The 71,062-nt window shown below is 37.0% G+C and overlaps 9 protein-coding genes across 10 annotated transcripts; 5 read left to right on the forward strand and 4 right to left on the reverse strand.

Moving 5' to 3' along the window:
• Positions 1-12,207: 12,207 nt before the first annotated feature.
• On the forward strand, positions 12,208-15,076 carry LOC131022126 (uncharacterized). The gene is made up of 2 exons (XM_057951537.1): positions 12,208-14,132; positions 14,214-15,076. The coding sequence occupies exons 1-2, from the start codon at positions 12,219-12,221 to the stop codon at positions 14,766-14,768; spliced, it is 2,469 nt and encodes an 822-aa protein (XP_057807520.1). The 5' UTR covers positions 12,208-12,218; the 3' UTR covers positions 14,769-15,076.
• Positions 15,077-15,454: 378 nt separating this feature from the next.
• Positions 15,455-18,601, reverse strand: LOC131021113 (uncharacterized). Its single transcript, XM_057950202.1, has one exon. The coding sequence runs from the start codon at positions 18,599-18,601 to the stop codon at positions 15,455-15,457; it is 3,147 nt and encodes a 1,048-aa protein (XP_057806185.1).
• A 7,041-nt stretch (positions 18,602-25,642) lies between these two features.
• LOC131022127 (E3 ubiquitin-protein ligase ATL4-like) lies at positions 25,643-27,082 on the forward strand. Its single transcript, XM_057951538.1, has one exon. It carries the CDS (start codon positions 25,788-25,790, stop codon positions 26,862-26,864), a length of 1,077 nt encoding a protein of 358 aa, XP_057807521.1. The 5' UTR covers positions 25,643-25,787; the 3' UTR covers positions 26,865-27,082.
• A 5,031-nt stretch (positions 27,083-32,113) lies between these two features.
• On the reverse strand, positions 32,114-33,927 carry LOC131022128 (uncharacterized). The gene is made up of 2 exons (XM_057951539.1): positions 33,549-33,927; positions 32,114-32,758 (listed from the first exon to the last, which is right to left on the reverse strand). Exons 1-2 carry the CDS (start codon positions 33,643-33,645, stop codon positions 32,169-32,171), a joined length of 687 nt encoding a protein of 228 aa, XP_057807522.1. The 5' UTR covers positions 33,646-33,927; the 3' UTR covers positions 32,114-32,168.
• A 503-nt stretch (positions 33,928-34,430) lies between these two features.
• LOC131022129 (10 kDa chaperonin 1, chloroplastic) lies at positions 34,431-36,890 on the forward strand. The gene is made up of 7 exons (XM_057951540.1): positions 34,431-34,612; positions 34,699-34,775; positions 34,868-34,918; positions 35,969-36,034; positions 36,148-36,195; positions 36,319-36,348; positions 36,596-36,890. Exons 1-7 carry the CDS (start codon positions 34,531-34,533, stop codon positions 36,662-36,664), a joined length of 423 nt encoding a protein of 140 aa, XP_057807523.1. The 5' UTR covers positions 34,431-34,530; the 3' UTR covers positions 36,665-36,890.
• A 12,868-nt stretch (positions 36,891-49,758) lies between these two features.
• Positions 49,759-53,729, forward strand: LOC131022130 (uncharacterized). The gene is made up of 7 exons (XM_057951541.1): positions 49,759-50,188; positions 50,663-50,795; positions 51,530-51,590; positions 51,739-51,874; positions 52,029-52,356; positions 52,646-52,774; positions 52,867-53,729. The coding sequence occupies exons 2-7, from the start codon at positions 50,714-50,716 to the stop codon at positions 53,334-53,336; spliced, it is 1,206 nt and encodes a 401-aa protein (XP_057807524.1). The 5' UTR covers positions 49,759-50,188; positions 50,663-50,713; the 3' UTR covers positions 53,337-53,729.
• A 2,849-nt stretch (positions 53,730-56,578) lies between these two features.
• LOC131022131 (putative invertase inhibitor) lies at positions 56,579-57,326 on the forward strand. Its single transcript, XM_057951542.1, has one exon. The coding sequence runs from the start codon at positions 56,615-56,617 to the stop codon at positions 57,167-57,169; it is 555 nt and encodes a 184-aa protein (XP_057807525.1). The 5' UTR covers positions 56,579-56,614; the 3' UTR covers positions 57,170-57,326.
• Positions 57,327-60,112: 2,786 nt separating this feature from the next.
• Positions 60,113-61,775, reverse strand: LOC131022132 (acyl carrier protein 1, mitochondrial-like). Its single transcript, XM_057951543.1, has 2 exons — positions 61,321-61,775; positions 60,113-60,636 (listed from the first exon to the last, which is right to left on the reverse strand). Exons 1-2 carry the CDS (start codon positions 61,501-61,503, stop codon positions 60,460-60,462), a joined length of 360 nt encoding a protein of 119 aa, XP_057807526.1. The 5' UTR covers positions 61,504-61,775; the 3' UTR covers positions 60,113-60,459.
• A 2,951-nt stretch (positions 61,776-64,726) lies between these two features.
• Positions 64,727-67,410, reverse strand: LOC131022134 (vesicle transport protein GOT1-like). 2 transcript variants are annotated; one of them, XM_057951544.1, is made up of 7 exons: positions 67,253-67,410; positions 66,756-66,831; positions 65,711-65,799; positions 65,554-65,631; positions 65,386-65,483; positions 65,231-65,312; positions 64,727-65,054 (listed from the first exon to the last, which is right to left on the reverse strand). In XM_057951544.1, the coding sequence occupies exons 2-7, from the start codon at positions 66,784-66,786 to the stop codon at positions 65,016-65,018; spliced, it is 417 nt and encodes a 138-aa protein (XP_057807527.1). In that variant the 5' UTR covers positions 66,787-66,831; positions 67,253-67,410; the 3' UTR covers positions 64,727-65,015. The 2 variants fall into 2 exon arrangements, with proteins under 2 accessions (XP_057807527.1, XP_057807528.1); XM_057951545.1 differs by having other exon boundaries at positions 67,229-67,410.
• Between the last annotated feature and the right edge of the window lie 3,652 nt (positions 67,411-71,062).

Consider the following 71,062-nt stretch of genomic DNA (forward strand, 5'->3'; position numbering starts at 1 on the left):
TTAACTTTCTGCGCTGCACCGACCAGGAACGTTTAACCTGTGTATCTTTCCAACTGACGGGATCGGCTGACTTCTGGTGGGAAGCCAGAATGAAGACAATGACAGCTGATCAACTAGAAAACCTCACCTGGGAGCAGTTCAAGATTGGGATATATGATAAATATATACCCAAAAGTTACCGAAAGAAGAAAGAGATGGAATTCTATAACCTGAAACAGGGGAGGATGACGGTTACACAGTATGATAGGATGTTTTGCGACATATCCAGATATGCCCCAGAACTAGTTGATACAGACGAGAAAATGGCTGAAAAATTTTGTGCCGGTCTGAGGCATGAAATCAGGATGGCTTTGGCTAGTCATGGAGGGTTGTCGTATACTGAATCCCTCAGTAGAGCTCTAGACATTGAAGGCAGCAATGCCATGGGAAAGACCAGTGGCAACACCTATGCCACCACCCCCACAAGCCCAATCCCAGAACTACAAAGGGAAACGAAAATGGGAAGGCAATTACAATGGCCAAACTGAGAAGAAACCATGGCAGGGACAACCACCCCAGCAACAGGGCTTTGGAAGGCAAGTTGCTCCTAATCAGGCGGGGAACAACCAACAGAAAACTTCACCCTGCCCAAAGTGCAACAAAAACCATGGTGGAATCTGCAAGGCTGGCAGTGATAGTTGTTACATCTGTAACCAGAAGGGGCATTATGCAAATCGTTGCCCAAATAAGCAACACGGGATGAGCTTAAGGCCAAACCCACCATTCCAAGCCCCACATCTGAGAGCTATCCAAGCACTACCCCAGCCACGTCATCTGCAATTGCCGCAGCCTCAACAATCACATCAACCACAGCTGCCACAACCACAGCCACGTCAGCAGCAACAAAAGATGCAACCGTATCACGCAAGAGCCTATGCTATCAAACAGAACCAGCCCGAGAAAAACCAGGGAAACCTGGCAGGTATGGGCATGCTACTCAACACACCTGTTGTACTTCTGTTTGATACGGGTGCTTCACATTCTTTCATTGCAAGTGCATGTGTGGACACCCTAGGACTCAAAATAGAAAGATCTAATCAGGACATGAGTATCTCTTCACCAATAGGAGGAACAATGACAGTAACGCATGTTTGCTCGAACTTAGAATTGAACATAGGATCACTAGAGGTCATAGCAAACAACGTATATGTTATACCGATGTCGGACGTTGATATAATCCTAGGAATGGATTGGCTAGCTGAAAACTACGCTACAATCTTATGCAAGGAGCGGAAGATCTCTTTCAAATTTCCAGAGAAAAATGCTTGGGAATTTCACGGGATAAGAATGGGTAGGAGAATACCAATTATATCCACCCTACAAGCAAGAAAGATGATGAATAAGAAGGACTCTCAGGCATTCCTCGTGTACCTAAACGGGAAAGCTGAGACAAAAAGAGCAATTGAAGATGTGGATATCGTACGAGAATTCCGTGATGTGTTTCCAGAAGACTTGCCAGGATTGCCACCTAATAGGCAAGTGGAATTTACCATAGACTTAGAACCGGGAGCGGCGCCAGTATCAAAGGCACCGTATAGGATGGCTCCAAAAGAATTGGAGGAACTAAAAATTCAATTGCAGGAACTACTGGACCTAGGTTTCATCAGACCTAGTGTATCCCCATGGGGAGCACCAGTTTTGTTTGTCAAAAAGAAAGATGGCACCTTGAGAATGTGCATTGACTATAGAGAGCTGAACAAGCTAACACTCAAGAACAAATATCCTTTGCCAAGGATAGAGGATTTGTTTGACCAACTTAGGGGTGCGAGTGTATTTTCAAAAATCGACTTGAGATCTGGCTATCATCAACTGAAGGTCAGACAAGAAGATATACCCAAAACAGCTTTTCGAACAAGGTATGGCCACTACGAGTTCGTAGTTATGCCATTCGGGCTAACAAATGCACCAGCTGTATTCATGGATCTCATGAATAGGGTTTTTCACCCCTACTTGGACAAGTTCGTCTTAGTGTTCATAGATGACGTCCTCATCTACTCCAAAAATGAAGAAGAACATAAAGAGCATTTGAGGACCACTCTACAAACGCTAAGGAATGAACGACTCTACGCCAAATTCAGCAAATGCGAGTTTTGGCTGAGAGAAGTCACATTTCTAGGACACATCGTATCATCAGAAGGAATCAAGGTAGATCCTGCTAAAGTGGAAGCAGTACAAGAATGGAAGTCGCCAACAAATCCAAACGAGATCAGGAGTTTCTTAGGATTGGCTGGCTATTATCGAAGGTTTATTGAAGGATTTTCGAAAATAGCAAGGCCAATGACGCAACTGCTCAAGAAGGGGATCAAGTATACTTGGACGGACGAGTGTGAGGAGAGTTTCCAAAAACTCAAGAAGATGCTAACTACTGCGCCGGTTTTAGCAGTCCCCGAACCAGACAAAGAATATGTAATCTACACGGATGCGTCCAAAAATGGACTAGGTTGCGTGTTGATGCAAGATGGCAAGGTAATAGCATATGCATCACGACAACTTAGACCTCATGAGTTGAATTATCCGACTCATGATCTGGAACTAGCTGCAGTAGTACATGCATTAAAAATCTGGAGACATCACCTATATGGAGTTAGGTGTGAGATTTTTACTGATCACAAAAGTCTGAAGTACTTTTTCGAGCAAAAAGATCTAAACATGAGACAAAGGAGATGGCTCGAATTAGTAAAGGACTATGACTGTGGTATTAACTACCACCCAGGCAAGGCTAATGTAGTAGCCGACGCATTAAGCCGAAAAGTCTCGTCAAAATTAGGACATCTTCTCACGAGAGAAGTTGAGCTTATAAAAGAATTTGACAAGATGAAGATAGAAGTGATTAAACCACCTGGAACTATAGCAGGCGTTGTTGAGACAATACCTAGTTTAAGAAAAATGGTGGTAGAAGCACAAAGAAAGGATGAGAAGATGGAAAAATTACGGGAAAAGATAAGATTAGGAGATCTCAAAGATTTCCAAGAAGCACCAGACAATGCCATACTCTTTGAAGGAAGGATATGCATTCCTCAAGATGAAGAACTTAAGAATAAAATCTTGAGCGAAGCCCATGATACCCCTTATACTGCCCACCCGGGAAGTACTAAGATGTATCAAGATCTAAAAGAGAATTTCTGGTGGGAAGGAATGAAACGAGATGTAGCCTCGTTTGTTGAACGATGTCTTGCTTGCCAGCAAGTGAAAGCCTTACACCAAAGGCCTTACGGGGAACTACAACCCTTGGAGATACCAGAATGGAAATGGGATGATATAGCAATGGACTTCGTCACAGGATTGCCAAGATCCAAGCGAGGTAACACGGCTATATGGGTCATTGTGGACAGACTTACGAAGTGTGCGCACTTTATACCAATCTCAATCACCCATGGATCCGACAAGTTAGCTCAACTTTATGTTAGAGAAATTGTGCGTTTGCACGGAGTGCCAAAGTCAATTACATCGGACAGAGATTCCAAGTTCACATCCAGATTCTGGATCAGTTTACAAAAAGAATTGGGCACAAGATTGAATTTTAGTACAGCTTTTCACCCACAGACAGATGGTCAGTCTGAAAGAACGATTCAAACATTGGAGGATATGCTGAGGACAGTAGTGCTAGACCAGGGTGAAAACTGGGAGCACATTTTGCCACTCATCGAGTTTGCATATAATAATAGTCACCAAGCGACTATCGCTATGGCACCCTACGAAGCACTGTATGGGAGAAAGTGTAGATCGCCACTTTATTGGGATGAAGTGGGCGAGAGAAAAATCCTAGGGCCAGACACAATAGGTGAAATGATTGAAATCGTTCGCCAAATCCGACAGAGGATTAAGGAGGCCCAGGATAGACAAAAGTCCTATGCTGATAAACGCCGAACTGACTTACAATTTGAGAATGGAGAAAAAGTCTTTCTGAAAGTTTCTCCATCAAAAGGGATCATTAGGTTCGGAGTTAAAGGAAAACTTAGACCCCGATTTATAGGACCCTATGAGATCCTAGAAAGAATAGGCCCAGTGGCTTACAGGCTGGCATTACCGCCAAGCCTAGGAAATGTCCATAATGTTTTCCACGTATCACAACTTAGGAAGTACGTTTTCGATCCAAAGCACGTGATACACCAAAATGAGATGATCCTTAATCCAGACCTGAGCTATGAAGAAAGACCTGAAGCAATTTTAGATAGAAAGGTGCAACAACTCCGAAATAAATCAATCACCTCAGTGAAGGTTCTTTGGAGGCACCATGGACAAGAAGAAGCTACGTGGGAACTCGAAGACAAGATGAAAGAAAAATATCCAGAGTTGTTTAATGAAGGTATGCAAATTTCGGGACGAAATTTATTTTAAGGGGGGTAGTATGTGATGCCCCGCTCTTTTAAATACATATTAAATTAAATATGTGCATAATTACTATATTTCTTGTGCATATATAATTATTAATGGAGATAATTTTATCTAGATAATATTATTTCAGCAAAAACCTGTATAAGAGATACAGAGTTGCGATTTAATATTCAGTCATGAATGAAACCAATAATTAAATTTATTGGTTTTACTATACGTTTGAGACTTTGTTTTACCAGTTAATTGATTTAATCAATAATGTTAGAATTTTAGATTTATAACCGATTTTATAAATCGTGTTATTTAAATCAAATTGCTAGAATTTTAATTTGAGATCATATGCATAATAATTTTATTATTTCACGCTATATGTGTTTAGTATTAAGTCGCGAATTAATTCCGACTTTCATGTATTAAATCTCAAGTTAAGGGTTTAATTTATACGACGAGTATTTAATTAGCGAGAACTGGACAATTACTACAGACGAACTATGAAAAAATTAGAACAAGATGTATAGTCACATCAAAATCCTACACTATTCCACCTTTCCCTCCAACTCACCATTACTACAGAAGATGTTTTTTTTCTAAAGTGAAGATTTCAGCAAATCTTACATTTTCAATCTAGCCGCAGCAAATCTTACATTTTCAATCTAGCCGCAGCAAATCCTACATTTTCAAAATCAGCCGACGATCACTCACCTACTCCTACAAAATTTTCCATAGTCATAGATTTCATTGTCGCAGAGACCCATCTATAAATTCATCCAAACACTTCAGCTCTAAAACAAGCAAATTCTTAAACGCAGAGTTTTCTTTTGACAAGATTCGGTGAAGGTATTACTCGCAACTTTCTTCCTTTTCATACATAGCATTATCCAGAAATTCAACAAGAATGAGATCACATATGATTTTGTTTACAGTTTACAGAATTTGTATACGCATCAAAGCTTTCACAAGAAATCAGAATTAGAATTTGTATCTCACTAGGAATATAGAAAACCAAGTTTTCATTTCAAAATCAAGTCTTTACAGTTGAGTTTTCTGAAAAATTATTCAAATATACGAACCTATCGTGAGTGATAAAACGAGAGAGAAAGGATGGTGGATTGACGGAGCTCTGCGACTCACGGCGACGGCGGCTCCGGGAGAGGCGGCTGCCGGGCTCTTGCTGCCAACAGCAGCGGCCGGCGGCGGCGCTCCTCCAGCGAGCCACTGACCACCGGACGAGCTGCAGTAGCTCCAGGCTGCGACTCCGGCGAAACAGCAGCTGCAGTTGGCGGCGACTCCGGGCAAGCCAACAGCAGCGGCGCTCCTCCAGCAGGGCGGTTAACCCGCTAATTTGAAGCAGCGGCAGCAGCCCCGCGCGGCGACTCTCCGCGATCCCCAGACGACGGCAGCGGCTCTAAACACCGGCGTCTCACGCCGGATCTTCGCCGATCTCGGGCGGCGGCGGCAGAAACGAGGAGAGGGAGAGAGATGAGTCGCGTCTGTGTGTGTGTGTTTCTTGCAGAGAGAGAGAGAGATTGAAATTGTGAGAGAGACGTGAGGATTAAAAAAAATAAGAGAGAGAGAGGGCTTTACTTTTAACTTGGGCCACACTTTAATATAGACTTTGAGCTTCATCTTGGGCAATTTATTTTAAAAACTGAAATTGGGCTGCGTTTTTAGGCTTCAGAAAATTGGGCTTGTTTTTTTTTAAAAAAAATGGGCTAACAGATTTCATTTATTTAATTTATGGTCTTTTAATTTATTTTAATTAAGCCTTGTTAATTGTTAATTTGACTAAGTTTTATTAATTACTTAGTTCCTTTAATTAGTTAATTATTGAAACCCTATTTTATTTTATTGCTTTTAATTAGAATGGATTATTCCATTAATTAGACTTATTGTCTTTATTATGGACTAATCTAGATGAGAGTTATTTATTGATTTAAGGGAATCATTTCTCATATTAATGGGTCTATTAATTATTTCCTTAAATTAGATTGTTATTAACATGTGTTATTAATCCAACTCGTTAGTCAAGTCTTTAATTTAGTTTTGTTATATAATCATAGTTATGATTGTTAATAAAACTACTCGAGTTATTATCTTAGAATAATAATTTCTCGGTTAATAAGGACTTCATAGTAAACATGCATTCTCATCATTAAGGATTCCCAAACGACTTACCTTATATTCCTAATAAAGGTCAAGTGTGGGAGTCGGTGCTATCAGGAGAATCACTGCCTTAGTAACGAAACTCTACAACAGGTAGGCATTACTTTCATATTAATCAAATGAGTTTCATTTACAGTTGAACAATTATTTCATTGCAAAATCCTTGAACTGAAAGTTATTTTAAGTATTGTCTTGCCATAAAATATTTAAATTTCAGTATGATATCTATCTGATTGGCTTTGCCATGTTATGTAATCGAATTCGGGTCCTGAGCAGTTGATAGCTATCCTGCCTGGGCTAGTGTACACCCAGGGCCGTGAGTCATCGAGCGGGTTGGCCGGTCAAGTGTCCGTGAAAGGTGGCCACCTCTCCGGCACACAGCTTCAGATATGATAGAATACAAAAGAACTTAGACTGATCAGTCGAACTTTAGAATCACAAATGAATTTAGTATGCTTGGGCCTTTATAAGTAAAAATCCCTGGCTATACTGTTGAAATGGCATGACAATTTACAGTTATTAAGTATCTATATGATTTTCGGCATATGTCTACTGAGTACTTTGTACTCAGCCCTGCATGTATTTCTAAATGTGCAGGTTGAGCAGTGATGAGTGATGAAGGGGTGTCGTGCGGAGCTTTGTCATATTTACTAAATAAACTCTTGGCGATACATGTCTTCATACATGTATCACGTTCTATTTCCGCTGCGAACACTCAGTTATGATGCATATTATCCTATTATGTTGGATTGTCAAATCAAGTTATTGTATAAACACTTAAATCGGATACTCTTGACCGATTACTCGCTCTTATCTATTTATGTGTGTCTTTTTCTCATATGATGTCTAAATCTTAGTTCAATTCCTTTATTATTATTTATCACCCCTTTCTGTCCCCTCTCCTAATTTCCCTTCCCTAGTTACGGTTTCCCGGCTTACCTATCCTTAGTTAAGTCTGGTCGTGACATAAATTGATTAGATGGTTTTATTAAGGGTGACCATTGTGTATCAAGGAGGCTTATATTTTGAATTTATTGATAAAATATATTGAGTATTTGAAGGATTAGTTTACAAATTAAATAAGTTTAAACTAATTAATCAAAATATTAAAATAAACGAGTAGATTAATTTACATTACTTTTATCTATTTATCATGCCACTCAAAATAAATTTCGAAATTAGTATAGCTAAAGAAGAAGAAGAAGAAGAAGAAGAAGAAGAAATAGAAAATAAATAATAGTCGAACAAATTTGATGAAAGTCTTTGATTTGTGTTAATTATAAAGCAAACCAAGTATGGCCACCTTTTCCATGGATGAGTATATATACACACAAAAAGAGTAATTAAATAAATTACTCAATCAAGTACATAAAAGAATATTTACAATAAATAAAAGTTTTGCATTTAAACAACTACACCCACATACTTATATATAGCATAATTTAATACAGAATCAAATACAAAAATTAAAATATGGAACAGGCACAGCCGCACAGGTATGACAATTGTGGGGGCATTATAGTCATTTCAACTTATTGACTAAGCTTGTGACCTATATATCTACATTATACACATTGATAATTTAGCTTATCAATCGTTGCATCATTTAATGCAAATTCGGTAGAATTTGTTTTACACAAAAATATAGTACTTATTTGGCTCAATTTTAGATCACACTCAATTTCTATCTTTATTTGAGGCCGGCAAAATTCAATGGGAATGTGCTATGCTTCGTCTATGATTTAACTACTTTTTAATAAATGAAATAGGAGTATATAAGTTGATAGAAAATAAAGACAATAATGTTAATACAAATTAATAAGTGAGTAGTAAAAAATATGTGAAATTTATAAGTGTAAACACAAATTTTTGTATTTCAATTTGATAAAATACAAAATGCGTTACAAAGATAATTTGATAGATTTGAAGATAGATTTATGCGGGTTGCAATATCTAGTTAATCCTCTGATTCTTCTCTTCCATTTGATTCTTGAACAAGCTCGAAGGTTATTGAAATACTTGATTTGATGACGCCAATCCAAGGGACTTAAGTCGTAATTTTGTAAGAACGCCTTGAAGCTTTCGAACTTGATTTGATTTGATTTGAAGAACGTCCTTAGAATTTGTAAGAACGCCTTGAAGCTTTGAGACTTGGTTGATTTGATTTGAGGAAGATCGTTCTTGGAATTTGTAAGAACGCCTTGATCACTTGAAGATTTGAAGGTTTGATCACTTGAAGATACTTGAAGAATACTTGAAGATTTGAATGCTCAAATACTTGAAGATTCGAAGAAGACTTGAACGCTTGAAGATTTCGAAGGATACTTGAAGATTTGAATGCTCAAATACTTGAAGATTTGAAGAAGACTTGAACGCTAGATAGAATTCTTCAAGATACTTGAATACTTGGAAGAATACTTGAACTCTCCAATTCTTCGCCTCTTTCAACTTGCGATACTAGAGAGAATTCTTTATACTCTTCGATTTTCCGTTCCTTCACGTCCTTCTAATGAGCACCCCAACACCTCTATTTATAGATTTTAGAGATGGGCTTCATGGGCTTTATGGGCTTTGGGCCTCCATGTATGGGCCTTAGGGCTTTAGGTGTCCATAAGCCCATTAATTCATTTATGTTAAATATTAATTATATATCTATTTAATTTAGGAATAAAATCTCATTTAATAAAATAGAAAATATAATTGAATATTTAATTCATGAATTTACACGTGGCACGATTTAATTTGACGACAAATTTAATTGCCTACAAATTGCCCCATCGAGACTTGTTTATGGACGAAATGCCTTTGGTAATAGACGAGTCTCGAAATATATTTTGATAGTTTAAACTCTTATCGCGGAGTTCTTGATTTTGAATTTTGTAAATAGTTTATACTCGTATTTAGGAGTTCTTGAATTTCTTTGGATTTATAAATAGTTTATACTCGTATTTAGGAGTTCTTGAATTTCTTGGGATTTATAAATAGTTTATACTCGTATTTAGGAGTTCTTGAATTTCTTGGGATTTATAAATAGTTTATACTCGTATTTAGGAGTTCTTCATTTGATTTTGAAATTTTAAATAGTTTATACTCGTATTTAGGAGTTCTTCAATTTCTTGAACTTTGTAAATAGTTTATACTCGTATTTAGGAGTTCTTCATTTTCTTGAATTTGATTTTTGATTTTTGTCAAATTTTGCAATTTTAGCAATTAAATAATTAATTGCTTAATTACTTTTTGAAGTGAGCAACCAACACTTTTGGTCAATATATATTTGAGACCATGTTTCAGTTTAAACCAAATGTATGGGCTAATACATTTCTAAGCCCAAACCACATAAATTTCCTTAAACCCATTTTCGAAATGGCAACTTCCGATTTAATTTTGTTTTGATCACTTTTTGTCTCTTAATCTCAGCCGTCCACTTTTATGGCCAATGATTTTCACCAGCAGCTTTATTTTGAGAACTTGTTGGCTACTGCAAGGTTGAATTCTTCTTTTGGCTACTTTTCGCGCCATTTTCTTTTCCTCATGAAAGCATTACTTTTTTTTTTTTTTTTTTTTAGCCATCTCCTGCATACCAGCCCGGGTGTAGTATTCGTAACATTTAATATAGTATGCTCAATGTTTAACAGCTTGTTTGATGGCCTTTTCATAGCTGGAACTCCACCATTTTTGTACCACTATTTCTCTTTTCAACACCTTTTAATTCATGCGCATATACCATGCTTAGCTATTGCCAGCTATCATTTGCACCACTGAACTTTCCCTTGCCTATATATAAATAAAGCCTCTAGTCTCTTGTGAACATCAACACCACTCTTCACTTTTTTCTTTTCTTTATTTCGTGTTCCATTTCTTCCTTTTTTTTTCCTCTTCTTTCGCCGGTGGTTTGTTGGAAACAACAGTAGTAGAGAAGTCGTTGGCAACACACGACCGTGCTTCATCAAGGTAAAACTCCTTTGTAGTTTCTCTTATATTGTTGTCGAGCTTTTAAATTGTGTATAGCGTGGAGGGAATCGGCAGTGAGAGGGGAGACCATGGGGTTGCGCATGTAGGAGGCGGCGGCGTCGATCTTCTTGGAGTAGTCGGCGGGGTGGCGGTGCAGTTGGTTGCGGTTCTGGTCGTAGAGCGCGGAGGCGGTGTTGTCGAAGGCCGGCGGCATGCTCATGCCCCTTGGGTTGTCCCAGTTCCAGTAGGGCAGGGCGAAGGTGTTGTCGACGACGATGGTGACGCGCTTATCGTGCGCCATCCCTGGAGCATATCCCATCTCAAAATAGTAAGAACTTCTTTCCTTATTGTTCTCGAACCAGTTAGTTTTTATGCATGGCACAATGTGAGCATGATATTGAACGAGACCCTTCGACTCTACCCTCCAGCAGTCGCGCTAAATAGGCAAGCATCGGAAGATGTTAAACTGGGAAGCCTCGACATTCCTGGTGGCACAGAGATTTACATTGCCATGACTGCTGTCCATCATGATACTGAGATATGGGGAGACGATGCGGCGGATGTTCAGCGGCGAGCTGGGCCCCGAGCGCGACTTCTTTATCTACAGCCGCCACTTCAACCCCACCGTGCTCAACCTGGGGCGCCTCGATTGACATGTTCACGCCGCCGTGCTCGCCGAACTCGTGCCGGGCGGTCGCCAGCGCCGCCGCGGGGTCCTCCGCGTGCGCCGACTGGTGCTTCTTGGCGGCTGAGAAGGGGCGGAGCTCCAAGTATCGGCTACTGGAGCGACATCGTCCGGCTCCAGTTTCGGGTAGGGAGCATACTCGGCTGCATCAGTAGCAGCGGCGGTTTCAGAGTTGCAGGCGTTGGTTTGGGGCGCGATTTCTTCATCTTCTTGGCCTTGAGGTCGGCGCCGTGGGGGTTCTTGGCGGCGTCGTGGTGGCGCTGCTGTTGGGTGTGGATTTTGGTTTGAGTCGGAGTGAGAGAGACAAAGAAGAGGGTGAGGGGAACGGATGAGGCGGTTTGACCGCCGGAATTTTCCTCCGGCGCCATTTTTCTTCTCCCATCTGCTTCTTTTCTTCTTCTTCGCATAGAGAGAGAGAGGGTGATGCTGCATGAGATTGATGATGAGAGGGTGCTGAAAAAGCAAGCAATGGGTAGAGAGAGAGAGAGGCCTTTCTTTAGTGAAAAAAAGTGGGCCGATTTTTTTTAAAAAAAACATAGAGAGATGGGCTTTATTTTTGTGAAAGAGATAGTGGGATATGGGCTTTATTTTTTGTGAAAGAGATAGTGGGATATGGGCTTTATTTTTTGTGAAAGAGATAGTGGGAGATGGGCTTTATTTTTGTGAAAGAGATAGTGGGAGATGGGCTTTATTTTTGTGAAAGAGATAGTGGGAGATGGGCTAAGGGTAATTGGTTTGAGATGGGCCGATTTTTTTTTTTTTTACCTCTCTTTTTTTTTTTTATGATTGAATTTCTATATATATATATATATATATATATATATATATATAATTCAAGGAGTGGTGGCCTTTTTTTTTTTAATGATTAAATTTCTCCTTTTTATTATATATATATATATATATATATATATATTTATATATATATATATAATTCAATCTTGCCTCCTTTTGCTTGCCTCCTTTTATCTTGACTAGAATTTAATTCACATTTTATTTAAATGCAAATAAATTTCTAAGTCTGGATGTGTTGCTTCCTTGCAGTGTCATGATGGTGGTCTTCAAAGATATTGTGGTCAAGGGTCAAGACTATTTGCTGATTTTGAGTGATGATGAGCAAGAGACGGAAATGGGCATGCATCTAAGAGTATTTCCGGCATTGATAGGCCACTATGTGAAACCTTGGCCCAAACTTTTGAATTCTCTATATCAGTCGGAATGGACCAGCGAGATCAGTTTGAACAAAGCGTCGAAGGCTCATACATTGCATCCGGCCCGTCCTTGGCAAAGCAAGGAATCCAATTTTCTATTGACTTTGAGGCGAAGGATCATCGATAAAGATGCCAAATGGGGAAGGGTTACAAGCTTTCGTGGGGAATTTCATTTCTTTGAAGGCTATTGGGAGTGGACTGAAGATATCCTTAGCCGCTGCGGGAATGAACTCCGAGTTGTTGGTATCTATGATGCAGTTTATGCTTCTCTTTTCACTTATGATTGCCAGCCCGAGATGGTTAAAGCGTTCTGTGAAGCTTGGTGTCCTGCGACGAACACCATTCTCACTTCATTTGGCGAGATGTCTATTTCTCTATGGGATTTACAGTATCTATCAGGGCTTCCGTGTACCGGGACACTGTATGATGAGGTTGTACCCTGCGCGAAAGAGATTCTTGGCAAAGATCAGTTTGGCAACCCGTTCATTCCCTTGAGTTGTAGATATTTACTCTCTGCTTACTATTCTCTTAAGCATCGTGATGGCAAGGATCCTAAGAGCTCAGTTTCTATCGATGAATGGATCAAATTTTGGTCGAAGAAAGCTTCAAAGTATTCTCATCCTCCTGCTCGCAGGGCAAAGAAATCTCAACGCCCCAAATCGACTTATAATCCGAGTGGTTCATTTGAAGCGCATCAACCATGGTCTTCTGAAGAAAGGGCTCCATTCATCGAGCTTGATGCTAGTGACAAGTATCACACCACTATGTACTTGGCAGCTCATATAGCTTGCTGGTTGTGTATCTTTGTTTTTCCAGATGGTGATGCCATGTCGATTAGACCAACCTCTTTCAAAATGGCAAGTTTGATGGCGTGCAAACAGAAAGTTGCCCTTACAGCTCCAGTTCTAGCCAGCATCTACAAAGGGTTGAACACTATCTCTAGTTCTATGGAGCCTTCTCTTGTCCTGGTGACGCTACCCTTTCATTTCATATATGGTTGGATAGCGCTCTATTTCAACACTCACATTCCCCTTCCAAGAAGCCTTGGTGTCGCCAAGATGACTCTATACTCAGGCGAAGGAGCTGCGAAGTATTATCTGCCTGTTGTGTGCCGCGAACGAATTCAGTCGTACAATTCGATTCGTTGGAATTGTACCTCATTCACCAAGGAAGATGACATTTTCTATGTCGATGGTGAAAATACAAGAGAGATTGAGCAATGCTTCTTCATGGCTATTCGCTCGAGTTTTTTGGTTCGCCGGCTGGACGACCACTTCATCGTGGAGTTTTATGGTCCTCACCGCTTCAGCCGTCAATTTGGCTATTACCAAATCGTACCCAGCAGCCTTACTCAGAACATTCGAAGGACATCTTTGGAAGAAGGTCTCAACCTTTGGCGCATGTGTTTGCTGCACAGATCGCGATCAAGGGCATGTTTTCCACGATCTTCTTTGGACATGAAGATACATTGTTCAGTCGACTATAAGACTTGGTGGGATAGGACGTACAGATTTTCTTTTGAAGACAAAATCTCTTCTCCGGCTCATATCACTTTTAAAAGAAAAGATCAGGAAGAAGCAATCAACTCCAAAGATGGAAAGAGGAAGGTCGTCTCTACCACCCTTATAGCTGATTCTGGTAGTAGCAATTCTGAGCGTAATTGGAAAAAGAAGAGAATTGCGGGGTCCTCAAAACCGGCCGAGGGTCACGTTGAGGAAGAGCCAACTCTAGTGGATGCCGATGTGAACAAGGTCTTTCCTCATCTCGTATCTTCTTTTCGTATTGATATATAATTTCCATTCTAATTGCATCTTCTTCTTGCCCTTTTGTAGACTTTGAAAGAAGTGTTTGGAAATAATCTTGAGAAGGGCTCACCAATCGACTGCGTATCCATTGAATCCAATAAGTCAAACGAGATTCCTTGTCTTGCTAAACAATCCCGCCCCCGACCAATGCCATCATGTGGGGCGCCTTCCGAGTTCAATGCCACACGCATGATCGATGATGAACTCAAGTCGTGCTGCAGGATCATTTGGGGAAAGCTTCGTGACAAGGTTGAGAGAACCAAAGTCGAGTTTCTATCGGCGCTTGAAGACGAGATACGGAGTGGCCTTTCCCGTATGAAGATTATTTGTGGTCTTGACCTTTCCAACCTTGAAGATAGTATTGATGAACTATTCTCCAAAGCCACCACTTTTGATAAAGTAAGGTCGGCTTCTCATGAGATCAATGAAGGCCACACACTCAAAGTTCGAGAGGTCAAGGTTTGCCTTCAAGAGAAGTTTGCCAAAGGGAAGAAGGATGCTGCGAATTGTGATGCTTTAAAAGCGGATCTTGATGAGTTGGAGAAACGCAAGAAAGAATTGTTGGTGTCTTTGGAGCAGTGAAGCCTGATACTCAAGACTACTCGTGGTGAGATCAAGGTACTCAAGGAAGACATGGCCAAGCTTGAGGAGGCTTCGAGAAATGATGAGGTCTTGAAGAATTTGGAAGCCTTGAAGCTTTCACTAGAGTCTATGCAGCAGATTTTGAGAGATCAAGACCCTTTTGCTTAGTATATTGCATTTTTATCATTCCTCTTTTGATGATTCTCATTTGGTTTGTCATGGATATTTTGACATCTTCTCCCAATGCTTGTGCTTCTTTTGATGACTTGATTTCTTTGCTATTTTGGAATGAAACGTTTTTGGCTTCACATAATCAACTTAAATCATAACTTGATGATATAAATTGAAAAGAGTCAAACACAACTTATGACTGAACTTAGAAATTATCTAAGCTGCCTACGTACCCTTTTGAAAGGGATCAAGTCAAAACGTAGTTCATAGGATCAACAAGTGTTTGAGATTGGGTGCCGTGCACAGTTTATACTCATGCGGGCCAGGAGTAACATGCAGTTTAGGCTCGTGCGTCAAGGAGCTGTCTTCATACACTCCATTTTGTTGCTTTTCTTCATCTGACTCATTTTTTTGGCTTTTCTGTTTTTCTATTTTTTGGCTTTTCTATTTTTTTTTTTTTTTTTTTTTTGCATTAAACTATATACATATGTACATGCTTCAACTTCTACCACCTTTCAAGGATAGTAACGTTTCAGGAACTTGCCATTGATAGGCCCAACTCTGACGTTGTCATCAGAAAGAAGCATGTATGCTCCGTTTGTGTAGACTTCCTTGACAACATATGGGCCATCCCACCTTGATACGAATTTGTTTCCAACACGATGAGTGACAACGATTGGCCTCCTCACAGCGAGGACCAAATCTCCAACTTGAAAAGAACGCACTCGCACCGTCTTGTTGAAAGACTTTGAGAGGCGAGCTTGGTAGCATTCTAACTTTTGCTGAGCTTCCAGCCTTTTCTCATCTAGAGCTTCGAGTTCCTCCAGACGCAAACGTGCATTTTCTTCTTCAGTTAGCCCTTCCTGGATGGCCATTCTCAAAGAGGGAATTTGTTGCTCGAGAGGGATGACGGCTTCAACCCCATATACCAAAGAGTAAGGCGTTGCCTGCGTGGGAGTTCTATAGGTGGTTCGATACGCCCACAATGCTTCCCCAATGCGTTCATGCCAGTCACGCTTTGATTTTGAAACAATTTTCTTCAACAGATTGCACAAAGTCTTGTTGAATGCCTCAGCCAACCCATTTGCCGGTGCATTATACATCGATGACTTCCGTTGCTTGAAGCCGAATTTTTCACAAAGCTTGTTTATCACCGTGTTGCTGAAAGGTGTTCCATTATCAGTTATGATGTAGCGAGGAACTCCATAGCGATAGATGATGTTGGTCTTGATAAACTCAGCAACGGTCTCTTTCTTCACTTCTCTTAATGGTATCGCCTCAGCCCACTTGGAGAAGTAATCGGTCGCTGCCAAAATGTATAAATGTCCCCCTGATGATTTTGTCAATGGACCAACAACATCCATGCCCCATGCATCAAAAGGCCAGGATGCAACTGTGGGGTGTAATGGCTCGGGTGGCTGATGAATCAGGTTCGCATGAAATTGGCAGGCTTGACATCTTTGCGCATAATCCAAACAATCTTTCACCATAGTTGGCCAGTAGTAGCCCATCCTCTTGATTCGAAAGTGCAGCTTTGGACCTGACTGATGAGCACCGCAAATGCCGGAATGCGCCTCTTCCATGGCTTTAGCAGCTTCCTCACTACTTAGGCACCTGAGAAATACTCCATCAAAAGACCTCCTATAAAGCGTCCCTTTGAAGAAAATGAAGCGAGTGGCGCGCCGTCGGACGTCAACCCTTCGACGTGGATCATTTGGTAATTTATCATACTTCAAATAATCAACCAACAATTGGCGCCAATCTTCTTCCTCAATTTCGAAGACCTCAACAAGATGACTTTCAATTTCTTCGCATTTCTCTTCTTCAAAAATAGGTGGTATAACCCATCTTTCACACACTGGAATTTGAATTTCGCCACTGATCATAGCTATGGTAGATGCGAGTTTAGCCAAGGCATCTGCTTGCTTATTTTCACTTCTTGGAACATGTTCGATTTCCACATCTCCAAGCCACTCAATGATCTTGCGAGCATACTTGACGTATGGCAATAATTCAGGTTTCTTCACTTCATACAGTCCAAGTATTTGATTAACCACCAATTTAGAATCACCATATACTTTGAGGTGAGATTGCTGCATATTCAACGCCATTTCCAAACCGAGGATCAGAGCTTGATATTCTGCTACATTGTTAGAGCAATTCTCAGTTAGAGTGAATGAAAATGGCAGCACTTGACGTTCTGGTGTCACGAACACGATCCCGGCACCAGCACCTTCTTTATGAGATGCTCCATCGAAAAACATCCACCATGGTAGGGCGACATCGATTACAAGTGCATCTTCATCCGGGAGGTCATCACTTAGCTCCCATTCAGCCGGAATTGGGTGGTCTGCTAAGAAGTCTGCCAACACTTGTCCCTTCACAGCCTTTTGAGGAACATACACAATCTCAAATTGTTGCAGTTGGAGGTACCAACGTGCAAGTCTGTCAGATAGAACAGGTCTTGACATCACAAACTTTAAAGGGTTTGCCTTGGATATAAGGCGGACAGTGTGAGCTTGGAAATAATGCTTAAGCTTTTGGATGGAGAAAATCAATGCCAAACACAGCTTCTCAATTGGAGCATATTTCAACTCATTTGGTGTCATTGTTCTGCTCAAGTAGTATAATGCATTCTCTTTTCCACCTTCATTTTCTTGCGCAAGGAGAGCTCCCATGGATCGTTCTTGAGCAGCAATATACAAAATCAAGGGGCGTCCTGGCACAGGTGCTGCTAATACAGGAGGCTGCATCAAGTAAGATTTGATATTCTTGAAAGCATTTCTACATGACTCATCCCACTCGAATGGTATACCCTTCTTCATAATTCGGCTAAATGGTTGACACCTTCCAGCTAAATTTGAAATAAACCTTCGTAAGTATGCTAACTTCCCTTGCAAACTTTTCAGGTCATGGATATTTCGAGGTTCGGGCATTTTTAGTATGGCATCAATCTTTGCTTGTTCAATTTCTATCCCTTGATGGCGAACGATGAACCCAAGAAATTTGCCAGACTTGACACCAAATGCGCATTTTAGTGGATTCATCTTCAACTGATGTTTTCTCAATCGCTCAAAAACCATTCGTAGATCTTGTAGGTGATTGTTTCGTTTTTTGGACTTAACCACCAAATCATCCACGTAACACTCAACATTTTTATGAAGTATATCATCAAATATCTTCTGCATGGCTCTTTGGTAAGTGGCACCAGCGTTCTTCAACCCAAATGGCATCACTTTGTAGCAATAGATTCCTTTCGGGGTTCGAAATGCTGTTAACTCTTCCTCATTTGGTGACATGCGAATTTGATTGTAACCGGAAGATCCATCCATGAAGGTTAATGCTTCATGCCCAGTTGTGGCATCGATCATCAATTCGGCAATTGGCAATGGAAAGTCATCCTTGGGGCATGCTTCATTCAAGTCCCTGAAGTCAACACATACACGAATTTGTCCATTTTTCTTTCTTACTGGAACAATGCTTGAAATCCATGTTGGGTATTTGACTTCTCTAATAAAACCCACATTGATGAGTTTGTTCACTTCAGCTTCAATTAGAGGAACTAATTCTGGTCGGAATCGGCGCTGGGCCTGCTTGACTGGTCGTGCATCCTTTCTAACGGCTAAATGATGAACAGCTATCTTGGAGCTCAACCCCGGCATTTCCTTATAAGACCATGCAAAGATGTCTTTGAATTCTTTGAGCAATTCGATATATGAGTATTCCTCATCAACAGTCAACAACGCGCTGATGTAAGTGGGTCGTGGATCTTCAATAGTGCCCAAATTAATTTATCTCAATTCATCAACGGTACCCTCAACTCCTTCTTCAAACTGCTGAGGAGCTATTTCAGCGTCTTCCTCTTCGACAACCACTTCTTCACATGAGGTGATATGGTTTGATGTAACAACATCTTCGCGACGCACTTGACCTTGAGTAGTATGAGGAAGAGGAACTGGATTACTAGCACTATTAGTAGTGTAGTAAGATGAAGCCACACTCTCTCTATCTTCATCGTCTTCGGCATCCCGTGTAAAGATGATTGTCTTCATTTTGGCCTTCAATTCTTTTCCACATGATATGAGCAAAGTGGTACACTTCTTCATATGGGAAGGAATCGAGCTCCTTAGCTTCTCTGTTATGTCCAATTCATTTGCCCTTTTTGTCACGTCCTTTTTCCACGACTTGCCTTTGCCAAGCCTTTTAAAGACAGATATTCGTTGAGCTTTTCTTTCATCCAATCTTTTGAAAACAGAAACCCTTTGGGTTCTCCGATTGCTTGAAGATTTCGGGATTTGCTTGGTGCTAGCATAGTTAGCAGTGGCTCTCTTGATGGCAATACGAATGGGGCTTTGCACCATGTATCCCAAGCCTGCCTTGGGATTTTGGCTTGTATTAGCAGTTTTTCTCACATAAGACTTTGACGTGGAGCTTTCTTGGGGATTGTATCCAGCATTCACAAGGAGTTTGTATGCCTTCGGACCAAAGTGTTTTGAGAGTTCTTTGTCTGAGAGATCTCCATGTTCTGTGGCGCCACTTTGCTTTGGTCGGGCAAAATCTTTGAGTGACTGAGGAATGGGCTTTTTGGCATCAATCTTAGTCAAAGGGATGGTGAAACCTTCCATCTTTGGGCGAGATTCTTTCTCTTGGCGGGATCCTGACTCCTCCTGTGGTACATCCCTTTCCACCATTGTTGCTTTAGTTCTTCCCAAATAGAATTGAGCATCGGCGAAATGTGACTCTGCTTCTGTGAAAGGTTTGTGATCACCCACCACTTTTCTTACGGTGCCATTTTGATAGTATTTGAAGCATTGGTGCAATGTAGAAGAAATAACACCATTTTCATGAAGCCATGGTCGACCCAGAAGCATGTTGTAGGATGTCCTTGCATCAATCACATGAAGCAACGCTGTGGACTCCATGTCCTGCATCTGCAATCGCAGCCTTATAGTTCCAAGAGCTCTTTGCCCTTCATGGTTGAAACCTTGAATCATCAATCGACTGTTTGACAGCTCTTCTGCTTGGATTCCCAATTGCTTCAAAGTCCTTAGTGGCAAGATATTGACTGCCGAGCCTCCATCGATGAGAATTCGATTGACCTTTTGCTCCTGTGTATAACAACTCACGAACAATGGCCTGTTATGAGGTTCGAATCCAAGTTGCAAGTCTTCATTGGAGAATGTGATTGCCAATGCATCATCGTCTTCTTCCATGTTTATTTCAGGTTCTTCATCTACTTGGTTGGATGTATCATACAGGGTTCCAATACCTTCTATTATGTCATTCAAGTCGGTGGAGACCATATTTACAGTAGTAGCGTCTTCTTCAAGAGATATTTTCCCTTCTCGAGCTAATCGCATGACCCTGTCTTTGAAGATGAAGCAATCATGTATGGGGTGCCCAACCAGACGATGGTATTTGCAATAATTTGGATCGTCTGTCCTCCCTGCTTCATTTGGTCGCTTCATTTCTGGCAACTCGATAAGCTTTTCTTTGAGCAGGTCATCAAAAATTCCTGAAACATCAGAGTCTAAGAAAGGGTATTGCTTTTGTTGCATTTCTTTCAAGGTAAGTCTTCTTTGCCCCATGTCTCGGGAAGAGTTCTGATTGTCTCGTGAAGCATTCTGGTTGTCTTCCTGGTTAACTTCTTTCTTTAGAAATTTCACAGAAGTTGCTTTCACTGCCATAGATTCCTTCTTTGGTGCTTTGTCATATGGTTTTCCTCCTTTCTTGAATTCTGGCTTGAATTTGCTAGACTCCTGGATTGGTGGTCCTTCGATCCCTCTTGCCATCATGCTCAACTCCATATCATGAGCTCTAGTGGCTAGTTCCTCGAATGTTCTTGGCTGGATTCCTCGCAGAATATATTGCAAGCCCCAATGCATCCCTTGAATACACATTTCGATGGCAGATGATTCAGACAATCGATCCTTGCAGTTGAGACAAAGGTTTCTCCATCGATTGATGTAATCAATGACTGGCTCTTCTTTGAATTGACGCGAACTTGTGAGCTCCACCATGCTGACAGTTCTTCTAGTGCTATAGAAGCGGTTGAGGAACTCATGCTCCAGTTGTTCCCAACTATCAATTGAGTTTGATTCTAAGTCGGTGTACCAATCAAAGGCATTACCTTTCAATGAACGAACAAACTGTTTGACCAAATGATCTCCATAAGTACCAGCGTTGTTGCATGTTTCAATGAAATGAGCCACATGTTGTCTTGGATTTCCTTTGCCATCAAACTGTTGAAATTTTGGTGGTTGATAGCCAAGAGGCATCCTCATACTGTCAATTCGCCGAGTATATGGCTTGGAGTAAGTTAACGATGACTTGGAGCTTCCATCGGAGTTATTCTTCATTGTTGCTTCGATGAACTCTTTGAGTTGGTCAATGGGAATGAGGCCACCAGACGAGAAGAGAATGTCTTTTCCTGAGAGCCTTTTTCCATCACTCTTTGATTTGTCTTTGGAGATTTCTTCATCGTTATTCTCTCCATCTTCTTCGCTTTCTTCGCCTTCCCTATCGTTGTTGGCGTGGCTTGAATCTCCTTTTTCTCCTTTAAGCTTTGCAATCTGGGCATCTTGCTCTTGGATGTGCTTGGTTAGAGATTCAACCATCTTTGTCAAGTTCAAGAGTTGTTCCTCCATGGTGGAAGTGTTTGTCATCATGACACTTGCATGGAGTTGATAATTTTCAGTGGGGAATGTGAAGCTTCTCTCAGAGTTGTCATCTTCTTCATGGATAGATGGAAGACGGGAGGTTGACTTGGACACCTCTTGCATCAATTTTGCTTTGCTTCGCGTGATCACACCGATGCTTTCCGAAGAACCTTTAGATGAAGCTGGAGCAGTTGCATTTGGTTGAATGGACATTGTTCAAGATTTTTTTGTGAAGAGTAGAGATGAGAGGTAGAGATGTCCCACCGGGCGTGCCAAAATTTGTAAACACAAATTTTTGTATTTCAATTTGATAAAATACAAAATGCGTTACAAAGATAATTTGATAGATTTGAAGATAGATTTATGCGGGTTGCAATATCTAGTTAATCCTCTGATTCTTCTCTTCCATTTGATTCTTGAACAAGCTCGAAGGTTATTGAAATACTTGATTTGATGACGCCAATCCAAGGGACTTAAGTCGTGATTTTGGATTGAACGTTGAACTTGATTTGATTTGAGAAGAACGTCCTTAGAATTTTGTAAGAACGCCTTGAAGCTTTCGAACTTGATTTGATTTGATTTGAAGAACGTCCTTAGAATTTGTAAGAACGCCTTGAAGCTTTGGGACTTGGTTGATTTGATTTGAGGAAGATCGTTCTTGGAATTTGTAAGAACGCCTTGATCACTTGAAGATTTGAAGGTTTGATCACTTGAAGATACTTGAAGAATACTTGAAGATTTGAATGCTCAAATACTTGAAGATTCGAAGAAGACTTGAACGCTTGAAGATTTCGAAGGATACTTGAAGATTTGAATGCTCAAATACTTGAAGATTCGAAGAAGACTTGAACGCTAGATAGAATTCTTCAAGATACTTGAATACTTGGAAGAATACTTGAACTCTCCAATTCTTCGCCTCTTTCAACTTGCGATACTAGAGAGAATTCTTTATACTCTTCGATCTTCCGTTCCTTCACGTCCTTCTAATGAGCACCCCAACACCTCTATTTATAGATTTTAGAGATGGGCTTCATGGGCTTTATGGGCTTTGGGCCTCCATGTATGGGCCTTAGGGCTTTAGGTGTCCATAAGCCCATTAATTCATTTATGTTAAATATTAATTATATATCTATTTAATTTAGGAATAAAATCCCATTTAATAAAATAGAAAATATAATTGAATATTTAATTCATGAATTTACACGTGGCACGATTTAATTTGACGACAAATTTAATTGCCTACAATAAGAAGCTATCATATTCAACCACCTGAATTGGTAGTATTTACTGATCAGTAAGAGTCAAATTTCCTTCGGATACTATTGATGGACCCAAATATAAATGATGAGACACCTCTAAATGTAGTGAAATTTATATTTTGTGTATTTTATTATACAACGTTTCGTGGCACGGTTAGAAATTGGTCAATTAAAGTCTGAAAAAGGTTTTTGACCTATCTTTGACCATCCTTTTTACAACGTTCTATTATAGCATCAACTTAATGTCCCCCCCCCCCCAAAATTATTAGTGAGTATTGGATTAAGTTTCCGTAGGATTTTAAAGGATTTCGAAAGTTTGGGTGTATTCAATCTTGATTTTTAAAAGTCCTTTAAAATCTAGATGTATTCAATCCAGATTTTTTAAAGTCTTTTAAAATCAGGTGGTATTCAACATTTTATGGATTTTAATAATTCACGGATTCTGATGGATTTGTCAAAAAAAATACAAAAAATGAAATTCGAGCTTCAGACTTGAGATTTCGATAGATTCCTCTAAACTCTACGCGACTCCACGCAGAGTCTATGAATTTCTAAAGTCCTTTAAAATTCATGGACCTTTTAAAATCCTTTAAAATCTTACAAAATCTCAATCCAATATACCCCAATAATGCACAATGTTTAGCAACTTGAATAGGAGTGTAAATCGGATTGGGGTTAATTAAAGAATGTCAAGCATTTCGAATCACCCAACTACATTTTATATTCATATATTTTAGCAGCTGAATTAGATATCTTATTAAATGGAAAAAAAGAAAAAGAAAACAAAAAACATTCATACATTTTAGCAATTATAGTTAAATATCTCTTTCTCCTTAGAGGGACAACAAACCAAACTAAGCATACTGTATGCTCAATTAATTAAATAAATGAAAAGATTTAAATTGCTAAGTACTATTTTCAAACAACACTAGCAAATTATAATAAATTGTCCCTAAAAATCTGAAGCGGTGCCTTACTTATATTTGCATGTGTTATATCCCTAAGCATATGGCAATCTCCATGAAATTTTTAGATATACATTTTTATTTAAGGTATCACACCAGCTTACGCCGTGGATTGAAAATCCTTGTAGCATGCATACACTTTAGAGAATATATCACTACCAAAATAACAAAGATGTAATGCTTGAATTTAGTTTATCTTCCAATTCATAGTAACCTTAATAACTATGTATATATAGTATTTCATACGTATGTAAGAGTGTATCAATTTTTTTTATTTTCGTTCGTCCTATAAAAGTGTATTATTTCTATTTCGTGACATGCCCCATTGTGTTATTTAAAACTATATAATCTATAAAAATATTATACATTATTATTACTATTATGCTTGTCTTTTAATATAAAATGCCTAAAATGTACAAAATGACAAAAAAAAAAAAAAATTGTAATGTATTGGAATTAATTTGTAATATATTGAAACTATAAAAAACTGTATTGGAATAAGATTTATCAAATTGTTGAGTCAAATGTTCATTTCTCCAAGTGGTGCTCTAATGAGTACTCACCTTTGGTTTGATCATTGATGTATTATGGTACTTCTGGTACCATTAACCTTTTCTTGAATAAAATTTTATTGATAAAAAAAATTACTATTATGCTCGTCTTTTAATAAAAATGCCTTAAAAATAAAGAATGTCCAAAAAAAATTTGTAATATATTGAAACTAATTTGTTATACATTGAAACCATATAATGTAGTATTACTATTATGCTCGTCTTTTAATAAAAAATGCCTTAAATATACGGAATATTAAAAAAAAAATCTCGGGGGCTCCCGAATCCCGTACAAGTTCAGCCATCTCCCAAATTAATTCCTGGCTCCGCCACTGTTAACTGTCAATATTTTCTTAAAAGCCGCATCATTTCATATGTAATACACTTTTACGGTGACGAATAGACCGATGGAGTATTAAAATTAAAAAGAAGAATCCACCTACATCATTAGCTAACCGATATTATTAAGATGAAGAACTTCAACATAATGCACCTCAACAAAACCAAATTGCTAAACCAAATCCAAGAACTCCACAACACAACCATTCCATCTTAATTCTTTCAATATGAGAGAGAGAGAGAGAGAGAGAGAGACCCCACCGATTGGCCCCAAACCTCTATAAGCCTTTCTAATAAAATAACCCCACACCACTATTTACTGTTTTTGTTTGCCCACAAATTTCATTTCATTTCATCTACTCCCTCTTTAATTCTGTACTTGCACCGGTCACCCTCCTTTTCATTTTTACATACATTTGTAACTAATTTCCCACATTAATACTCATTAGTAGAGTTAGTATGTCATCTCACCCACTGGATTTTGTATTTAAACAAATAAATATCGGAATAAAATATAAAACGTCATTATCATTAATGAGGTTCATATATCCTCTCAATACTACTCCCTCCGTCCCACGAAGTATGACACAGTTTCCTTTTTGATATGTTCCACGAAGCATAACACATTTCTAAAAATGGCAAAAAATTTACCCATTATTCACATTTTCACCTACCACACAAAATACCAATTTCTTAATTCTCGTGCCGAAAAAAAGTGTCATGTTTCATGGGACGGATGGAGTATTTGAAATTTTATTTTATTTTTAAAAACAAAGAATTCCGTACTGTATAAGAAGAAAGGGGAGATTTTTTTTTTTTTTTTTGAGAAAAGAAAGGGGAGATGATACTTATTGTTTTGGCGTGTAAACTCGGGCACGTGCGAGGTCACGTGCCACCTCACCCTCAAGAAAAGCACGAAAACTTGGGCTCATTTATCAGTTCCTTAACTCCTCCACCGGTGGCAACAATAAATACCTCCGCCCCCATCACCATCTCCCTTTCTCTCTCTAAACATGCTCTAATCCAAACAAAAACCCTCGCTTTCTCTCTCTTAAAATCCCCCCACTCTGATTCTATGTCCGCCCAGCCGCCGCCCACGACCATCTTCGACGGCGGCTCCTCCTCCGTCATCACGCAAATGCCACAGCTGCCGCCGCCCTACACGGACAGGCCATCGCCTTCTTCCCGATCCTCCTCCTCGTCCGACGACGTCTCGTCGTCTTCGATAGTCATAGTCATTATCATCATCGCCTCCGCCGTCATCATCTCCGCCTCCATCTACCTCCTCCTCCGGCTCCTCTCCAAGCGCATCCATCGCAGCTTCTCCGCCGCCGACGACGTCGTGCTGCGGCGCGACTCCTCCAGCCAGAACCCTAGCCAGCCGCAATGCCACGCGGCGCCGCCCGACGCCTTGCTGGATTCCCTCCCGGTCTTCACGTTCCGCTCGGTCACCGGGAACCTCACCGGCGGCGACTGCGCCGTGTGCCTGTCGAAGTTCGAGCCGCACGATCAGCTCCGCCTGCTGCCTATCTGCTGCCACGCGTTCCACGCTACCTGCATCGACGCGTGGATCGTCTCCAATCAGACGTGCCCGCTCTGCCGCTCCCCGGTGATCGTCTCCGATTCCGAGGTGTTCGATAAAATACTCCCCAATCCGAACCGCGGCGCCGGCGCCGGCGGTTTTCGCGACGGAAACGGCAACAGCGGCAGTTTCCGGATTGAGATCGGAAGCATCAGCCGCCGCCGCGGCGGAGGCGCTCCGGAGCTGGCGGAAGGAGAGCGGCGGTCGTATTCCATAGGCTCCTTCGAGTACATCGTGGACGATAGCGGCTACGAGGTCGCGGCGGGGTCAGTCACTCACCGCAGAGGAGCTTCCGACTGCACCTCCGCGGACAAGGAATCGTCGGTCGGGATTCCGATACCGGAGGCGCCGGGGGAGGCGCTCGCGGCGGATGTTTCCAGCGGCAGGAACTGGCTGCGAGATTACGTAGACAGATTGGCATCAGTGTCGTTTAGAAGCTCGGGAAGATTCTTCTCCGGCAGCAGCCGGCGGAGCGACCCTGTCGCCGCCGCCGCCGCCGTGGACGATCTGGAGGCGAACCGCGTCGGAGAGGAGATCAGCGAGCTGTTCCGGTGGCTTTCTGGGATATGAAATGTAAATTCTTCCGATCATTAGGGGTAATTTCGTAATTCTTGTTACATAAACCTTCACCTTTTTTTCCCGCAGAAACTCCTTATTTGCTATCCACGCTTTAGATCAGTAAGGTTTAAGTGGATTTTTGGCAAAATCTGGAGAGCGAATACAATTCTTTTTTGATTTATTTTATGTATATTGCCTAAAATTATCTTTATTCTAATATTTCATTAAAATTAGTGTCTTTGATTAAATGGGAATGGGAATTTAACTCTTGTCTTTGATTAAATCTAATTATCTTTACTATATTTATAGTATTAAATTCCGTTGGGAAGTAGCACATATTACTACCTTTTGTGATTTAGGTAAAACTCAGGTCAAATATTTCCCACGCAAGAATTAGTTAACCAAAACGACTCACACCTGTTTGTTTTGTTGTTCATGTTGGAAATTTGATTAATATTTGATGTGGTGAGGAAATAAAATAAAATTGGGTGAAGGCAATTCACATGCAGTGTTTATGGGTGGAAACAAACACAATCTCCTTTGGTAAATGGGGGAAGAAGGGACAAGAAGGGTATTTGTTGTTATCCCAAATAGTTTTATAAGCTCTCCACATTCCATTCTCCACCAACTATCGTCTACTTACATGTGACATTAATCCTCGTTTTGTTTTTTTTGGTCATCTAAAATTGTGGTCCAACCCCTAACTTGTCTCAATATATTTATATTAATCCCTACAAACATGGATCTATCTTCGTATGCTTATGCAATGCAGCCTGTCTTTTTTCTCTGCATGTAGTGACATTTTCGTGCACAATATTTTTTTGCCCCAGATCATTATTCTAGTCGATCACTAGAGGTTTTGATCATATAGTTTATACATGGAATTTGCAACGGAACATAATGAATATTTTTGGAATTTAAAACCCAAACAGTACTTAGGAGTACTATTTATCTGTCTGCACTACTTAGTTACTCCCTCCGTCCCACTTCAATAGACTCATTTTTTATTTTAGGTTGTCCCACTCCAATAGGCTCAATCTTAATATAAAAATGTTTAGGGCTTTATTAAGTAACAATACTATTTAGTTTTTTCACAAGGAAGTACTCTTAAAAGGTTATTTTTGGTGGACCATACCACATTTAACTACCAAAAAGTGAATTTTTTAATCTCCGTGCCGAAAAGAAATGAGCCTACTGGCTTGAGACGGATGGAGTATATTATAACTTTTTTTTCTATATATAGATTAATATTAAATAAAAAAATTTAAAGGTCGAGCCATGGTGAACTAAAATCCAAGATATATGATCATAGGTATAACCAGTCTACTGCTTGGCCAACACAATACAAGTAAATACTATGTACAACTTAGTTTTGTGATTATTATAATTAATACATTGTTCGCAAGAAGCAGGGGCGGATCCAGGGGTGCTGAAGCCCGCTCCCATTTTTTTTTTATAAATTTAATTTTAAAAAATATATATTTATCTATTTCTAATTATAAAAGAGTCTTATTTTACAAAAATTGATTTTCTTGTTATATTCCCTCATAGATTAATTTAAGGTTAATTGTTTTATTTAAAATTATACTATAGTTTATAAAAATATAGTTCATTATTATTATTATTATTATTGTGCTTGTCTTTCAATAAAAAATGCCTAAAATGTACGGAATGCCCCCAAAAAAATTTGTAATGGATTGACATTATAGAATCTATGAAAATGTTGTTCTTTGTTAGTATTACTATTACTATTATGCTTGTCTTTTAATAAAAAAAAATACCTAAAATGTATAGAAATGTCCCAATTTTTTTTTTGTAATGTATTAAACTAGTTTGTAATGTATTGAAATTATACAATCCATTAAAATATTATTATTATTATTATTATTATTATTATTATTATTATTATTATTATTATTATTATTATTATTATTATTATTATTATGCTTGTCTTTTAATTAAAAAATGCTTAAAATGTACGGAATGCCCCAAAAAAATTTGTAATGTTTGAAATTATATAATCTATGAAAATGTTGTTCTTTATTATTACTCTTATGCTTGTATTTGATATAAAAAATGCCTAAAAAAAATTCAGGGGCCTACCGCCCCCGAACCCCGTAAAAGTTCACCCCCTCTCCCCGAAACAAAATTTCTAGCTCCGCCACTTACAGGAAGTACGCCACTTGCAAGAAGTATCTATAATCTAATCAAATAAGCAATCCGCATGCAGACGGGATCACTACACCACACAAAATGTGAAAAAAAAAAAATCACACGCAGGCGGAACCACTACCCACACAAAGGTGGGAAAAAACTATCCGCACGCAGACGAGATTGAAGCCAAGACCTCTCACAAAGGATCTATTAATACATTAAGATTTTTAATATTTAAATTGTGAGGGTAAAGATCTATCAACAATTTATTAACATCCAACTTTTTTTCCTTTAGGAGCGCATGCATCTCCTTATACTTTGAGAACAAGTCTTTTTTCTTAATAAAGAGTCCAAAATTTTACTACCAACTACCAAACATGCACTTAACATAGAATTTAAAATATACTTAATTAACCTAATCAGTACTTATAAAACGAACTCACATTATAAATTAAATATAATGGTTATGACATTAGGGATCATAACTAAATTGATCGTAGAGATAATGACTACTACAAAAGGCTATATATGATGCATGCATTCCCTAATGTATCTTCTTGAGGAAGCACACACACACACACAATTCACTTTCTTGTTCTTTATTTTGAGGAAAACACGATTTTTAGAGCACAAAACACAAGATATGCATATAAAATGTCGTTTGATCCAACAGGAAAAAGCAAGAGCTTTTGCAAAAATACATGTCTTAAAATAGTACGAATTAGTTAGACAAATTTACTTGTCTTACACGCATCACATTGCCTTTCTTAATTTCTCCATATTTTGTGAGCAAAAGAGCTTCTTCTCCCCATATGTGACAAAAACTAAAGCCAAAATTCGCCAACCAAACTTTTATTTACGCACGGCATGCACGGACCATCTCTTTTCTGTTTTTAGGTGAAGAATAATTAAAATTTAAAATATATATCGAATCCCTTTTGCATGCATGGATTAATAAAAAGAATAGAGTATGTAAGTATTATGAATATATATAGTAGCTTTTATAACAATTATATTACACTATTGGCAATGTTTATGCATTTATGTTAAACTTATAAATGACACACGTATATACTCTCTCGGAATATTAATTAATATGCACACCAAGCTCCAACGCATGCTTTAATAAATGTAATTAGTTGCGTCGTGAGTGGAGAAAAGAACCCACTTTTGTTGTAGTGTTACTGAAAATATATATTACTCATATGTGATAAGGTTGTAAATAAATTACGAAAGTGATGACAAAAAATAAGAAGTTTGGGGTGAAGTATAATATTTTAACTAGAATATGCACACTTTCATGGGACGTACTGAAATGATAAAAAGTGCGTTCTGCTTTAGAACAGAGGGAAGTGATGACAAAAAATAAGAAGTTTGGGGTGAAGTAGTATTTAATATTTTAACTAGAATATGCACACTTTCATGGGACGTATTGAAATGATAAAAAATGCGTTCTGCTTTAGAACAGAGGGGGGTATATCTCAAGCACTAGACCACTACAAGAGATAAAAAGGAAATGATCACAAAAGGTAAAAATCCTAGATTTTTTAGCAAAAGTTTTGAGAATTCCAATTACTTGTATAATTGATTTAATACTCATATTGTAAATATGGTGATTGTATGATTTTAAATAAATAAGGTAGCCAGCTCTCTCTCTCTCTATATATATAGGTATTAAATGTGATGGAAGCATCTATGTAGAATGCCAGCAAAATAAGTTAGGTAAATGATGTAGTGCCATAGTTGAGGGGAATGTGGCTGCATGTGGCACAATTTGGGGGATTAGGGTTTTGAATGCTGCTGCAAATGCTGGACTTTGACACAATAGATATGCTTCCCCATTTACAAGTGACCACACACTACTAAATATTAGATGGATTTTGGTAGGATTCTGCTAATGGAAGTTATTTCATAAGTCAACTCCCCCACAACCCATTCCCACAATTTCTACTTCAATTATTTTATCAAGGTTCAAAATCTTAATTTTATCAAGGTTCAAAATCTTGTATATTAAGTATAGGGGTTATGACTAAAAAAATAGTATGTGAATTTTTTTAAAAAATGTATAATTTTAACTTGAATTTTTAATTAAGTTAAAAAGTACATAAATTTATATTTTTATTACAATTTTCACCTAAGTTTAACTTTCGACGAAATTAGAATTTTTGACTTCTTAGACCTCCGAGCTTCTAAATACTCGTCATCATCAGGAGTTAGACCAACATCATGTGAACTTTCGACTATCAACTAAACTCTAATTTCGCCGAAAGTCAAATTCAGGTGAAAATCGCAACAAAAGTATAAATTCATGTATTTTCTGGCTTAATTGAAACTTTAGGTAGAAATTACAATTTTTTTCAAAGTTCGCGTATTTTTTGACCATAACCTAAAGTATAAATAAGTTGAATGGAATCAAATCCAATATATAAGTGGATTCCCAAGTGTGTAAAGAGCAATTTAATTGACGACGAACACAGTTTGTGAGTACTACGCTTCTTCTCTAACTAATAGGAGGTTCGAGTCACTAGGAGTATTAGTGTGAATGTATTTTTATTTATTTAGTAAGAACACTTTTTTTCCAAAGAGCAATTTAATTGATGTTGCATAGTATGAAATACTTGAAGGAAGTCAATGGAAATATCAGAGGTAGCTCACTGATATTCACTGATAAGATTTGCTGATGTAAAATAACATTATTTCATTCTATTAATCCACATTCACTACATAATAATGACATCAAGACACTCAACATTAAAAAAAAATTCTAAGTTTTTCAAAATGACACAAGTGAAGAACAAATTTGAAGCCAGGCTCTGAAAAGGCCAAGGCCCAACAATTTTTTTTTTTTTTGGACATGTACAATTCTACAACTCCAAGAATTACAGTTTATTTCCCATGGACTAATTAATAAATAAAAATCAGATTGAATATCCTATAGATTCAAGAAAGTGGCCCAAATAAAAAGGTGAAGAAATTAACTATAGTATTATTATTATTGAAACAAACTAACTGTATCATGTTGAAAAGCAACTTGCACATTACCACAACAAAGGCAGTCTAAAATGAATGTTGCAGCAAAATCCATAGTGAATGAGAGAGTCTATAAATGCTTAAACGAAGATGGAATATCAAAAATAATAATCAAATAACAGTAATCACCATTCACCACAAAAGTGAGGAAGAATAAATTATGAACAAAAGTATCAAAGTGTTCAAAACCAAACCAGAATTCTTGTGTCCTGCACTGCAAGGCAAGGTAGCTCCACTGTAACAGCCTCTCTTCTGCTCGATTCCTTCACCGAGATCTTCAAGAACAAACGTACTGTTTGTCGGGCTGTTACTGAACAAAACACACCAAATGTAAGGCCCCTTGTGCTTGTGGCTGCCAATTATACCCACTCCAGCTTCAGTGATCGTCTTGTTTCTCAGCAGAGACAGCGTCTTCTGATCTTGAACGAGGACATTTGGGAAGGCTTCATGTGGCTGAAGATATTTCTGGTGGCATCCCAAAATAAGGCCGGATATGGTTCCGAAAGTGGGGAGCTCGACACCACAGTTGGGAGCAAAGACTTCGGTGAAGTCATCCTCTAACGGCTGACAATGGATGGTATTGTTGCTGCTGCAGTTGCCCTTGCATTCTTGTGCATACTGCAGAGCAATGCACCCGAGGCCTCGACTGCTGCTTAACTTGGGAAGCTTCTGGGACGTTCGATTGTTGTTGATGATGTCAAGAAGGTCATTAGCAGCATTTCCTACAGCATAGATGATGAGCAACAGTAAGAAGCTTTCACCTACTTAGTTGAGCTATGATTCTTGTCAAATAAATACTTCGGATTCTCAATCTTCAATTTGATAATCCATAGTTGCATTATCCTATGTGAGACATCATCAAACTAAACTACAAAATATGAGTTGCAGAGTTAGCATTATACATTTGAGAGGACAAATCACTAGTTTTCCATGAATTAGGATTATAGAGCCAGTGAAGTAAGCCAATAGCAACTAAAGCTTGCCTTCTGCTGTAATAATTTGGTATACAGAAACCAAACACTTTCATCAATTCATCAACACTCCAACTCTAAAAAAGAACAATAATTGAGGTTCATATAAGATATGAGAGTTCTTGCCTATAATCTGTACTTGCATATCTTTGAACTTCTCCATTTCTATAAATGAGAACTCCACACCATTCAACCAAGAATTAGTGACATGGCAGCAATTTTCCCAACTCTTGAAACCTCATGCTACAATCTATACTTAAGTAACAAAATTCCCATTATCCAAAACTCCAAAATGTCATCCACCATTCTTGATTCCAACTTTGTTTCACAAAACCACTAACAAAGTAACACTAAGATTTACATTTACAACAACAATTCACCACAAAAACATATACATTTATGCAACCCACAAATTAAACGTATTCAATCAAACCATTTCCACAAAGTACAATGTTAAAACACACAAACACACACACACACACACAAAAACTAGCAAAAGGAAAAGGATTCAAGGCAAAGAAGTCCAGAAAGGCAGGATTACCATGATTCTTGGAGCAAACAAAAAGTGGTTGCAGAAGAAAGTAACAGAGAACAGTCAAGTGAAAGGTGCAGCAAAACTTAAGGGCCTTCATCACCATCAACAGCAGACCAGAACAAAATATTGAAGGTTCAAGAAAGTTGGGTTTCTTTTTCTGAGACTAGAAAAACAGAGTGATGAGCTCAAAAAGGAATATTTTTTTTCCAAGAATGGCAGCATTGGAGATTATATTAAATGGGAGGGGAAGAAAATGGGGGATAGTTGTATCTTGAAAAGAAGAAAAGTGGGAGAATGAAAGGAAGAATGTGGAGTGGATTTAGGACAAAAAGATAGCGGTGGTGGGCCCAGATTGGATACCCCTTCCCTTGATTGCTTTCTTTTTCTTTTCAAAGGTAAATGAAGACAACTTCTTGGTTTTTTTCTTCTTTTTTTTTATGAAAAATGCTGCATTAAATAAATAAAAGGAGAAAAAAATTACAAACTAAGTAACCTTTTAATTAATTCTCTAATTATGAATCTAATTAAATTTTTTTAATTTTAATTAAGAATTTTTTGGTGTCTCAACTTTGTCATTTTAACAAAACCTCACAGGCTATATTCTAATCATTTTTAAATTCAAAATATCCATAAATTACCTTAATTAAATGATTAGTTTGAGAAGTAACACTAGGGATTCAAATCAATTGCTTAAGTACGATGTGCTAATGTTTATGAACCGGATGATTTGATAGTCACGGATGGGCCCCCGGCCCGTGGGGTTTCCAAAACCCGAGCCCATTTAGTTGTCGGGTAAGCTGGGGTCGAGTATCCGGGTCGGGTATAGAAGTATCCAGAACGCTGTGGAATCAACCAACAGCAGCCTCACACGTGGCTATAACCCCTGTCTGAGAAGAAAACCTGCATTTTGGTTAGAACTGCAGTACTAGCACCACAGCCTACAGTACAATACCTTCATTTGTCGATAGTTTCTCTCACTTGCTTATCCATGGCGTCTTCTTTCGTTACCCTATCTAAGCCCTTCGCTTCTCACACACCGAAATTCTCCTCGTTCTCCACCGCTCCAGCAGGTAAACATTTTACTGATGTTCAAATTTCAGCGTAACCTAATTTTTTTTTTTCCGGTTTACTGATTCAACCGCTGTCTCGGAGGTAGTTGGGGGATTTTCCGTAGGTCTTCAGAGGAGCTCTTTGAAAGTGAATGCGATTTCCACGAAATACGAACCCTCTAAGGTTTTGGCTCCTGCAGAATTCATTTATTTTGTGTGCGTGAAGGATAAGATTTGAAAATGGAGCTCAGTAATTGCGATTTTTTTTGTTTCTAGGTTGTGCCGCAAGCTGACAGAGTTCTGATTCGTCTCGAGGTTCTACCCGAGGTACTAATTTTTCATGTCTTCGCCATTCATAGAAATGTGAATTTGATTTTCTGGAATGTTCAAATTGCAGACTTTATTCTTCTGTTTGGATTTTGGGAATGTGAGAGAACTGTTTGATGTAATAATTGTTGTTTACTTTGATTGAATATGTTTAATTTGTGGGTTGCATAAATGTATATGTTTTTGTGGTGAATTGTTGTTGTAAATGTAATTCTTACTGTTACTTTGTTAGTGGTTTTGTGGAACAAAGTTGGAATCAAGAATGGTGGATGACATTTTGGAGTTTTGGATAATGGGAATTTTCTTACTTAAGTATAGATTGTAGCATGAGGTGTCCAGAGTTGGGAAAATTGCTGCCCTGTCACTAATTCTTTGGTTGAATAGTGTGGAGTTCTCATTTATTGGAATAGAGAAGTTCAAAGATATGCAAGTACAGATTATAGGCAAGAACTCTCATATCTTATATGAACCTCAATTATTGTTCTTTTTTAGAGTTGGAGTGTTGATGAATTGATGAATGTTCAAATTGCAAACTTTTATTCTTCTGTTTGGATTTTGGGAATGTGAGAGGACTGTTTGATGTGTTTGGCATGTTCAAAATTTCCCATTAATTATGAACCATCCATTTATTTACGTTTTCCATTTTTGATTATCATATTTTTCATGCCAGAATATGTATCTTCAAGCCAAGTAATGCTTTTAAATTTGAATTTTGATTTTGTTTTCCCTTATGCACGTTTATCCAAATGGTTGTATGAGCCTATAAGGCTCCGGTTGTAAGGTTACCTGAGCCGGTTTGCATTTACATTAAGTTTGAAGAACTTTCTTGTTTCATTTGTCTGCATTTCCTTTCTGCATTTTTTGTTATCCGACGATATCCATATGACAGCTGCTGATAGGGGGTGGTTCATGATGCTTTTCGTTGAGGATTGCGCTAGCCTTTTTATAAACAACGATCATAATGCTTGCATAACTTTGCAGACGAGTTTGGACGTGTTGTATGGTTTTCTTTATCCATCTTTAGCTAACAGATGATTGTTGTGCGTGCAGAAATCGGCTGGGGGAGTTTTGTTACCAAAGTCTGCAGTTAAGTTTGAGCGTTACCTCGTAGGGGAGGTGAGTTATACAGTGTGTGCAGATTTGATGTTTTCATTCCATAACTTCTCTTTCAAAATCATGTTGTAGTAGGAAGACATTCTCGCTATAATATCGCATCAATTCCTTTTTAGGTTGTCTCTGTTGGAACCGAGGCCAAGGAAGTGGAGACTGGAAAGAAGGTGAATCTAAAAAGCTTTGGATATTATTGAGCTTTTCATTTCAAGAATATCAAAGTGCCTTCCCTCTCGTGCTCGTTATTGATTTCAACGCACTTATTGTACTCATGGTTTCCTTCTTTACAGGTTCTTTTCTCCGACATAAATGCATACGAGGTACGTGAATGACAGACTCATGTATGCTTGAAAGACTGATATATGTTGAATGATGAGATTTGAACATATGGATGTGAGATAGTGTTGTTGTTACAAAGATAAAGTAAAAACTGCATTGTAGATGGGGTGGGATATGGATCATCTTACATGTCTTGTGTGGGTCTGTCGAGTACCGAGTGAATCTTACATGTCTCATGTGGATCTTACGTGCCCCTCGAAAATCTTAGTAACTCCATATCTTTGTCAGGTGGAGTTGGGAACGGAGGAGCGGCATTGTTTCTGCAAAGCAAGCGACTTGCTGGCCGTGGTCGACTAGATGCAGATAACACCTTCAAACTCCTATTGCTCCGGCGTAGTGTCGTGTCCCAAACCTTAAAACATGCTTTGCTTTTTATGTCACAAATTTTGTCAGCATCTATCTAGTTGAGGAAGATGTAGTTTTGCAGGTTACTGTTATGAGATTTGATCATTCTACCAAATTTGTGTGACATTCCTATTTTTTTCAAGGTTAACTACTTATAAATTATTGAACTTTAGTCAAATTTATTTTTGCACACAAACTTTAAAGCATAGCGTGGTAATTACTGAATTATTAAATTAATTATTGAACTTTTATCAAATTAGGTTTTGCACAATTACAATTATATAAGGAAAACATGTGAATGATGTGATGATAGCTTAATTATCTAGCTGATGGTTATCTGTTATTTTTTGATATTATATCAATGGTTATTTTCTTTTATGATAATAATTACTTGATCAAATAAATAAGGGCCTGTTTGATATGTGTTTATAGGTAGGATAAATTAAATTAATACAGATTAGTGTGATGTTTGATATCATATGCAGTTAATATGGTCAACTCCTACTTAATCCTACTTCTCCATGCTATTTTGTGGGATTAACCCATACTAATAATCCGCCCACCCCCCATCGGATAAATTTAATACTGAGAAGTTGGATAAAAATTCTGCTACCCTTTCTCACGCATATCGATGCAAATGCCCAAGTAATGGTGGACACATGATATTTTTAAAATTATGTGAGGATAGTTTTGGTATTAGATAATATAATCCAACATAATCCTATGGATATCAAACATAATATAGAATTAAGTAGCCATGATATCAAACGCCCATGAAATAATATAAATCCACACTAATCCACACTAATTTCTCAAGATAATTTTAATCCTAATCAATCCTAAACTGTAAATCAAACGGCCCCTAAAAGTATAAGTTCTCGTGCGTAAATAACAATTGACGTGAAAAAATGAAGTAATATTTTTGAAACATTCTCTTTTTTTATAATCATTAATAATTTTTTCTTATGATAATAATTACTTAATCGAAAAATGATGTTTGCACACCATCGACTGATATAATCGCAAAGTAAATTAAGAATTCATGGAACAAGGACCAGCCAAAAGTTTTGTTGTTTAATACAAACATGATCTATGGAAAAGAAGAGACAAAAAAATCAGTCGATGGTGTGCAAACATCATTTTCGATTAATGTTTGAGGTCAAAAGTCTTGGATTTGACTTTCTTGTGACGCGACTTTTAAATTTCTTTATTTAATAATGTTAATTTATTAAAAAAATAGCATGAAATAGCTTTATCATGAAGTCGAGAGAGGACTTCGAGGCGCAAAACTGCGAACGCGAGAGTAGGTGCAGCTTGCCGGCTACTGCAACGTGACTTCCAATAAGCAGACGCCACAACAGAGTTTCTTAGTGGAAAAAGCACGACAACAGTTCGTTCTCAGAAGTAAGTGTGAGCATCGGTTCGGTTCGGTGCAAAACTGCACCAAATCCTGAAAACCGAAAATCGAACCGATGCTGAAAATTGGAACCGCACCGCACCGATGGGTGGTGTCAAACCGAACCGATACATTTCTTTTTTTTTTTCGAAAAAAAACCCTATTAAAATTCGTAAAATAATGTTTTATCCCGCAAAATCAAACAATAATGGAGTTCTGAGTAGACTTACTCACTTATAAAGGCATGCAGTGAACCAACAAATCATTTCATTAATTCATTACGTGGGCAAAGTCATGTTAGATGTTAGTAGTTAGTTCCTCATCCACTCCAAGAACCACCTTATCTCTCCATTCACCAAACTACACCTTATATCTCCAATCACCAATTCGTTCCCAAGAGGGATCGAACCCGGGTCACTTCACTTAAGTGAGGACCCGGTGGCCAGTGGACTAAGCCCCCTGGTTCATAGCAACTAATCTACAAAAATACTTCATAAAAGTATCCATGTATAATCTAAATCTAAAGCAGATATAAATGAATGATATAGTGTAAATCTAAGTTTAAATATATATATATATATATATATATATATATATATATATATATATATATATAGGGTTGGGTTCATGTGGATCCCTATGCTTATAATAGATCCGTAGATCCAAATCTAGACCACACATTTATGACATGTGATGCATCAAGATGCATAAAGACATTTCAAGGCAAAATCTGGAGAGGGGTAAAATTGGAATGTAATTTTCGAAATTAAAAAAAAAAATTAGATTTTATCAAAATAGGTATATTTTAGATGCATAAAGTTTCATACGAGAATGCATGAACTTTCATATAAAAATGCATAAAGTTTCATATAAAAATGCATAAGATTTCACCCCACCCCAACCCCACCCCACCCCACAACCCCACCCCCACCCACCCCTCACCCCCCCCCCCCAATTTTTTTTTTTTTAAACTGATTTTCTGACCACTGACCCACCCCCTCCCCCCCCCCAACAATTTTTTTTTTCTCAAAAACTGATTTTCTGACCACTGACCCCCCACCCCACCCCCCAAATTTTTTTTTTTTGAAAAACTGATTTTTACATGCATAAAAAAATTACATGTTTTACATGCATATACTTTCGCACAGAAATGCATATACTTTCACACAAAAATGCATTACATTTTTTGAAAAAATATAATTTTTTTGGGCTGGAGGGTGGGTGGGGGGTTAGCGGTCAGAAAATCAGTTTTTAAAAAAAAAAATTGAGGGGGTGGGTGGGTGGGGGGTGCGGGGAGGGGGGGTGGGTGGGTCAGCGACTCAACAATCAGAAAATCAGTTTTGAAAAAAAAAATTTAGGGGGGGGGGGGGTTGGGGGAGTGGGGGGGTCAGTGGTCAGAAAATCAGTTTAAAAAAAAATGGGTGGGGTGGGGTGGGGGGGATGGGGCAGGGGTGGGGTGGCGAAAATACCAGATTTATTAAAATGAAATGCATTTTTTGTATAATTTAATGCATTTTTATGTAAAATCTTTATGCACTTTTATTTGATTTTATATGCATGTGAAACATGACTATTTTGGGGGGTGGTAATGGAGAGGGTTGGGGGGTGGTGTGGGGTGGGTTGGGGGGTGGTGCGGGGTGGGGTGGTGAAAATACCAAAACTGTAAAAATCAAATGCATTTTTCTGTTCAAAGTTATGCATTTCATGTGAAAATTTTATGCATCTTCGTGGGAAACTATATGCATCTAAAATATATCTATTTTGAGAAAATTTAAAAAAATATATATTTTTTTAATTATTAAATCTGAAAATTACATTCCAATTTTACCCCTCTCCATATTTTGCCTTGAAATGCTTGGAAACTCCTTGCCACGTGTCACCATCTTGATGCGCCACATGTCATAAATGTGTGGTTTAGATTTGGATCTACGGATCTATTATAAGCATAGGGATCTAAATGATCCCATTCATATATATATATATATATATATATATATATATATATATATATATATATATATAGGGGAGAGTTCAATGAAGACCACTCCCCTATATAGAGAACGAAGACTAAATCTAAAGCGTTAAATCCATGTAATCTTGCGGCCCTGATTTATTTGATCTGATTATATAATTTTCGGCCATTTTAATTCATCAAGGCTAAGAATGTAAATTAATCTTTTGCACAACCGTTATTAGCTATATATGAATCATATCAAATCTTTTATTTATGGTAAATCATTATTAAGATATGTTTGTTACAATTTAGAAACGTATTAGCTGCATTTTTTTTCATCTGCATCGTTTCAAAACCAGTCCACCATTGAAGAAAATTTTGATTTTTTGCAGAACATTTTATGGAGAATCAAGGTTATTTTTATTCAGTGTATTTTAGCAATTTCGTTCGAACTGTTATACATGTTGCATATATATGAAAATTATCTGTTTATTTGTTCGATAACGATTACAGTTAATGTCAAATTCATACGTGTTTTCACCCCTTACTTATTAAAACACCTAATATGTTCAGTATTAATTATGTTCATTTATACTGTTATCCGAACTTTACCTTGATCATATTTTGACACTGTATGTTCGTTGTATTCTGTTATTTAATATGATGATGAGCAATAAGTAATCCGTTCTAATTTGAAGAAGGATTACATTGTTCTATTAAAAAAAAAATTAATGACAAATTGTAACATGTTAAAACGGATAGGCAGTTTAATTATGTTCATTCATAATTTTTTATGAACCTGATTTCGTTCATCAATTGACAGAGTTTGTTCGTATTCATTATTATATTTAATTTACAGTTACCACTTGCAGAATTCACATATTCAAGAACACCAGATGGTCAATTGTGTTATCCGCCCTGCGATGATTCGCAGAAACCTCGCAATGACATGATATTTAGTACCTTACCTGAAGCTGTTAAGTTTTACAAGGATTATGCCAAACTTTGTGGATTTGACACCCGAATGAGCACAAACAGGAAAAATAAAGATGATATAATCACCAAGCAATATGTTGTTTGTAAGAGAGAAGGAGTATGGAAAAAGGCAAACGAACCTCGGGTCCGTTTCAATGATAAGGGCACAAAGAAACGAAAGACAACATCTTGCAAGGTTGATTGTAAAGCTAAAGTTATTATTAAGATTGTTATGGGAAGCTGCTACAAGTTTGCTGAATTTTGGGAGGGTCATACACATTCCATGGTACCACTACCAGCCAGAGACCTTATGCAAAGTAACATGAATGTGGATGAATTTCAACAAAGGTTCATAATCTCTGGAATAAAGGCTAACATTGGTCTGATGCGTTCATTCCGTATGTTCAGAGAGATCATGGGCAGTTACGATCGAGTTGGATGCACAAGTAATGATTTCAAGAATTTTGCTAGGGATTTGAAAGTGCATTCCAAAGGATCCGATGCACATATGTTATTGGAATCATTTATGAATAAGCAGGATCTTGGAAACGGTTTTAAGTTCTTCCACGACGTAGATGAAGAGAATAAATTATGTCGGATCATTTGGGCTGATCAAACCTCGATAAAGAATTTTAGCTTGTTTGGAGAGGCTGTGTCTTTTGATGCCACTTATATAATACTAACAGGTGATGCAACGTTTTCATTATTATTTATTAAGTTTTGCTTGAAGCTTAAACATAACGTTTGCGCTGATGATTGTTTTTTCGAAATCCTCATGCAGGTACAAGTTGATTTTTACTCCGTTCACTGGTAAAGACAACCATGGAAAATGCGTATCATTTGGTGCTGCATTAATATCACATGAGGACACTGAATCAATCCGGAAAAAATCTAGATCGTTGATTTTATTGAGATCAATGCACAAGGATTGGTCTTTATTCTCCATCTAAGGCAATGGTTGTCATTGAATGCAACCATATATATATATATATATATATATATATATATATATATATATATATATATATAGGGGCGCGCTCCAGTGAGACCTCCTATTTTTCGTGTAACATGAGTGGAACTTGAGGATTTTCGACAACATTGAGCACGATCTGAGAGAGCTTAAGGATGAACTTCAGGAGCTTGACATTATCGATGACACCTTCGGTCTTGAGGAGAGCGAGATGATCAGAAGGAATGAATTGCGAGCAAAGATTATCCTTAAATCCAAGGAAAAATGCAGTCTTCTCCAACAAAAGGCGAAAGTCAAATGGGTTAAAGAGGGTGATCTGAATACCAGTTTCTATCACAAAGCTATCGTGGGGAGAAGAAAGAAGAATGAAATAGCAGGGCTTGCAGACGGGTCTTGCTGGATTGAGGATCCTAAGATCATTAAGGGGATGGTCAAAACTTTTTTCGAGAACCACTTCAAGAAAAGGCGGCGTGTCCTACCTACGTTACCGGGAGATTTCGCCTCTCGAAAAGTTTCTGCAGCAAGCAATGCGGAGCTGATCAAACCTTTTTCGGAACCAGAGATTAAAGACGCCATTTGGAGCTGTGACGGTGACAAGAGTCCGGGACCAGATGACTTTAATTTCAAGTTTTGGAAAACGTCATGGGAGATTATCAAGATTGATTTCTTAAAGGTGATGAGTGAATTTCACTCCAATGGCAAAATCCCTCGGGGACGTAACTCCTCATTCATCGTCCTCATTCCGAAAAAAGAAGGAGCCAGCTCACTCGAGGAGTTCAGACCGATTTCACTCATCTGTAGTATCTACAAAGTCATTGCGAAGGTCCTGGCGAACATGATGAAAAAGGTTATCGAGTCAGTTATTTCGGAAAATCAAAGTGCCTTCATTTGCGGGCGATATATTCTTGATGGGGTGGTGGTCTTGAATGAGGCCATTGCGGAGGCTTCAAAGATGAGGAAGGGGAGGATTTTCTTTAAGGTGGACTTCCCAAAAGCCTACGACTCAGTGGAGTGGAATTATTTGGATTTGATGTTGGAAAGAATGGATTTTGAGCCGTTATGGAGAAAATGGATCAGAGGTTGTATCTCTTCGGCGGCGACGAATATTCTGGTGAATGGCTCCCCATCTGGTGACTTGAGTTTAGAAAGAGGATTACGGCAGGGGGATCCACTTTCCCCGTTTCTCTTCCTTCTTGCAGCGGAGGGACTCCACTTTTTGATTTTGAGAGCCGTGGAGAAGGACTTGATTCAGCCGGTTAAGGTGGGAAGCGACGGCATTGCAATCTCACATCTCCAATACGCCGATGACACGGTTTTCTTGGTAGATGACGAAGAAAGAAACGCAATGGCAATCAAAAGGATTCTGAGAGTGTTCCAGCTTATGTCAGGGCTTGCCGTGAATTTTAAAAAATGTTGTCTCATTGGTGCCGGGGTTGAGGCTGGTAAGATTGAGAGAATGGCGGCGGTCCTGGGCTGTGTGGTTTGCTCTTTTCCGTTCAATTATCTCGGTGTTAAAGTGGGCATCAAAGGCAAAAAGGTTGCTGACTGGAACTACTTGATCGAGAAGGTGAGAAAGAAAATTGACTCGTGGAAAAATGGGAAGTTCTCTCTCGCGGGCCGTGCGACTTTGGTGAAGGCTGTTCTTCAATCCATACCGATTTACCAGCTCTCTTTTGCTTGTTTACCAAAATCAACTGTGAGTTCTTTAAATTCTTTACTCTGTAACTTTCTTTGGGGAGGGGTGCTAGAAAGAGTGCGATTGCTTGGGTGAAGTGGAAGGTTTTGTGTGCTTCAAAAGATGAAGGAGGCTTGGGGTTTAAGAATATTGAGTGGTTTAATCAGGCATTAGTTGTTAAATGGCTATGGCGATACCTTACAGAAAGGGATCTCCTTTGGGCTAGAGTTGTTAGATCCATCTATGGTGAGCTTGAGTGGGGAGAAACAGGTCTGGGGTGCGTGAGGAGAGGTAGATTTCGTGAAGGATGGTGGCCGAAGATCGTTTTAGCGATGGGGGATGTGAGAGATCCATGGTTTGTCCGAAATCTGAAGTCAAAGGTGGGGGATGGGAAGTCCTTTAAATTTTGGAGTCATTGGTGGGTCGGTCAAAAGCCTTTGAAATTCTCTTTCCCTAGACTTTTCCAGTTGAGTGTCAACAAAGAAGCTCTCATCTGCGAAATGGGGAAATGGACTGAAGAAGGGTGGTGTTGGGATTTGAGATGGAATAGAGAGTTGTTTGACAGAGAGAGGGAAGGTGTTTCGGAGTTGGTTCGTCTTGTGTCTGGGATGAATCTTTGTGCAGGTACCAAAGACGGATGGACATGGAGAGGCGAATCCGAGAAAGGTTTTTCAGCCAAGTCCGTTTATGAAGTTCTTAAAGAGCGAGCAAGTGAGACAACGGAGATGGTGGAGGAAACGGACACTAGTGCCAAGGTGTGGAAGATACCTATTCCAAACAAAGTCAAGTTTACTGTATGGAGAATTTTGAAGAACAGAATTCCGACGTGCGATAATCTCTTGAGAAGAAACGTGATGTTGAGTGAAGTCGAAGTGGGATGTAACGCCTGCTTTCATCGCCAAGAATCTCTGAAGCATGTGCTGCTCCATTGTCCAAAGACTTCAAAGGTCTGGGAAGCAATTTTTCAATGGCTCGAGGTTAGTGTGGTGCAGCCACATGACGTCCCTTCGCATCTCAGGTTCTTCACAGGTTTGAGCAGCCGGAAAAGAAATAAGAAGATTTTGATGGCTTTATGGTGTTGTACTACTTGGCTTATTTGGAAAATGCGTAATGAGAGCAGGTTTGACAACAAAAGCTGGGAGATTGATAATTTGATTGGAGAAGTCAAAGCTAGAGTGTGGAGTTGGGGTAAAATTTTCGGTTTTGTCGATGATGGTGTTGGGATTCATAGATGGATGTCAAATGATGAATCCCCGCTGACTCTGTAATCTTTTGGTACTTCTGGTGCCTCTCTTTCGCTTTTTAATATATTTTTCTTATAAAAAAAAAACTAATGAACAAAATATATATCTAATGAACATGATGTATATATTGATGAAAAATAAAATTTAAAAAATTCGTAATGAATAAGACATATATAATGATGAACAGGGCCGTATATACTGATGAACAATGCAGTATATACTGATGAATAACAAAATTTAAAATATTCTGCTCCCTCCAGGATTCGAACCCTGCGAAAAAAAATCACCCTCCAGATACAATATCAGCCATAAGATTGATAAAATAAACGCACTTGATCGTGCCCTATATCTCACTAAAATTAGGGGGTCTCATTGGAGCAGCCCCATATATGTATATATATATATATATATATATATATATATATATATATATATATATATATCGGTTCGGTGCAAAACTGCACCGAAAATCGCACCAACAGATGCAGAATCGCATCGCACCGATTCGATTTTGCGTTGCGGTTTAGTTTTTGCTCACCCCTACTCAGAAGGAACAATGATGAGAAGGAGGTGGACCGAGTGATGAGTTGAGGCGGAGCGATACCATCCGGAGGTCAGAGCGAGAGAGAAGAGTGCTACCATGTGTGCATTATTGTTAGAATTGAGAGAAAAGAGAGAGAAAAAAAAATCAAAACAGATGAGAAATAAAGAGAGAAGGGGGTGTGGGGTGGCGGGTGAAGATTAGGTTTTAGGGTGGGGTGAAGGCGCAGGTCTAAGTTTCGGGTCGAGAATAAGCGGGTCGGGGTGCGGGTGGATTTGTCCGTTGCTAGAGATCACTCAAGATTTTATCTTTTAAAAAATGCATAAACAATTAGGGATATGCATTCGATTTTCAATTCGATTTTTTACTTATAACAAATTTTCAATTCAATTAGCTTGCATCCGAATAACCCGTAAACTAATAGGATTAGTTCAAAATTGGGTGAATTAGTCCAATTGACGTTCCTACCTATCAGTAATGACCCAAAATTTGATACTTACCCTAAGAGCTAGTCTTGTGTGCGGTGACCTAATGCGGCTGGGTCCGCCCTGACCCGACCCGAATGAAAGTGTTATATTATTGTTTTCACAACCGATAACAAATCGAGAGTCTTGCTGCAGTGGTTCTTCTTGCGCCTCATGTCTCTCTAATAACTCCAAGGTTCATGGTTCGAATCTCCAGTGGCTCCATTTTTTTGTTTTTCTTCAGTTTTTTTACAATGCTTCTTTATTTTGTTTTGTTTGTGTTTTTTTTTTTCATTATTCCAAAGTAATTACTATTATGACAAAAAAAAAGTAATGTTTTTGAAGCATTATTTTTCATTATTCCAATAATTTTACAAGTTTTCGTGAGTAAAAATAACAATTTTCGTGAAAAAATTAATAATTTTGAAATATTACATTTGTTCATATTAATAATTACTTTTTACAAGATAATAATTACTTTTTTGTATTTTTTTTCCATTTACTTTTATTTTATTTTTAAATATTACCTTTATTCATATCAATAGTTATTTTTTCTTACAATTATAATTACTTGAGACAATAATTAAAATTATAAGTTTTCATGAGTAAAAATAGCAATTTTCATTAAAAAGTAATAATTTTGAAATATTACATTTCTTCATATGAATAATTATTTTTTTATTAAGATCATAATTACTTTTAATAGTATAAAATATACATTTATTAGCACAAATGTATACTTATGTTAATATAAGTATTTACCTTTATTCAATATAAAGTATTATACTCCCTCTGTCCCTGAAATAAGTTCATCTTTCTCCTTTTTGAGGCGTCCCCAAATAAGTTCATCTTTCTTTCTTTCCATTTTTGGACAACTACCCAACTACTAATAATACTTTATTTATTCTTACTTTTCACTTTTTCACCACTCCCAATACTAATTATAACACTTTTTCACCTTTTCACTACTCCCAATACTAATTATAATATATTTTTCTCCACTATCAATACACTTTACTACTTTTCCTTAAAACACGTGCCGTCCCTAAAGAGGAATTTATTTTGGGGACGGAGGGAGTATTTTCTAAACCCTAAACCTTGAAAACTAAACCCTAAACCATAAACACAAAACCCTAAACCTTGAAAACTAAACCCTAAACCATAAACACAAAACCCTAAACACTAAATCATAAACTCTAATTGGAATATTTACTTTTAATAAGTATAAAATATTCATTTAGTAGCACATATGTATACTATGTTAATATAATATTTACCTTTATTCAATATAGAGTACTCCCTCCGTCCACAATTTAATGCCCTACTTGCCTTTAAAAATTTGTCCACAATTTAATGCCCTATTGTGCTTTTTGTACACTTTTACTCTTCTTCTTTTCCTATATTTACTACCCTTTGCCACTAATGGACCCACCTTAAAACACTTTTATCATTTTTATATTCTATATTTATTACACTTTATCACTAGTGGACCCACTCACAACACCTTTATCACTTTAGTCAACTATTTTTATCACTTTAGTCAACTACCCTTATATTTCATCCACACCACCTTTTTTCAGTTTTCTTATTCTCCGTGCCCACACCCAAATAGGGCATTAAACCATGGACGGAGGGAGTATTATGTTTTCTAAACTCTAAATTCTGAAAACTAAACCCTAAATTATGAACACTAAACCTTAAAATCCTGAACACTAAATTATGAATCTTAATAGAATTTTTTTTCTTTTAATTAGCATACTTGAGCATATAACTAAAAGTAAAAGTTCGTATAAATAAAAATAAACATTATTGTGAATAAATGTAATGTTTCAAAAACATTACATCTCTTCATATTAATAATTACTTTTTATTAATAATTATTTGACCAAATAATTAAAAGTGTAAGTTCTCATAAATAAAAGTAACAATATTGTAAACAAATGTAACAATTTCAAAACATTACATTTCTTTATATCAATAATTATTTTTTTTACGACAATAATTATTTTATCAAATAACTAAAAGTACAAGTTTTCGCATATAAAATAAATATTACTTTTTTTATATTAATAATTACTTTTTTTGATACAATAATTACTTGATTAAATAATTAAAAGTAAAAATTATCATAAATAAAAGTAACATTTATCATTAACAAATGTAATAATTTAGAAACATTACATTTTACTATAACAATAATTACTTTTTATTACGACAATAATTACTTAATCAAATAGCTAAGAATAAAAGTTCTAACCAATAAAAATAACTTTACTTTTCTTTATATCAATAATTACTTTTGCTTTTAAAAATAATTGCTTGAACAAATAACTAAAAGTAAATGTTATTATGAATTAAAATAAATATTATTGTGAAAAATGTACTCCCTCCGTCCCAATAAAAGTGGCCACATTTCCTTTTTGGGTGTCCTATTAAAAGTGGCCACTTTCCAAATAAGGTAATTATTTGGCTTAATTAAGTCCATTAACTTAAGTCTTAATCCTTCTTTAATTTAACCTATCAGCACTATTAAGTTAAGTCTGGAGTAATCATTTCATCTCACTCCTCTCTCTCTACCTCACCGCGGCGGACCTCTCCTCCCCCTCCCTTCTTCTCCGGCGAGTATCAGACGACACCAGCGCTGGCGTCGGTCGCCGCCCCCGACCTCCCTCACCCTGGCCTCTGCTCTCTCCTTCTCGCCCCACCCCTAAACTCCCTGTCCCTCGCCTCTACTTTCTTCCTCTCGCCACCCCGTGGCCGCCGCCGCCTAAATCTGAGGTGGCGTGGTTGATGGCGGCGAGGCGTAGATCGTTGATGTCACCGCCGCTCGTTCTGGGTTTTCCTCGAATCGGAGGGCCGCGAGGGCGGCGTAGGTTCGCTCTTTGCCGCCGCGGCCGATTTGGGGGCTAGGGCTTTTGATGGGAGCCGACGCTCGCCTGTGAAGGTGAAGGAGCGGTGGCCGGTGCTCCTGAATCTAAGGGTGGTGGTGGTTTGGGAGCTGGCAGATTCCTTTTTCTTTTCGTTTTTTTGTTCTGGTTTGGGGAAGTATAAGAGGGATGTTGATTCAATTCAAAGAGAGATTTGTGGTGGTTGTTGGCAGATCGGTGGTCGCCGGCGACGGAGAGTTGGTTTGGGGTGGTTGTTGGCAGATCGGTGGTCGCCGGCCGCCGTCGCCGTCGTCTGACGGTGCAGTGAGAAAGAGAAGAAGTCAGATGGAGAAAGTAATTATCTCATTAAACTTGGTGGACCACACTCAATTAACTCATAACAATAAGTTTCTTAATCTCCGTGCCCAAATAAAAGTGGCCACTTTTATTGGAACGGAGGGAGTAATATTTTTGAAACATTACCTTTCATCATATCAATGATTATTTTTTATTACAACAATATTTACTTGACTAAATAACTAAAAATACAAATTCTAACGAGTAAAAATAAACAATAATTTTATTCATATCAATAATTACTTTTTCTCATCAGAATAATTATTTCATCAAATAATTAAAAGTAAAAGTTTTCATGAACGAAAGTAACATTTATCATAAACAAATGTAATAATTTTAAACATTATATTTTTTTTATATAAATAGTTACTATTTTTTATCACAATAATGATTATTTGACCAAACTAACACTAGTTACCATCAAATTCTACCCTGAAATTCGACCCCGAGAGTAGTCATGACATAGTTCGAGGAACCAGGGATATTCATGAGTTTAGAAACCAACTCTAATTCTCAGCAAAAATAAATTATTTTAGCTTGATACTTAATTACAAGAATCGATATCTAAAAACTATAGCTACATTGCTATATATCCTGATGAATACTTATTCATAATCCAAATTAATTCAATTCTCCGCCAAGAAATCAACATGTGTTCCTCCAAATCAAAATTGCAGCAGCAGGAGCCTAATCGCGCCCCTCTCTTAGAAAGGCGCAACAAATAACAAATTCCATCGGCCTCGACAGGATCAGACCTGCCCCGGTCACTGTGAAGATCTTCGAAAATCGAGGAGAGGGGTGGCAAATTTGGGGATCTAGGGTTTGGAAGAAACGGTGAAATCACCGGAGAAGAAAGGAGAAGGAGCGGTCGCCTTGTTGTTCCCCGGCGAAATCGTCGAAGATAGAGGCGGCCTTGATGTCCGGCGCTTGGACTGCTCAGCGATGATAGGAAGGAGAGGAAAGAGTAAAGGGAGACGATAGAACTCTCTAGAGAGAGAGAAACTGAAACGAAAAATGAAGGAAAAAGTGAAAGGTAAGTAGAAAACCTTATTTATACTCCCTCCGTCCCTGAAATGGCTTCCTCTTTGGGGACGGCACGGGTTTTAATAAAAAGTTGTAAAGTGTATTGATAGTGGAGAAAAAGTGATATAATTATTATTGGAAGTTGTGAAAAGTGTTATAATTAGTATTGGGAGTGGTGAAAAGTGAAAAGTAAGAATAAATAAAGTATTATTAGTGGTGGGGTAGGTTTCCAAAAATGGAAAGAAAGAAAGAGGAAGTTATTTGGGGGACGTCCCAAAATGGAAAAAGAGAAAGTTATTTTAGGGACGGAGGGAGTATTTTTTAATCAGATTCGGGCCAGGTCTGAAAACGGGTCGGGGGAACCCGGTTGCATAGCATGCGGTTAACCGCATGCAATAAATTGCGTTACCCTAATCTAATCTAATCTAATCGTTATTATTCCACAAATACATTTCTTTCTATATTTTCCCCAATTTTTGTGTAGTGTAAAACCCTATTTCATCCAAATCAAGAAAACCCCGCATGTATTAAGGTAATGGATCGAGAATCGTTGGAGAAACGACCTGCGATCTTCGTTGTCGGATCCCCCAACGTCGGTAAACGGACCTTACTCTCACGTAAGACCTTCTTTCTTTATCTCAATTCTCTGCAAATTGAAGAATACCAAGTTTGTTGCGGTAGATTTATTTGTGGGATATTCCGAAGCTATCGGGAGTTTGAATGATGGGGATTTAGTTATGTTGTGCGAGATAGTATAATTATTCAAGCTCTCAGCTGAGAGCGACCAGTGATCGTTTAATTCTCATTGTGTGTAGCGAAAAATGGTACCTTTGGTATCGAAACTGGAAACTCAATACTTACCACTACCAGTCACCACAAAGCTGTTAAAAAAGCATTATAGTAAAACTAGGTTTGAGACGAGCTTTGGAGTGTTGCCATCTTCTTAAGACAGAATCTGACTACCAGTGGGCATTAGCTGAGCATGATATTTGTGAAAACTTGCTGAAAGAGTTGGGTTTAGGTGTCTCTCTTTTAGAGAGGAACTTCTGCGTTTGCATCACTCCCACGCTATTTTGTCATTTGTGGAGAAGAGTTTGAGTTTTATTTATTTTTTACCAAAAATTTGTATGATGAAGATTATGTCTTTTGATCGCTTCCTTGTCCAACAATGCAATACTTAGTGAAGAATGCTTTCTAGTCAAATTCTTGATTATTAGTATTCTCCTGCTATGCTCTCCACTGCCTATTTCGGAGTGGCGAACTTGGTTCAGTATTTCTGTTGTATGATTATAAGTTTCTGCACTTAATTAGACATTATTAAAGGAAGCTAAATTGTTGTAATTGAATGTAGGACTACTTAAGGTGGATTTTGATGATGCCTCCGATGCATTACCTGAGTTGTCTGTCCATGGGTAAGTCCTGAGAGGCCAATTGCCCAGTGATGATGTGCCTCTCTCTCTCTCTCTCTCTCTCTCTCTCTCTCTCTCTCTCTCTCTCTCTCTCTCTCCTCAATAGTTCATAAGCATTTAAGTGTAAACCTGAATGTGATTTCCTTATCAGGTGGACAATCAACACAAAGTATTATACGGCAGATGTTGCAGTATGGACAGCTGATCTTTCTAATGAGCTATCCATTGCAAGCTTTCCAGATGTGAACCGGATAGTTGCCTTGGTCATGGTGTTTGACACCAGTGAGGTAAGCCTAGTCCCTTTGCTCAGTTTTGTTATGCACAATCCTTTGTTCGCTTTTGTGGCTTTAGAGTGGTCTGTCAGTTTTCCGTGATTATATGTCCCGTCTTTATAACTCTGATCATGCCGCATGATTGACAATTTCATGTTGTGATTTGCAGCTCCCGACATTAGTTGCTCTTAAAGAATGGGTTTCGCGCACTGACATCGAGAAGTTTGATATACTGCTATGCATTGGTAACAAGGTGGATCTTCTTCCTGGCCATCCATCACATGTGGAGTACAAGAGACGCTTGATGAAGCTTGGTGAATCCTCTGTCAATTCTCATCTGGACTTCTCTGATTATGGTATATCTGAGACTGAAGGAAGTAGTTTATTGGGAAATGAAGAGCCATCATTGGGATTTAAGAGATCTTGCGTAGAATGGTGTCTTGAACACAATATTGAATATGTTGAAGCTTGTGCATCGAATACTGATTTTGACCAATGTAAGACCCTCTACTAAGCATGTTCTATTTCTTGGGAAATATATTTTTTTCACGCGTGCTTGGTTTTCGATCAACTTGATTCCATACTTTCTTTTCTTTTGACTGTTTACTTCAGAAGAAGAGGAATCTGATAATGTCGTGTTTATTTCACCTATCAGTGGCATTCTTTTAAGATTGCTTCCTTTATGAACTGCGCTGTGCCTGAACTAAAAACTTGTTACCATTACCATTCTGTTTAAGTTTGCATGGAGATGCTAGTGCTGTACTGTAAAATTTCATTGCATTTCAGGTCTCTCTGTAGATGGTGATTCACAGGGTGTTGATAGACTTTACGGTGCTCTCTCTGCTCATATGTGGCCTGGAATGTTGTTGAAATCTGGTGACAGGATAAACGAGCCTTCATTGCCTGAGCAAGAAGGTTGACATACTTATTTGTTAGGTTTAAGTCCTCATGATTTATTCATGTGAATGTTAATAGTAACTAAGTAAATGTCTTTGATCTTTCTGCAGAGTTATCATCAGAAGAAGAATCTGATTACGAACCCGAATATGAAGTATTATCTTCTGCTTCAGCAGAACCATGGGATGATGTAGGATGGAAGTCTGCAGATGGTCCTGTTTCTACCTCGGGAAGTGGGAGGCCTATGGAAAAGGATCTTGACACTTCAGGTAGAGAGAGTGAAGCGAAATCCATCAGAGAAGAGAACCAGACATCAACGTCGGCCTCTCAGTTGCCCAAAGAGCTTGACCATGAAAAGGCAGCTGTGTCCTTTGAAGCAGACCCAACGTCCGAGCTTGATGATGATAAAACTTATGAAATCGAAGATTTGGAAATGCTAATGGCTGAAATTGGTAACGTGCGCAATGGCTTAAGGTTGATGCCTGATTTCCAGAGGAGGGAGATGGCTGCAAAGTTGGCCATGAAAATGGCTGCTATGTTTGGAGACAGTAGTGGTGGTGAGGAAGAGTTGATTGATTAGAGTGAAAAGAATATACTAATTGCACTGCGATTTAGATCCTAGAGTTTGATTATCACCGTACAAGAAAAAACTGTATCAGCTTGCTTACGTATTTGAAGAGGATCGGGCAATTGTCAACTGAAGTTCACTTGCACTAAGGTCCTGTCTGCCGGGCAATGGAGAAGCGCAAGTGAAGTTTGGAGGTTAGTTCTTAAGGGAGACGACGCTATTTTATGAGTTTTTTTAAAACATTCAGTCGAAGTAATTACATGAAACCATACATAGTCAGGGTTTGAGATTTACTATTATTCTTGGAAGAGTGAATTCAAATACAATGGTTAATGTGATTAGGTTAAATGATAAAGACTTGAATATTATGATGAAATGGATTGGCCATGTTAGGCTATTATATCAGCAGATCGCATAATCCCGATTCACTTCCCTAACTTGGTGCCACTGCCCGTGAGGCTCTTCTTTTCGTCTACAAAGGCGTTGACGAGTAAGTAGTTGATTATCATTGCATCACTGCCTATTTCTTGCAATTTTGTGCACTGCTTATTTTGGTCTCTTCCTTGATAATTAAAATTGATGTTTAGCTGTGGTTTCTAGTGTTTGGCCTAATGTTTGGTAACGATTGCACATTTCTATGTCAAATTCTTGACAGGCTGCAATCTGCATGCTTGTTTTTGTCATTTTTCTTGTGTTTTTCATTTGCTATCGCCTACAATTAATCGCATTATATTTATTCCCACTTAAGCTGTATATATCAAAGTCGAGTATTTGTTTACTTATCATTTTTTCCAAGTCCCCATAGCTTAAGGCATCGAGAAACATAGTGGTAATACATTTTTGAGTAGTGATGATGATGATGATGATGATGATGATGATGATGCGTATAAGCAAGAAATTAGAATGCCCCAATTTTGTTTATGAGTCATGTAAGTATGGATGATGAATTATTGATGGATGGGTCTTGAGACTTTATGGTTACTTCATCTAAACAAATACCTTTCCTACAAATTCCAAAAGAGGTTGTTTGGCTGAGCTTGTAAGCTCGTTCAGAATTTATAAGATGTTTAGGAGCTTATAAATTTCTTTAAAATGTTTGGCAAAATAAGTATTTAAATAGTTTTTAAATTGTAAAAATATGTTTCAATAACTTATAAGTTTTTAAAAAAATAAGTTTTTTTTTTTAATCTCAATTTATTTTTTCATAATCTTAAATGCTATAATTATTCTACAAATATTATTCATCTATGATTTGTTATTTCCATCATACAAGTTCATCTCTTTGATTTTCTCCATCTAATCAATATTTTCTTTCTCTAATACTCCCTCTGTCCTTGAAAATTGTGATCTTATTACTATATTGGTACGTCACTTTTTCTTATTTGGAAATGATCCCACAAATTTTCTCTCACAATTTACAAAAAGGTGTGAGACTCAATTTCTACTCAAACACAATTACTACTCTTTTTATTAAAATCCGTGTCGTTTTTATTTGGGTTGTAACTTGTAGGGACGGAGGGAGTACAAGATTCTTTCTAGCGTATAAGTTCAATTATCGAACACTTTGACTACTTATAAGATACTGATATTTTATAAGCTCTTTAAAATAAATTTAACCAAACACCTAAATTAAATGAGTAATTATATGCCTAGTAACATAAATTCTATACGCTATTCCTGGTGTATCTCAACCGTTTCATCATCAACGAACTAAAACGGAATCCCAAATTACATAGTTTGACTCACCAACTACCTTTATAACACTTTCACAAACCACATATTTTCTTGCAACTTTCTGATCATATTATTATATGTCATGTTATGGCCAATACCTCCCTATTGATTATGATCGGATCAGATTTTGATGGTACTCTATAAGTGATCATGATCTCGACGAGGACGATTATGTGGAGCTGTCTCTGTTTTTTTTTTTTTTTTTTTTTTTTTGCTATTATCTCACATGATTAATTGGATTTTCTTAACTCAACTTATTTGATTTTGGGGTTTACTCAAATGAATTAATTAATGAAAAGGCTGAGGATGAGATGAGAAAAGCGGTAATCTGTTATATTGGGAAGAATGAGAAGTCGGCATCACATCAGCAGCAATACGATGTTTAACGACAAAGCATGCATTCAAATTCCGACAGATACACTCAACCGCACCAAAACGGTGTCGCACTTTCATAAATATGTTGCTATAATTTATTGGCATCAAACTACACTAATTTTTTGGGAGTGATTTTCATTTTGCACATAATTTTTTTTAATTTTCTCATGGATTTTTTCAAATTCTTCAATTTGTCCACGATTTTAAAATTTCCCTAGTGCAAAAGAAGATCGATTCGTTGTGTGATTAATCAAAATACTTTAATATTTGATGAGAATTTGATGTTCATGTTTTTGTGAGAGGATTCAAGAAAACTCTTTAAAATGACGTCGTGCAACTTAATATTGTGGACATAGACTTGGATATTAGTCGCCCACATGGACGTCACGTCAATTCGAATTTGATCGAAATTATAGATAGTAGAAAAAAGAACTTGTAAAGTTGATTTTTATTTTATTATTAAGAAAATTGAAAATTTATATGCAAAATACAAGTCACTCTTCGCGTATTTTATTGCACTTAACCTTAATTTTTATGTAAGACAAAAACTTATGTGCATCATTCATCTAAACTAATTAAATCCAATTAAAATTCATCAATTCAGAATTTATTAATTTTCAGAATAAATACATCCAAACATCCTCTTAATCATAATTTATTTTAAATGCATAAATCACAAGTGATACATCGACCCACAATAAGAATAAAAGAAAAGAAAACATAACAATATATGTAATAGAATTAGTGCAACAAACCATTTATAGTCAATTAGTTGGATTCACATCGTGTAATCGATCACATTAAACAACAAAGTTAAAACCTTTCCACACAATCAATGACTCCATCCAACCCTAATCAAGTATTAATTCCTACTTAATTAACACGTAATTAACGATCCCGGTCTTACTTAAAAAGTAAAGCCAAAAAACAAAACGATACGTAACAAAAGCACCCGGATTGACCGACCCATTTCAACCAACTCCTTATATATATATTTTATAAAATTTGTTACGGAAAAACACGTTCGTACTCTAACCTTTATAGGTAACTCGAAACTCCGATTTATTGGTTAAAGAAGAAGTGTCTTACCAGCAGACTGAATTTCATCGTCAACCAACTCCCTATATATATATGTATATCATGACACATTCCATTCCTCACTAATACAAAATACAATTAAAATGATAAAGAGACACCTCTCCTTCTTTTTCTTGTTCATCTTCATCTTCTCCATGTCCATCACCGGATCATCGTCGGAGAGTCTGATCAACTCCACCTGCAAGGCCATGGCCGCCGCGAACCCGAACGTCAAGTTCGGGTTCTGCGCGACGTCGCTGCAGGCGGCCCCGGCCAGCCGGTGCGCGTCGTCGCGGGGGCTCGGCGTCATCGCCATCCGCGGCCTGCGCTACAACGTGACCGACACGCGCTGCTTCGTGAAGCAGCTGCTGAGGAGCCGCGCGTGGGAGCCCTACGTGGCGCAGTGCCTCCGCGACTGCCTCGACCTCTACTCCGACGCCATCCCCGCCGCCAAGCTGGCCATGAGGTACTTCTCCCAGCGCCGCTTCGGCGACGCCAACGTCCAGGTCAGCTCCGTCATGGACGCCGCCACCACCTGCGAGGACGGCTTCGCCGAGAGGAGCGGCGTCGTCTCGCCCCTCACCAAGAGAAACGCCGACGCTTTCCAGATCGGAGCCATGGCGCTCTCTATCATGGCCGCCGTTAGTATTCCGGCATGATTTTTATTTATTTATTTATTTCTGTTTTAATGATTATCAATTGTTAATTAATTATGATTAACTCTTTAATATCATTATTATATATGTTAAATTACTTTGCTGTAAAGATACGATTTGTGTACTGATTTTGCTAAGGTGATGAGCTAGTTTTGATATATATTCATTTGTTGCATGACCTCGAGTTATAACTTTTGTACTTTAATTTCTTGACGGTAACTTCAATCTATAAATTGGGATTTAGTCCTCGTTTTCAAATTTTCTAACATATAGCCCTCATTTTCGAATTTCGCAACATATAGTTAGTTCTCTTTTTGAAAAACACTACTCTTGCGAATCTTGAGACAATTCTTTTCAGCACGAGAATTAAAAAAATTAGAATTTAGTGTGTTAAGTGTGATAATTGAAAAAAGTAAAAATGTGAATAAAGAGATTTTTTTTTACTATATAAGGAAATGACTCAAGATTCGTGGAATGACCGAAAAAGGAAAGTGACTCAAGATTCGTGGGGGAGTGAGTAAAAGTTACGGTCCTATTTTAACAATTAGCTCTATAAATTCGTTTCCTTCTTCTTGTTGATGCACATATATATACATGTACATATGTGCGTAGAGTGTGTGTTTGAATGAGTAGAATGGCATGCAAATAATTACTCAAACCTATGATGTTGAGTTGTGGGTAAGATAAATTGAGTAGAATGGCATGCAAATAATTACTCAAACCTATGAAGGCGATGATGCGTTTCCATTTTTATTTGGACAAGACATGTTATATTAAAAAGTGGTATCATCATCGTGCATATAATAGTAACATACATTAGAAGTGTTGCTAGTAACATGCCCCTTTGAGCGATTTATTTTATTATTTATTTATTTATTTATTTATTTGGTGAGAAACACTACAAAAAGAATATTTTTTGTATCGATGAAAAATACCATTTGTAATACGTCATAATATCACGTATCACTACTCTTTTGGATACAAAAATCGTCGAAAATATTTGATTGGGCAAAACATTGACAAAACACACCAACGTTATTACCCGGCGGATGACATCCGTCGTTAAATGTTCCTAATAGCTGAATCGGGGCCTTCGGTTGAGATAAATTAACTCGAAATTACCTAAAATTGAGTTGACCCAAGACCAATTTTGTCATAGAGAGTAAGTCAAGACTCATAAATCAAGACTATTTCTATGTGACATTGTTTCAAGATTGAATCACGAGCCGTATATATCCACCCCACTAAACAAGATACGATAAGATTAATCTAATCTAGTCCTATCTGATCCTTCAAATTGAAGGACTCCGATGTATATTATGACAGATTAGATTTATCATTAATTGTGTTATATCCCACCAACAGTGTTATCGACGAAGTAAATTCGTCGATAATATAGAAATGATTTTCCATCGAAATTGAATTTTGCACGTATCAACACGAGGTAACTTGTAGCATTTTCAATAATCCAAATTCAATCAAACAACCAAAACCCAATCACAATTCGTTCAACAATCAAAATCTAATAGCAGTTAATATTCAACAATAGCTAAGTATTCAAACATCCAAATAGAGTGAATACCAAAATGACTAAAAGATATACCAAAGTTGTGGGATGTTGTATGTATATTGATCTAATGCCAAAGGTCTCGAATTCATCATAGGATCTTAACATTTATTTGTTCATTTATCCCCAAACCAAAAAAGTGATGGGATATATGAAAGCTGCTGCTCCATCTCCCCAAACTGAGATTACATAGGTGTGAATGAAATTTGCCTTATAATGATATTGATATGAATTTTGGAGTAAAGACCTATCTATGGTGTTAAATTTTCATCTACGCCAACACAACTAGCTAGCATATTCAAACCATCATCAAATCATCATTAAACCATCACCAAACGATACAAAACAATTATATGCAAACCATCATCAAATCATCATTAAGCTATCACCAAAACAAATAAAATCATACGCAAACCATCATCAAATCATCATTAAGCTATCACCAAACCATGTAAAATCATACGCAAACCATCATTAAGCCATTACCAAACCATACAAAAGTATATGCACAACACATCAAACAATCATTAAACATCAACAAACCATAACTATATCCAAACTCACATTCAAACCATATAACAACTCATATTCAAACTCCCCTTCCAACATTTCGACAGATTTTACAAATTCGAGGACTTAAAAGGGCTGACTTAATTTGCAACAACCACGGAGGAGGGTGATATTTGAGGACGTACGGCGACACAATGTCGGCGAGGGCTGCTCCTCTGGCTGAAAATTAGTGAGAGAGATAGCTGACCAACGGCAACGGGCTGACAACAAAGATGGGGAGCGGCTGCAGAGACAGAAGCCCCGAGCCTCACCTACGGAAATGAAGGCGACAAGCAGTGAGAGAGCGGGAGACACACACACAGAGGCAGGGGGGGAGCTGGCAACGGCGAGGTGTTTGACGGTGGCAAAAAAATTATGAGAAAGAAAATCCGCTGCTAGTGATAAGATTCAATTTTGCCGACGGATTACCGATGTAGTCTACCACCAGTGATAATAAATTTTTATATTAATTATTTAATCCAGATTTAATTATGGGCCAACGGATTATGCTCATCGGAAAAGCAAAAATTAATTTTTTAATTATTTAATTCAAAACTATAGTTACATAATTAGTTAAGAGTTATGGAGAAACAATCCATAGCTATCTTATCTTTGAAATGAAATATGATTATGATGACAAACTCATTGCTACTAGCCTACTACCCATAAGTTGACTTTAGAAAACTCCAATGATATACAATAGCCACATAAATGACTCAACATTATATGAAGTATGCCTTATCTTAAAAGTCATATAATCAAATACAAATGCAATTGAAAAAAGGAATAATAAAAAGACATCAGAATTCAGAACCTCAATGAGAACAAACTTCAACAAAGCAATTCCTTTCACTATAGTTTCAAATAACATCAAGAATTTACTGATGAAATGTCAGCGTGAAGAACGAAGGAATGAAGTCTTTTTCTTTTTTTTCAAAAGACAGTATTCATTCCGCCATCTTCAAATATCCAAACAAGGACTAAATCAGAACTCAAGGAACAGAATGTACTTGCAAAGCAATTCCAAGTAAAATAGCAGTGCTGATTATTAACTCCACTTACAGAAATATGCTGTTGGGGTCGAAATTTCTACAACATCCCACAGCCAAGCAATGAGTGGGCACACGTTCTGGTTGCATCAAAGAGATGAACACTTAAACAGAGAGTGCTGCATCACTTAGCTTGTCATTGGATGGTTAAAGATATACTCGACTGCAAGAGGAAACGAGTCGATCTTGTCAGCCTCCTTGTCTGGAATTTCCAGCTTAAATTCTTCCTCAAGAGCCATTACAATCTCCACAGTATCCAAGCTGTCCAATCCCAGATCCTTCTGAAAATGAGCATCGGGAGTCACCTGCACATGTTTGAATGGAAGACGATTATGCCAAAGTTAGACATCGCACTATCTGTTTCCATATTGCTAGAAGAGTGCAAGAATGTGCAACATCCTCTAATCTAATCTTACTCTAATCAAGTTAAACGACAAATTTAACATCACATCTAACGAATTAATGATTTAGGCAGTGAATGTGCAACTATCTGTTTCCATATTGCTAGAAGAGTGTAAGATAGATACTCAAAAATTTGTGCTGCATTCCAGAACATCCTCTGGCATTATATATAAGTTTTATGCAAAATTCAACAGTAATTAAATACAATCTAAGCAATCAAAACCGATTCATATTTTCTTCTTTCGCAGCTCAAGTTACTCAGTAACCAGGAACCTAAGACATCATTCATAGCATAAAGAATGCTTCCTTGGAATTAGCAACCCTACTATACAAGTAAGCTTTTATGGTGCCGCAGAAATAGAACACAAGCTCCAATTAAACATAGCACACGATACAAAACCCTAATCTCTTCCCCATTTATACCTAACGTACTGCAATTAATTCCTTCTCGATTCCATGATAATTTAATTATGCAAAAATCTGAGGCCAAACATATTAAGAACTGAATGCAAAATAATTATACAGAAAAGTGGCGAAAAACAATTTATAAATAATCCAAGGAAAGGGGAAGAAGTAAGGGAGTAGACCTTGGAGGGATCGACTTTGGGGAAACTTTTGACGACGTCGAGAACTCGGTCTATCACTTCCTTCTTGTCGAGGTGATCATCGTGAGACGACGACAATGATCGGACGGCCGTCAAACGGGGCCCGTGTAGGGTTATCGGGACTCTAATGTGGCGGATGATGCTGGATCGCAACGCCGATGCCATTCTCTCCACAATTAACACTCCTTTCTAGGATCCAATGGAGGAGGTGAAATGATTTCTCTCTTTTTCTCCTTCTCTATGATTTGTTTTACGCGCAAAAAAAAAAAAAAAAAAAGCATAAATCTCCTATATCGAATGTGTAATTCGTACTCTCTCAAAAAAAAAAAAAAGAATGTGTAATTCGTAAGTTTCAAATTACTGCGTCCGTCCAAAATTATTAGTTTCAAATCTCCTATATCTTCTTATTTTTTCGTAATATCAAGTTTTATTATTGTGAATTTTTCTTTTCTTATATATTCAATTAAAATTATATATTTTTATTATATTTATAAATAGAAGTTGGTATCTATTTTTAAATAATGTACATAATTGATGTGAAATATGTATTTGATACTATAATTTATTGTGACCGTAAATTGTACGTGAATGTGTCATCACATATGCAATATCATATAAAACTAGTGTATTACCCGTCGAAATTCGACGGGTACATATTTTTTGTAATTTATATATTTTATGTTATTCTTATGATAATTATATAAAATAATTTTTTATGTAAATTATTTATATAATTAATTAAATTAAATTAAATTAGTAATACATTTTAAATTATATTAATCTCAACAACTTTTAGCAATTAAATTATTAATTTTGTTGAGATCATAAAAATACCCATTAGTTTTCATATGAAATTTTATAAAAAAGTTAACGCATAAGAAAAAAAAAAGAGTAGAAATACATATAAATTTGACATAGGTATGATGGCGGATTGATTTGTTGCATTTGTTGTTACAAGATTTATTAATTTTGTTCAAATTTTTTTATTTTGCCTTTTGACCATAATTTTATATGGAGTTTGAAAAATCATAATTGAATTGCGAGTATCATATAATTCCGAACTTCTAAAAGCATAACTAATTATGAAAATAATCTTGCCTGATATTTAAAAGACCATAATTGATATATCGAACATCGTATCATTTGGAGTTTTAAGACCAACCAAGTTGTGGGCATCATCTCGTCGCAAACTTGACAGATCATCTCTAACTTCTGAGCATTATCTTGTCTGAAACTTGAAAGAGAATCATCTCGTCTAAAACTTGAAAGAGCATCATCTCGTCCGGAGTTTTGAGCATCATCTCATCTAGAGTTTGAGAGAGCATCATCAAATATGAAATTATATTCAACCATGACTCCAATTGTCAACTATCTAGCAAACATAACTCTAACAATTTAGATATTTTATTTATATATGTAATTTTATTAGTTCAAACTCTAGAGAGAAAGGAAAGAGAAGAGATCTTAAAGCAGTAAAAGAGAGAGCGTGTGCTTTATTTCATCATCGTAGGTATTTATAGGCATTACAGTCGGGGTAAAGTAGTAAATTCGTTTGGTCATCTATTCCGCATGCTCGCCATTAACTAATTAAGGCTATTATTAGATTATAACTTGTCAGGTCGTTGTCCCCTAATTACAGAGCTGGATTCTGTCCTCATCATCCCGCTCTGTCTAGTAGCTCTGGATTTCCTTCCTTGGGGCAGACTTTTACTCTTTGGCTCCGCTCTGCTAAATAGCTCCGCCTTCTAGCGAATTATCTCTGACGTGTGGCTCCGCGCTCTGGCTCCAATAGCTTAGCTCTGACTCTGGATCTGGCGATTTGGCTCTAGCTCTGACTCTAACGACTTAGCTCTGACTCTGGATCTGGCGACTTGGCTCTGGCTCTGACTTTAATGACTTAGCTCTGGCATCTCTGCTCTGGCAGCTCTGCTTTGGCAACTTGGCTCTGGCCCTCTGGAAGCTCTGCTCTGGTTAGCTCTGGCTCTGGCAGCTTTGCTCTGGAAGCTCTGCTCTGGCAACTCTGCTCTGGCAGCTCTGCTCTGGAAGCTTTGCTCTGGCATCTCTACTCTGGTTAGCTCTGGCTCTGGCATCTCTGCTCTGGCAGCTCAACTCAGCGGTGACTCGGCAGCGGACGAACCGCAAGCTCAACGGCGACTATTTTGCCGGAGTTTAGAAGAAGGAACGACAACGGGTTGTAGGAAAAAGAAATCTTAGGGCTCTTGTATTAATTGCTTCGAATGGAGAATTCTCATGGGTTTAAGAAGTGGAATCAGAATCGAACTAATTAAGGAATGGAAGAGGGAGTCAGAGATGAGGCGGACCAACGCCGCCCTTAGGACGGCGGCGACGCCTGAATTTAGAGGGAGAGAGAGGCGGGCAGTTTAAGGGGGGAATTAGGGCTCAATTTGAGTGTGCAATCGACTTTAGAGAGAGAAAAAGATTGAGAGAAGAGAGAGACAATGAAGGGGGAGACGACGCCGACCTGATTCAGGGACGGCGGCGATGGGGTGAGGAAAATGGAGGCGTGAGGAAGAGGGAGGCCTGACTTTTGTTTTAAAAGTGATAATGAGAATATATAAATTGGATTCTCAAATGCCACGTTGCAGATTGAGATTGAAAATAAAGAATTTGAGGCATGCCACGTAGGTTAAGGCCTAATCGTATTATAGAATAGATATTATTATTATTATTATTATTATTATTATTATTATTATTATTATTATTATTATTATTATTATTATTATTATTATTATTGTTGTTGTTGTTGTTGTTGTTGTTGTTGTTGTTGTTGTTGTTGTTGTATAATGGACGAACAGAAGCAAATAAAGTTTGCAGAAATGAAAAATTATATTTTTATTATATTTATAAATATAAGTTGGTATCTATTTTTAAATAATGTACATAATTGATGTGAAATATGTATTTGATACTATAATTTATTGTGACCGTAAAGTGTACGTGAATGTGTCATCACATATGCAATATCATATAAAATTCTACACAAGGAGCAAAGAGAAACACAAACCCAAATAAAAATCACATTAGCTCATTTCCAATGATTTTTTTGAGAGGATGAGCAAATTTTCCACATGATTCTACATGATTTTTATAAATATAAATATTTTTCACTCAAAAGTTGTCAAAATATATAGATATTTTAAATTCCACTCTTCCAAATAATTCAAGTAATCATCATCATCATAAACAGATAACTATACATAAAGAAGAGCAGATGGATATGAATGCAAACAATCAACTCATGTTGGATACTTGTGCCCCATTCTTATCTATTTTCCCCACTAGTAGTTCTACTCTATTCTATATGAATGAACCCAAAAAATTTGTTCCCAACATCAGCAAATCCACCTCATTGCTCCTGAGAGAATTCAGAAATATGCATCAGCAGCTTGGACAGAGAGCTCAATTAAATTCTCAAACAACAATATAAGATTCTTGTGTAGAATTGTTCTTGGCATTCACAAGTTTGCCAAAGAAACTTTTATCTCTAATCAAACTTCAGTTTGAAGTAAAGAAGCATATGTAGGTACAAATTCAAGAATAACATTGTAACTTGGTAAGGCTTGTGCCAAAAACTCCATTGCTTATTGCTGTTGTAGTTCCCTTGAAGTGTTACTCAGTGGCTTGTTATCAGACTGAACTATAGCGTCCAGTAAATCTCATACAGGGCATCGATTGCCTCTTGAACGAGCAAAGTACTTCAAAAAAGAAGAGAAAAGAGAATTCAAGATATTAGCTTATGATATGGTAAAATCATCTAGAAACCATTACTTTCCCTTACTTGATAAAGGATTTCACTTGTTTCTGCTCAAGCAGTAACATAACAGATTGGATTGTAGTAAGTCGTAAGAGAAAAGAAGTCGGTAAATCATACCGGGTGTCCAGAAGATAGACGTAGCACAGAACCAAGAATCGGCAACTTCCTCAAGAAATTTGCTACTGTAGGCCAGATTTCTCTGCATGTAAGAAGAAGATAAATGTGCTCAAATGGAGAGCTAGTAATTATGTTCTAACAAAATTGGGTAGTACCTGAAAAGGAATACGAAACCACAAGTCTCCGAAAACAATCCAGTGATAGGCCATCCTGCTATTACAAGGACGAAGCCCAACATGAGGGGAACGGAACTCTGTATGGTTGAAACCAGCAAATGCTGAGAATGGAAATAAGAAATATACCAATGCAGAGGAATTTAGTACCTTATAGTTTTTAGGCCTCAAGAAGAAGTGCAGAGAGTTTGCTCCAGCAGTCAAGAGAACTCCTGACACAAGGAGGATCTAACAGATACAAGAAAAAAATAAACAGGTAGAAATTTGGAGGCAACAGAGAAGATATTGGCAGGTTAAGCAGGCTTACATTTCCAATTGCAAGTAAACCCTTGTCGAAGAAAAATAGTCCAAGCAGTGTGAAAATAATACCAAATGCAGCCATTCCATGCCCAACCTCTATAGATGTACGAGCAGTTAGAGACAAACAGATAACAAGGCAGGAAAGCAAGACTAAGAGAATGAAGACGAGAACAATAATATAAACATCAGAGCTAAACTGTGAAAGATCTGTAAGAGGCATCTAGTATGTGAAACTGTTTCCAAGCTACACTTGAAAATAACAGGATAGAAATTTTCGAAGCAAACAACTGTCTCATCATTACTAAGGCTGAAGATGATAATTGCTAAATCTATTTTATCTCCCATCCAGATAGTTTCTTACCAGTATCACCCTAAAATAGAAACTGTACAGGTACCTACACGTGTTACGTGTATCATAGTACGTAACTTATTAAAAGATGGTACAGAGGGGAGCTTGTAAGTTGCAGGCAAGTTCTACATGAATTCATCCCATCTTTGAGTAAAAAACAGCAGTCCATATAGTATATTACTTGAATAAAATGATCATTCTGTGAGACTGTTCACAACCAATAGCATACCTATAGACACTCAAGAGAATGTTTCGTCCTAACAAGTTAACAAATTAGAGGTTAAAACAACTAAAATTTCATGCACCAATGTAAAGAAGGTCAATATTTTTCTCAGATAGTGTACTCAGCCCACATTTAAACTGTTATGACTAAAAGATACTGAAAGATAAATTTACTGAGTTATCCTGCTATTTTCTTGCATCGGTAAAATCAGCTTCATTATATCACGGAATTATAGTATAGAAGCTTGTGTCGAATCTGCATCCGATCTCTCTTACACTAATACCTCTGTTTTCTTTCATATCTACCTAACTGACCGAGAGGGAGAATGATATAGATAGCCAATCTACTTAACTCCTGACGGTTCTATGCTACAAAGGAAACAAAGCTCAACATTAAAACTCATAACTGATACTACTTAGAAATTTGAGTTTCCAGATACAATTCAAACACGAAATACACAAATACTTATCAAGTGCTTACTCTTAAAATCACTTGTCTCAAAAGAACCCATCGTCTCGACGTTCAATAGGGAGATTGATAACCAATTTAGTATGCGCTGCATGAAGAAAAGGCATCAAACAGTACATTAGTCAAATTACATATAATAATCTCCTCAACAATCAACCATATCATCCTTCTCTTAGTTAATCGAGTGAAATATCAGTGAACATCAGACAAGTTCCAGCGTCGCTAACAACTGCACAACACAAGTAAACCACGAAACGTAATACAATTTTTAGAAAATCTGGACGGAATTTCAGACGTGAATTCTAATGACATGAAACAGCAAGCAAAAACAATACTACAACAACCACTGCACTATGCAGCCGTAAATAAACCGACAATCATTATACAGAAAAATATCACGTTGATCATTCGCAAAAATCTATCAAACATATGAGATTCGATAGATAATCTAGAACTTCCATTATTTCAAACTCCGCACGGTTTACCGATCCAACTTTTGGAATTTTCACCTGCAAATGCTACTGCAATCCAGAAGTTTGCGCTATGCATTCACATTTACCATACTTGAACACAACAAAACGAAATAGTAGAGAGAGAGAGAGAGAGAGAGAGAGAGAGAGAGAGGGAATTTCAGCTGTGCTTGTGAGTGAGCTGAGTGGAGCAGTTAACTGGCGTGATTTTCTGTTGGTGATGAATAGTTATAAGGATTAAGGAACCTTTAAATATGAGGTGTTTTACCAATTTGCCCCCTGATTTCTTGTGGAAAAATGTATTGTATAACTTCAATTCTTAATTGAAACAATTGTTCGATCACAACATTTACATCTTCCGTTGTATTTTATACTAGTGTGTAACCCGTCGAAATTCGACGGGGAGTCACTTTATGTTGTAATCATTATTGTACATTTTTTTATTACAACATATAAATAATTTTTATATAAATTATTTAAAAAATTTATTTTATTTTATCAAAATAAATTGCTAGTATAGATCAGCCTTTTGGCTAGTTATAGTTTTTATTGAGAGTTAAAATAGATTGTCTTTTTATACATTATTTGATGAAATTTCGTAAAAAGTTGATGCAAGCTTGACGATTTTAAAAAATAATAAGAAAAAGATTTAGGTCTATTTGACATAATATATGATGAAGAATTGACACATCGTATTTTTTTGTTAATTATATATAAAAAAAAATTACTAATTTTCAGGAGTGTAATTTTTATAAATTGATAGACAAAATTTAAGACCATGTCTTATATATGAATATCATCTCATCGGAACCTTACAAAACTTTTGAACATCATCTTATCTGTAGCTTGAAATATCACATTAAACTTTGTACATTGAATTTCTAATCATTATCTTTTTTTAAGCTTGTTATATGAGATTTGGCTTATGGGTATCATCTCATCTTATTCTTGAAAAGATAAAACTTAATTCGTAAGCAACATCTCATTTGGAGCTCATAAGACCATAACTGATTTGTGAGCATCATCTCGTGCGAAGCTTGAAAGACTATAACTAACTTGTGAGCATCTTCTTGTGTGGAGCTTGAAAGACCATAACTGATTTGTGAACATCATCTCGTCTATAGTTTGATAGACAGAGCTTAGTTCTAAGCATTACTCACTTGGAGCTTGAAAGGCTGGAGCTGAGTGCTAACCATTATCTCATTTAAAGCTTCAAAGGCCGAAATTAAGTTGTGAACATCATTTTGTTTGGAACTTGACAAACTATATCTAATTTGTGAGCATCATATTGTTAGAAGCCAAAATACTTGTAAGACTATAACTGACTTGTAAGCATCATCTCGTGTAGAACTTGAAAGACTATATAATTGACTTGTAAGCATCATCTCGTTCATAGTTTGATAGATTGAAGTGAGTTCTAAGCATCAGTCATTTGGAGCTTGAAGGACCGCAAATGAGTACTAAGAATTATCTTATTTGAATCTTAAAGGACCAAAATTTAGTTATAAACATAATCTCCTTTGGAGTTTGACAAAGCACTTATAACTTATGAGCATCATATTGTTTGGAGCCAAAATTGAGTTTTGAGTACATCTCAAATGAAGCTTGATAGACCATCTCTGATTTTTTAACATTGTCTTTCACTCGGAGTTTGAAAGTTCAAAAGTGAATTTTAAGAATCATCTTGTTTAGAGCTATACAAAAACATATACCAAGCGAAAATGCTTATAAATAAATTAATCAATTTGTATTATCACTAATTTAGTACAATTGACAATTTTCTACGTTGAATAAATAAAAAACTTATGCAGACATATCAAGATAAATTAGTTTTAAATATATTAAGCCAAAATTTACTATATTTTAGTTTATTTACATAAATGTTAGTGATTAGAAAATCATCTTATGTTTAACGCACAATTATAATTTTCAGCTTTCTCAATGTTAATATTGTTGTAAACTCGTCATTTTTAAAAATTGAATTAGATAACTAAAAATTTAAAGTTTTCTCATCTACACCAAACTACATTTTCCTTAAACATATATCAAATAATTGAATTTTTCAATCCGATTATTAATTAATCCAATCAAACTAAGCAGCATATTTAGTTTTTAAAAATTCAATAATAATAATTTGTACTATAGTTGGTTGATTTAATATTATAGGAAATAACAAAGCTAAATTATTTGATCTTTTTTAAATATAACTATTTAACAAATATAAATAACATATGAAAAATGCAATGTATTAAGTCATTATTTTAATATATCAACTCACATTATTCATTAAATATAATTATAGCCAAAGTAATATTAGATAAATTGAATTAATTTTTAATATGAATATAACTATTTATTTGGCAAACTGAAAGTTAATTGACGAAATTAAATTGGCGTTGCAAATATATAAAAGATGAGATACCACATACAAATATTATATAGGTTGTAGTCAATATGAACTTGCGAATAAATAGGTACCAATGTCATAAGACATGTGGAGTATCTTAATATATAGTACTTTTTCTACAAAGATTCTACATTTTCTAAAATGTAATAAAAAATGTGTCATAAAAATCAATATGAAATTCAAATTGCATAATTTTATTTTTATAAATATGTTTTTATATAGATTTTACACTTTTTAAAGTATCATAACGCTAAATATTGAATTATAGAATTAATAAAAATATAAATAATGTAAGAAAAATCAAATTTATTAATTCATTATTTTAATACGTGGACTCACATTATTGACTAAATTTTATTATTGGTCAAAATAATGCTAGATAAATTAAATTATTTTTTAATAAAAAATATAACTACCTATTTGGTCAACTAAAAGTTAATTGACCAAATTAAATTGATGGGGCAAATATATACATAATGAAATACTACACAAGTATTTATATAGTATGTGATCAAGATGGAGTTTGATTAAAAATCAATGTGGGATAACTTGTGAAAAAAAAATGAGAATAATGATAATAGAATTTTTTTGAAATGGTGATATTCTAGATATGCCACATAGTAAACCATTTTCCTATTATAAAGAAGATTCTCACATTAATATTATATTAAACTTTATCATGGAAAAATTTGAATTACTACAAAATATAAATTTTTATATCCACCAAGTTAATTAAAATTGTATGTTTGGTAGATAACTATGACTTTCATTATAATACATCCATAACATAAAATATGAGAAAATAAATTAAATTGTTGCAAGATATGAAATGACACATTTAAAATATAACATAATAAGAAAATAATTGCAAAAATAGTAATAATGAAAATACATCACAATTAAATTATAATTTTTTTATTTAAACTTATCAAAAATTTAGATCTCATGTCAAACTTTGAGTAGACCTAATCATTTAGATAACGTAATCAAAAGAACAATAAGATTAAACTTCCATTTCACAAGAGAATATATAAAGGATGAGATACTACACACAAGTATTTATATAGGCTTTAGTTAAGATGGAGTTTGATTAAAAATCAATGTGGGATAAGAGATGTGACTTGCGAAAAAAATGAGAATAAAGGAGATTAGAAAGTTTTTAAAATGATTGAACTATAGAATACTACATACACATTTTCATAGTTCAATTTTATAGAATAATAGTCATCATCTTAATTGATTGAACCATGATTGACGATGAATATATTCTCTTGTGAAATCGAAATTTAATGTTATTGTTTTTTTGATTAAGTTATATCTAAATGATTAGGTCTACTAAAATTTTGATGCGGGGACTAATTTTCTTGATGAATAAAAATAAAAAATTATAAATTTAATTGTGACGTATTTTCATTATTACTATTTTTGTAATCATTTTCTTA

This window comes from Salvia miltiorrhiza, chromosome 4 (assembly GCF_028751815.1).
Source record: "Salvia miltiorrhiza cultivar Shanhuang (shh) chromosome 4, IMPLAD_Smil_shh, whole genome shotgun sequence".
NCBI classification, from domain to species: Eukaryota; Viridiplantae; Streptophyta; class Magnoliopsida; order Lamiales; family Lamiaceae; genus Salvia; species Salvia miltiorrhiza.

Coding starts and splice junctions, on each gene's coding strand:
- LOC131022126 (XM_057951537.1), top strand. CDS start 12,219: ATGATGGTGGTCTTCAAAGATATTGTGGTCAAGGGTCAAGACTATTTG. Junction 14,133..14,213: donor TGGATGCCGATGTGAACAAG/GTCTTTCCTCAT, acceptor GCCCTTTTGTAG/ACTTTGAAAGAAGTGTTTGG.
- LOC131021113 (XM_057950202.1), bottom strand. CDS start 18,601: ATGCCGGGGTTGAGCTCCAAGATAGCTGTTCATCATTTAGCCGTTAGA.
- LOC131022127 (XM_057951538.1), top strand. CDS start 25,788: ATGTCCGCCCAGCCGCCGCCCACGACCATCTTCGACGGCGGCTCCTCC.
- LOC131022128 (XM_057951539.1), bottom strand. CDS start 33,645: ATGGTGATGAAGGCCCTTAAGTTTTGCTGCACCTTTCACTTGACTGTT. Junction 32,759..33,548: donor TGTTTGCTCCAAGAATCATG/GTAATCCTGCCT, acceptor TCTATGCTGTAG/GAAATGCTGCTAATGACCTT.
- LOC131022129 (XM_057951540.1), top strand. CDS start 34,531: ATGGCGTCTTCTTTCGTTACCCTATCTAAGCCCTTCGCTTCTCACACA. Junction 34,919..35,968: donor GTCTCGAGGTTCTACCCGAG/GTACTAATTTTT, acceptor TTGTGCGTGCAG/AAATCGGCTGGGGGAGTTTT. Junction 36,196..36,318: donor AAGTGGAGACTGGAAAGAAG/GTGAATCTAAAA, acceptor CCTTCTTTACAG/GTTCTTTTCTCCGACATAAA.
- LOC131022130 (XM_057951541.1), top strand. CDS start 50,714: ATGGATCGAGAATCGTTGGAGAAACGACCTGCGATCTTCGTTGTCGGA. Junction 50,796..51,529: donor TAAACGGACCTTACTCTCAC/GTAAGACCTTCT, acceptor AATTGAATGTAG/GACTACTTAAGGTGGATTTT. Junction 51,591..51,738: donor CCTGAGTTGTCTGTCCATGG/GTAAGTCCTGAG, acceptor TTTCCTTATCAG/GTGGACAATCAACACAAAGT.
- LOC131022131 (XM_057951542.1), top strand. CDS start 56,615: ATGATAAAGAGACACCTCTCCTTCTTTTTCTTGTTCATCTTCATCTTC.
- LOC131022132 (XM_057951543.1), bottom strand. CDS start 61,503: ATGGCATCGGCGTTGCGATCCAGCATCATCCGCCACATTAGAGTCCCG. Junction 60,637..61,320: donor CCAAAGTCGATCCCTCCAAG/GTCTACTCCCTT, acceptor AAACATGTGCAG/GTGACTCCCGATGCTCATTT.
- LOC131022134 (XM_057951544.1), bottom strand. CDS start 66,786: ATGGGTTCTTTTGAGACAAGTGATTTTAAGA. Junction 65,632..65,710: donor GTTTACTTGCAATTGGAAAT/GTAAGCCTGCTT, acceptor TGTATCTGTTAG/ATCCTCCTTGTGTCAGGAGT. Junction 65,484..65,553: donor TGAGGCCTAAAAACTATAAG/GTACTAAATTCC, acceptor TCAACCATACAG/AGTTCCGTTCCCCTCATGTT.